This window comes from Panthera tigris, chromosome B1 (genome assembly GCF_018350195.1).
Source record: "Panthera tigris isolate Pti1 chromosome B1, P.tigris_Pti1_mat1.1, whole genome shotgun sequence".
NCBI lineage: Eukaryota > Metazoa > Chordata > Mammalia > Carnivora > Felidae > Panthera > Panthera tigris.
The window spans coordinates 30758079-30810539 of NC_056663.1; the positions used below are offsets into that span (position 1 = coordinate 30758079).

Consider the following 52461-nt stretch of genomic DNA (forward strand, 5'->3'; position numbering starts at 1 on the left):
TTCCACCGCACGGCTCATGGCTGTTGAGATTTTACGAAATTGACCGTGAACTGAAAAGGATTACAGCAGCCTCCCTTTATCCTTATCGGTTTTGCTTTCCACGGTTTCAGTCATCCTCGGTCAACCGAAGTCTAAGCAGATGACTCTCCTTCTGACAGATGGTCAGAAGGTCAATGGTAGCCCAAAGCCTGTCATTCACCTCACTTCATCTCATTGCAGAGGCATTTCTATTACCTCACATCATCACCAGAAGAAAGGTGAGCGAAGGACCATAAAGTATTCTGAGAGAGAGAGAGAGACCACATTCACATACGTTTTATTATAGTATATTGTAATTATTCGCTATTGTTGTTAATCTCTTACTGTGCATAGTTTATAAATTAAATTTTGCCGTATGTCTATATGTGTAGGAAAAAACAGTATACTAGTACTGGGACTATCCATAGTACTCTCCATGGTTTCAGGCATCCGCTGGGGGTCTTGGAACATATTCCCCATGGATAAGAAGGGCCTACCATACTATACAAAAAGGAAGATGTTTCTAAACTGTGTGCTTTACAGAAAGAGCTTAAAAAAAGGTAAAAAAGGTAAAGCATTTGAGATGCAGTCTGCTTGAAGACACAATTCCTGGCTTCCCTGCCTATAAATGCACTCTCTTCTCACCAACTGTTTCCATTTTCAAAACATAACAACTAAAATCTCCTACAACAACACATATACAAGACAGAATATTGGTAAACAGAGAGGTGCCATTCTCCTTTATTCTCCTGTGGCCTTCAGACTGTGTGGAATTTAAGAAAGACAAAGGCTGCCCATGTCAGTGTTATCTTTAGCATGCAAAAAATCAAAACTCAGTCCAAACCCACCTCTTCTTGAAAAATTTTATTTAAATCCAAGTTAGTTAACATATTAGCGTAATAATGGTTTCAGGAGTAGAATTTAGTGATTTATCACTAACATATGACACCCAGTGCTCATCCCAGCAAGTGCCCACCACCCATGTAGCCCATGCCCCCACCCAAAAACCCCTCCAGCAGCCCTCAGTTTATTCTCTGTATTTAAGAGTCTCTTATGGCTTGCCTCCCCCTCTCTGTTTTTATCGTGTTTAACCTTCCTTTCCCCTATGTTCATCTGTTTCATTTCCTAAATTCCACATGAGTGAAATCCTATGATATTTATCTTTCTCTGTCTGACTTATTTCTCTTAACGTAATGCATTCTAGTTCCATCCACGTTGTTGCAAATGAGAAGATCTCATTCTTTTTGATTGCTGAGCATTATTCCAATATATATATATATATATATCTCACATCTTCTTTATCCATTCGTCAGGTCAGTCGATGGGCATTTGGGCTCTTTCCATAATTTGACTATTATTGCTAGTGCTGCTATAAACATCAGGGTGCATGTGCCCCTTCAGCATTTTTGTATCTTTTGGATAAATACCTACTAGTGCAATTGCTAGATCATAGGGTAGCACTCTTTAATTTTTTGAGGAACCTCCATACTGTTTTCCAGAGTGGCTGCACCAGTTTGCATTCCCACCAGCAGTGCAAAAGTCAAACCTAATTCAATGTTTATTTTCAGAATTTATTTTCTCATAACACAGAATGCCCTAATATAAGGTTTGGTTAGGTCGGTTACTCAACAATGTCATCAGAGATTCGAGCTCTTTCCCTCTCTCTGCTCTGTTGAACAAAGCATTGGCTTTACCTTAGGGCTCATACCCTCAGAGTCAGCAACTGTGACAGCAGTATACCCTTGTTCACACCCAATGGGAGAGGGACCCTGGCTTTTCTTTGCAGAAACCTCAAACAAGCCTCTTGTCCATCTTGCCTTATCTGCTCCTGTATTCTCAACATTTTTAGAGTAGCCATGAAGACCTTCTACATGCCAGTTGAAACTTATTTGCATAGTACCATTTTCTGGACAAAGTGCCATTTTTCTCCATGTTCTTTTAGACATCTTTTTAACAGTGATGAGATTTAAAAACCAGTAACAGAGGTCACATCTAATGCATAGAGCATTTGTAGCCACATTTTAGAAGTATTTGGCATGTAATAGAAACTCAGTAGATATTTGTTGAATGAATGAAGAATAAATAAATCATATTGGCCCAAATGTCTTGAAATCTGAACAACCACTGGTGAGGGAGAGGGAACACCATCATTAGTTTTTTATCCAAAAGGAAGCAACAATATTAACTACAATCTCATTATAGAGAAATCTGCTCTTCGAAAGCCATACCTTAGCTCCTCAAAGACCCTAGCCAAAGCTTTGAAGTTAAATTGTTTTTATTTTCTTTTATGTTCACTTTCCTCAAAGGTCAGAGTTTAGGAGAGTGTACTCTCCTGTAATTTCTGAATATGGAAGGGAGACTGTAGGAGGATCCCTATTCCTTTTACACACACTATCCCCAAAAGGCAGGGTAGGAGGCAAGGCTTGACCATCCAGGAAAAGTTGGTTCATTCAGGCCTCAGATGCCCAACTTGGTGTTTTTGATATGTTCTTATGAGTAGAATTGTGTCCCTCCCCCCAAAGATAGTTTATACCCTAAGTCCCAGATCCTGTGAATGTGACCTTCTTTGGAGGCAGGGTCTTTGTAGGTATCATCTGGTTAAGATGGGCCCTGATCCAGAGACAGGTGTCCTTATAGGAAGTGGAAAATTTGGGTGTGCCCGGGTGGCCCAGTTGGTTGGGCATCTGACTTCAGCTCAGGTCATGATCTCACAGTTAGTGAGTTTGAGCCCCACATCAGGATCACCGCTGTCAGCACAGACCTCGCTACGTATCCTCTGTCCCCCTCTCTCTCTGCCCCTCCGTCGCTTGTGCTCTCTCTCTCTCTCAAAAATAAAGAAACATCCCCCCAGAAAAGTGGGAAATCTGGACACAGAAACACAGGCAAATGCCCTGTGACAACAGAGGCAGAGATTAAGTGAGGCATCTACAAGGCCAAAGAATGCCAAAGATTGCTGGTAACCTCGCTGGGAAGGAAAGAAGGATTCTCTCCCACAGCCTTCAGAGACACGAGCCTCATCTTCTTCTATACCACCTGCTTTTCTCTATCTTTAGCCTTCAGCTGTGATGGGTTCGTTCTACTAACATCTACATGGGTTTTTATATTCCAAATAAAGGTTTTCAAAATCTCTCCTGGCACCACAGACCGCCAAAACTAAGAAAGTTTGTAACAGTCTAGAGAGCTCATTTTCACCCAGATTGCTAGTTCCTTCACAGGTGAAAAACTTTAAGTTTCATTTTAGAATTTTTATTCTGTCCAGAAAGCTGTTTTCACCCTTCCCCTTCATATTCCTGAAGTTTCATAAAATTACTAGTGTAGGAATGGTCATCTAACTCAACCTCCACCTGACAGGACATTCATAATCTCCCATGGTCAGAGTCATCTGTGCTTCCAGCACCCGGGCAGTGAGATACGTGTGCCACCCTGTCTCCTTCGTATCTCACTATTTCTGTTGCTGCTACCTCATTCATTCATTCATTCATTCATTCGATTAATCTTTCCCGAGCACTTACCTTGTCAGGCACAATTGTGGACAGTGAGAATACAGCAGGAGGCAATGGACAATGAATGTCGTTGTGAGTGTAATTTCTAATAGATGGAGATCATAAATAAGCATTGCTAAAGACCATAGAGGAAAACTAAGTAGGGACGTGGGCTAGAGAAAGAGGTCACGTGGGAGTGCAACGGAAAAGGGTAGTCAGGGAAAACGAATTTCTGGTTATTATAGAAAAATGCAACTAACAAGAGTACTTTCTTGCAGAAAGTGTTCGCTGCTCTGAACGGTGATAGGTTTTTCTTTTTGATTTTCCAGGAAGTGTCATCTGCCAGTTGCCCAAGATCCACCCCTTTTCTCTCATGTCTCTGGGACAGCTTCTGCTCTAACCTCAGCCCTTCCCCGGTCAGAATTTTCCCTTCTCTTTGGGCCTAACGGTTGCACGCATTCTGCTGGCTCTGCCCCAGCTGTACTCTCTCTCAACATGATGTCCAGACCTGATACCTTATGCCAGGTGGGCTCTGACCGACACAGAGTAAAATGGAACCATCACGTCTCACACCCTCTGTTCTGTGTACTTTTTATCTGACGGGGCCAAGACAGCTGTGCCCACTTTTCTCTTTTTGTAACCATATTGGACTGTTGATTCATACAGAACCTAATGTCAATAAGATTGCTAAGAAATTGTTGCATCTTCAGCCCCAGGCTCTTTCCACTCTGTGGAGATTCCTCCCTCTTGATTTCATTACCTTTGGGAAAATTTTAACGAGTTAGAGCAGTAGCTGTGGCAGTCAAGATACACAGCATGTAATGACCTCCAGGTATCCTCCTTTGCTCCGTCTAACTCTGCCTACTTTATCCTAGCAATTTGACTAACACCGTCCCAATCTGCAAAGCTTTAAAGTGCTGAGTTATCATCTGCCTATTTTTTCCCCCTCTAATGTTTAAAAAGAAATCAATTGATGGCTGCTTATGTTTCTGTCCTTTGCTTCCCTTGCCAGAGGTGAATCCCACTGTTTCAGAGCAAGAGCAGGCTGGGTACCTGCCCTGTAGCCTCTCCAGCTGAGGCTGGGATCACAGAGAAAACTCATATTCTCTTTCCACTGGCCTGTTCCCCCTTGTGAAAATTAAACCACGTGGTATGGAGGTTAAACCTCCCTTGGTCTTACAGCCAATCCCAAGGTGTTCTTTTTTATTCTTTACCTTCCAAAATCAACAGGGACAGATCATCATGAGGCTTTAAAACTACCAGTTGCTGGCTGTGGAATCTTGGATTAGTTACTCAACTGCTATGTGACTCCCTTTCACTAGGTGAATAAAGTTAATAGTAACTATGTCCAAGGCACACAGTAAGCATTAAACCAGTTCATTTATGGAAAGCATTGAAAAAGTAGCTGGTGCACAGTGAACACCATTTAAGCGTTAGCTTCCATTTGGGGTTAAAATTAAATACATCAATTCATCGTTCACTCCTAATTATTTGGAGGCAGATTATCTGCTCTATGTTTCCCCCTGGAGAAACAGTATGGTATGTTCTGGAATCAGGCAAGGAATAGTGTCTGAGCTCAGCTGCATGACCTTGGGAACATTATTTATCCCAGGTAAGCCTCAATTTTCTCGTTGATAGATGGCGATAACAACCTCCTTCACAGAGCTACTGTGGGCTTCAGGTGAGTTAAGTGTTCATAGTGTTCTATAAAATACCTATCGATTTATGGCTTTGGATGCCCCAAATGCATTCTTGGTTGGAAAATATTGTTCTTTGAAGATAATTTCATCATCCTAATGCCACAAAGAAACTTTAGCTCCTGACTTGCCTTTTCCAACAAGAGGCTGTTTTTCTTGTCCTGGCTGTCCATTGTAACCTAAGCATGAAGGTACCATTGCCACAACTTTCCCTTCCAGCCCTGTGAGCTTTCTGAGGCTCCACACAGATATTCACCCAGGGCAATTCCCTTTGTCAACAGCCCACCCCATCATTCAAAACCCTTTTTCAAATCTGGGAGCCATGAACTATAACTTTCCCAGTAATGGTGGGCTTATGGCTTACCCTTTCTGATTTGTTAACGTTAAGGGCATTCTATGAATAAGACCAGATGAAGAGTACCAAGAGGGTGGGCACATCGGGTTCTGAGACAGGAATGGCAAGAGTGGAAGCATAGTATTTCACAGGCATCTCACTCAGTCACCAAAATAAGTTGTTGAGTATCCCATGTGACCAGCATATGCAGAATCTTTGACCGCATTAGAAAAAAAAATAGCATTCAACAAGTACAAAATCATATTGCTGACTGCATCACATTTTCTCCAGGTAACTTGATCATAGTCCACAGCTATACTTACAAAATGACAGAGCTAGGAGTACCTTTGAGATCACTTGCCTTATTTGGGACACAAATAAACTCAGAAGTGAGATGACTTCTTCATGGTCACAAAGGTAAGGAATGACAGTCAGGTCTAGAATTCTGGCCCCAACTTTTGGTCTATTATTCTTTCCACTGCATCACATAACCTCATATTTGTGCTGAATTTTAGGATTAAATATCTACACAACAGTGATGCAGATTTTTTTCTCATTTCATGATTTCAGTTCTCTATGGTCCACTAAAAGAAAAGAATGTTTACAGAGAGGACCTCTGTGTCTAAAACCAAGGGCAAAATGCTTCATATGGCTAACCGAGAAGCTAGTCTTGCCCAAGGAAAGTTTTCACTATATTGTCATCCTTGAGTCATTCAAAGTGAGTATGTGCTCTTGTTCACCTAATTTTCCAACTAAATGTCATCAGTCACCTTGAAGCAGGTCATTTCCTGCTGATAAACAGCCCTTGACAAGGCTGTAAGCAGTCAGTTTTTACCACCTGGTCATTAATCCCTACAAATGCCCTAGACCCAAATTCCTAATTGCTTAAACAAATGGTTTCCATGGATGATGGAACATCCCCACAAATCTACAGCACTTGCTGGTAGCAAAAGTAGTTCTCTGTGCCACCTACTCCTACACTTCTCCCCCCAGTCCCAGGAAATGCTAAATGAAAAGTCAAGAGAGATCTGATGGCTGCAAAGGGGAAGTCTGAAGGTAAGGGGGGCAGTATTGTCATTCATTGCCATTCCCTCCCCAGAGGTCATTCTGAGAGCAGGTGAGACTATGATGTATGGGATGTAAGAGAGAAAGGTCTAATGGGAGGAATACTTCAGTGTTGTCAGTGAGGATTTAGGTGAAGTCTCGTCACGATTAAACAAGGGTCTCTGTTGCTCCAAGTAGAGGGATATTTAAGCAGGATTGGGGGGCAGCCAGTTCTCAGAGAAATGGTCTCACAGTGGCCACGTCATGCCCAAACCTGCATTTAGGTCTGCTGTGCTGCATTAAGGTTTCTGTGTTGGCCACATCGTTGGCCTGCCTGGTTCTTTGGTTTTTCTGGAGGCTGTGACCCCTGTTCCCTCACTCCCACCCACATGGTCACCATGCATACAGTTACCTCGGGAGCATCCCCTCTGTGCTGTGTGACTCTAGCCCCATGACCCTAGCTGTGACCCTTGACCTGAGGTAAGCCAATAGGAACCCCTTCTACCGTTGTCGGCCTTGAAGCCAGAGCTTCAAGCTGGTACTTTTCCATTGCCTATGGCATATACTTTAAAGCTGTGTACTCCATGATTATATTTCCACATGGTATTCAGGAGAAATGGAGGCAGCCAATTTGAAGAAAGAAAAAAATGAGAAAGAAATTGAGAGGAATAAATGAAAAATGAAGACAGAGATGGTTGTGATGAGTTTTATTGTTAGTTCCGGTTGTTCCTGGAACCCGTGTACAGTTCTGTTCTTGGATTCCATGAGACCTCTGGCATTTGAAGAAAAGTTCCCTATTTTCATTAAGCTAATTAGGAATCTGTCATGGCAACCAAAAAAATTCTAAGAACTATATTCCCTTCTTTCCCTTGACACTGACTTTATGGTGGATCATTTAAGTCCAGGTACATCTCCCATTTTTTCTTTAATGCATATGGTATTTATAGTCAGATAGAAATGAGGTCCCTGGTTTTCATGTAACCTTGGATTTTCCTGATACCGTCTAATTGTTGGAGGTGGATTACTATCTTTGCTGCCAAATGTCAAGAACATTTGGATCTACTTGGAAGCAGAGCCGGTGCTGATAGGGCAGTGCCCTCTGCTCAGAGGGCAGGCTTGTTCATCCTGTATCTCCTGTCACCAGTCTACTACTTGTTGTGAGAAATGGGCCATTATGGGGATCAGAGAGGCTCTGTATAAATGGGTAACCCTTTGACCTGAGCTTAAAACATTGCTTTGCTACTCTATGAAGCTGGTGGCAATGGTGGGGTCAGGAGAGTATCCTAAGATTCTCTTTGCAAGACTAGTTTCTGTCTTTTCTACCTTGGTAGGCACAGACAGACCATAGCTACAAAGGGGAAGCAACTCCTCCCTGAGGTTACAGCTATGGTCAGCAAATGGAAATAATATAAAAAGGTCTAGCAGATTTTAAAAACCCTCTTATTAAAGCAAAAGTTAGGCCTGTTTGTGAATGTGGGAGATGGGGACACAGATTGAAGTAGAACTTTCTCGCCCTGTGTCTGCTTCTCCCTGTGTCTTCCACCACTCCACCCCCTGTCCTGTGTTCCTGTCTTGAGGGACTCACTATAATCATTCGGTCTGATTCTCCAGCTGAGAGCAACTTTGGAGCAAATGTGCACAAGATGCACAAGTTGCACAAGATGTTCTCCCTCCTCCCATCATGCTGCCCCAGCACCCACAACCCTAGACTGGAGTTCCTAGGTAGAGCCTTCATTTTCTCCCACAGGCCCCCGATGCTTGCAGCCTCACCTCTCCATTCTTGATCCTCACCTCAGTCACCTCCCTTGTATCCACGATGTCACTCTCTGTTGATTTCCCAGCGGTTACTTTACTCTCTTTGGGCAACGTATTTGTGAACAAATGTCTGATGAATAAAATGCTAACCCCAAAGAAATGCCTTTAATGATGGAATTCCTGCAAAGTGTCAGATGAGTTGGAGAGTTGGGTCTTCCGATCCTCTGGGCATACGTTACCCACTTGCCCGTGCTTGGGAGCAGTCCCTGTGTCTCTGTGTCTTAGTATCCACATAAGAATTCCATAGCGCGGTAAGGTGCTTAGGCTTATTTTATTTCATGCTACTTTGTATCTATTGAAGATCCTTCCTCCTGAACTTTAAACTACGCCACAGTATACTTTTTATCTCAACCTTTTATAAAATGGAGGATTGAGTAAATTAGAGTCTTGGGCACTTTGAAGACCTCAAGCTAGAAACAGACGTTTATATAAACCCTATAATGTCTAACACATTACCTTGCACAAAATGAAAGGAGAACAAGGGGAGGCAAGATTTTATACAGACATACATATATATACATATTGATATATACACACATATATACATTCATACATAGATTTATACTTATATAAAATATGTATTTCGCATAATATATACACACAGGTAACACTCAATTCTGACCTCCCTGATCCTGACACTGATTGAAGAATTTTCAGACTTACAGGCAGGCCCCTGAGGCATATATCATCCTTTAGAGCTTTAGAAGGTAAAGCCGCACCTGGCCTTGAGTTGGTGACCAGCATTGGGCACTGATTTCCCACATGATTTATCCAACAGAATTAGTAAGGAACTAATGTTCCAGACACTGTGATAGGCTGTACAGTTTCCTCCTGCTCAAGGCTTTGTGTTTTCCCACCCACTGCCTACAAAGACCTTATTAGGAAATGTTTTGGGAACCTGAAAACAGGGACTATGTCATATATATGTCATATATAAGGGTCATTAAACTTTTTATTTGTTGGTGGATTGACTGATGTTTTGATTACTAACACATGCAGAAGAGAGGCATTTGATGTACATTTCTGTGTCTTGTGGTAGAATTATACCCCTCCTTATACTAGAACTTCAGTATCTTCCCTTCTCAAAATGACTTAAGGGGAGGATCACGATCAGTGATAATTAGTTGAAATGGATCACGATCCATTTGAAGTTGAAATAAGATCACTATCAGTGATAATTAGATAATTCACAAATGATTTCCTAATAGCCTAAGAGAATTCATTTGCCTTTCAGTACTTGGCATGCTACATTTTATTTATTTATTATTATTTTAATGTTTATTTTTGAGACAGAGAGAGACAGAGTGTGAGTAAGGAAGGGGCAGAGAGAGGGAGACACGGAATCTGAAGTGGGCTCCATGCTCTGAGCTGTCAGCACAGACCTGACGTGGAGCTCAAACTCATGAACCATGAGATCATGGCCTGAGCTGAAGTTGGATGCTCAACCGACTGAGCCACCCACGCACCCCTTGGCATGCTACATTTTAATTTTTCAAATGTTTTTCTTCTGATACATTAGGTTCTACACTGCATTTTTCCAAGTTAAACACTAGTTGCAATGGTTTATCTTCCAGTTATCTATTGCTGCAAATACAAAGCCCCAAAATGTGGTGGTTTGCAACAACAATTAATTATTACCTTTTGAACTTCTGGTGCTAACTGGACCAAGCTAAGCAATTCTCAGTTGAGATCTTGTATATCAGATGGGTATGTAGCCATCCAAAACTTGACTGGGCTGAAGACCAACACGACCCACTCATGTGGCTGGCAGTTGATGCTGGCTATCTGCTGGAAGCTTACCTGGAACTTTAAGCCAGCGTGCCTACGCATGGCCTCCATAGGGCTTGGGCTTCCCATATCATGGCAGCTGGACTTCAAGAAGCAGAGTAAGACAACTAAGCATGACCAGAGGCTCAGGCAAAAGCTTCAAGGCTTCTAGCCTCAGAAAGTATACAGTATCACTTCTGCCACATTTTATTGACCAAGAATGAGTTACAGATCAGCCTAGAGTCAAGGGTAGGGGGCTATATAAAGATGTAAACAAGATGCTTTTGTGTGTTAGACATCAGCTGGGGCAGCTGGGCCTGGTGAACCACTTCCAAGGTGGCTTCTTCACTCACACACCTTGAGCCATGGTGCTACCTGGTCTCTCCCTGTCTTTCTCTCTCTCTCTCCCTACCTCTTGTTTCTATCTCCATCTCCATGGCATCTCGACCTCACCTTTAAGATATCTTCACAACACTATGGCATCTCACAGCAGGGTAGCCGCAGGATTGCTGGACTTCTTCCCTGGTCACTGGATTTCTCCAAAGATGCTATTGAAAGTTCCAGAACATCTCTTTTGCAATATAACAGTATCAATCCAAGTCACTAAGATCATTCCGGATTAAAGGAGAAAGAAATAGACTCCACTTCTCAATGAGGAAATGCCATGCCTGTAAAGGAAGAAAGGAATTGATGATGGCCATTTAGGAGACAAGCTACAAGTCCCCCTTATTATCTACCAAAGACATGGGGATCTCCTAGGGAAATACATAGTTCTTCTTCTCTGCCATGTCTTGCCCAAATGCCAATTTATAAAGGCAGCTTTCCTTGATTCCCCTATGTGATATTATAGTTCATAATGTAGGAACGACATCACCAAGATGATAGCATAGGTCATTCCTGACTTTGGCCCCCCTCACAGAGAACAGTGACATCTATTCGAGAACAAGACAGCACTGGGAGAATTCTGTAACACAGAGGTGAGACCGAAGCACCCCCTTGCACCTGACAGACCAGATACACTGCACAGAAGGGTAAGAAAAGCCACTACATGTCGACCGTATTGCCCTTCCCCCAGGCCAGTACAGCATCATGGACAGGTCTGTCCTGAGCCTCTGGTTCTGCCAGTGGGAAAAGGAAACCCAGGAAGGACATCCAGCACCAGCCCAGCACTGTGGGTCACTTTGTGGAATCCCCTACTTGGATCTCTCACCATAGGATCACAGGGGAATCTGTGGGTTTGACCATTCAGAATCTGACTGTGACAAGGAGCAGGGAGGTGCTCACAACAACTAGCACAAGGATCTTGGTGGACCAAATTCTCGCCTGCAGCACCCAAGTGGTAATCCCGTTGATAGGAAACTGTCAAGGGATGACATTAAAAAAATTTTTTTAATATTGCGATACCATCTCACCACAATGAGATATCGCTTCACACCTGTTAGAATCGCCATCATCAAAAAGATAAGAGATAACAAATGCTGCCATGGATAGGATCTTGAAGGCTTTATCATAGGTAAAATAAGTCAGACAGAGAAAGACAAATACCGTACGGTCTCATTTATACATGAATCTAAAAACCAAAAGAAAACAAAACAAAAGAAACAAAAAACAAACCCATAGAAAAAAAGATGAGACTTGTGGTTACCAGAGCAGGAGGTGGTGGGGAGGGGAAATTGGAGGAACGCGGTCAAAAGGTCCAACCTCCGGTTGAAAGATAAATAAGTACCAGAGACGTAATGTACAACGTGGTGACCGCAGCTAACACTGCTATAAGATATACAGGGCAGTTGTCATGAGAGTAAATCCTAACAGTTCGCATCACAAGAAAAAAAATTGTTTTCCTTGATGCTTTTCTTCTTCCTTTTCTTTTTTATTGTATCTATATGAGAAGATGAATGTTAGCTGAATGTATGTGGTGATGATTTCACAATACATATAAATCAAGGGATCATGCTAAACACCTTAAACATACACAGTGATGTATGTCCATATTTCTCAATAACACTGGGGAAAAAGGAAATATATGTTTGGTCTTTGACCTGTTTCTGGCACAGAAATTCTTGGAATTTCCTGATGAGAAGGATAAAGTTGTCTTTTGTTACATTGATGACGTGACTTTTGGACTGTACCTAAAGATGGGACTGGTTGCCACAGTAGCCAACTGTGTAATTAGAAGGTTGGGACTTTCAGTCCTGGCCCCTGAACTCTGGAGACAGGAGAGGAGCTGAAGGTTGAATCCATCACCAATGGCCAGTGATTTAATCAATCATTCCTACATAATGAAGCCTCTGTAAAAACCCCAAAAGGACAGGTTTCAGAGGGCTTCCAGGTTGGTGAACACATAGAGGTGCTGGGAGAGTGGCGGCACCCAGGGAGGGCATGGGACCCCAGGCCCTTTGCCCATACTTTACCCTATTCATCTCTTCTGACTGTTCGTGAGTTATACCCTTTGATAATAAACCAGTAATCAAGTGAAATGATTGTCTGAGTTCCTTGAGCCACTCAAGCACATTTATCAAACCTGAGGAGGAGGTTTGGAACCCCCAATCTATAGCCAATCAGTCAGAAGCACAGGTGATAACCTGGGCCTGTGACTGGCATCTGAAAAAAAGGGGGACACTCTTATAGGACTGATGCTGCAGGATCTCCAGGTAGATAGTGTCAGAATTGAGTTGAATTGTAGGACACCCAACTGGTGTCCAAGAATTGTTTGGTAGTGTATGAGAAACCCCCCCACCACCACATTGGAACTGGGCCCAGAACCCCCTTTAAACTTAGAACACATTAGGATCCCCTTCTGAATGCTCATTTTAAGTACACATATCACAGCAATTGCTGCTATATTTTACTAAGATTGCTTGTTTAACTATGTGTCTCCTTGAACCAGCTCCTGCTGAGAGCACCTGTCTTGTTCAGAGCTGCGTTCCCAATACCCAGCAGAGTAATATCACATATGGTGGACCCTCAATATTTAGCTGATCATGGAGGTTAATTGTATGTACAGCAAACTTTGCTAGGAGGTATCCTTTTGCTTCAAGAGTCAGGACCAAATCCTTGCTCTTTGTCTCCCTCTTTTATTTTCCCCCCTTTAACTTTTTCCCAAATGTACGAGAGCATCATTTTCATGGTAATAACACCATCAGGACTTGTCCTGAGCCTTTTTTTTTTTCTGCTGCAGCTCCTATGGGCTTGTGATTATCATGCATGAGACAGAGACGGAGCAGGGTGGCGGGGGGGGGGGGGGGGGGGGAGTGGCACATAAGCTGCTCCTGAAAACGAATCTACCATGATGCACCAGCCAGGAGCTTAATAGGGAGCATGATCTGCAATTTGCTGAGTGTAGCTCTACAAGGAGCCCTGGGCTGGGCTTGTGACATTCCATTTCTCAGAGGATTTTAGCTCCTGCTGCTGCTACAGGGAAGGATTGATGACTGTGATAAGAGATTTGAACACAGTCCTCTTAAAAACAGAAGGGCTGGGGTCGTCAGGCTAATTGGGACTGCAGACACATGTATGTGCATGTCATACATAATAATGTGTGTATGTTATGTACGTAGTATAAAAGGGTAGAATATTTGAGGATAAAGCAAAAGCCAAAAGGACAAAGGCAACAGGCAATCTAATCCACTTAATGGGTCAAGAAGCTCAGAGCTGAGCCGCAAATGCATCATTTGATAACGGTAATGAAAAAGACAGCAATCTATATCTACAAATAGCATTAAGGCAGATTTGGTTTATAGGCCAAACTAAGTTGATGTGAAATTTACGAGACCGGCTGTCTCTCAGATGATGAGGGTGCATTCAGTTCCTTCTTTTCTCCTTTGGAGCTCGCTTAGGTCTTATTTCCAAGGTGTGTTTTCCCGATATGTGAGGCTCTATTTTGTTTAAATGAGAATTAAGCATTTTGCCACCCAATCTTATCTTAATGCTGAGGATGCTGATTTTACAAGTGGGTGAGGCCTATTCAGTGGCCCTTTGGGCGTTACATTTCCTTGTCCAGTGTCTGTGGACTTCCTGCTCACAAGGGAGTTCACACGCCCGTGCACACGCACACACACGCAGAGCGAAAAGTTGCTGGTGCCTCGAGATGGAATTTATAGTAAGGCATGTGTCTGAATCATGACTTAGCAGCTGGTCCTAGAAAATGCCTGAAATGTGTGTCCCGATGATTTGGACAGTGTGCTTTGTGTCTGCAAATCCCGTTATGATATTCCTGTGCAAAATGCACAGGGGCTTCATTTTTTTTTTTTAGGGACTTCACTTTCAACCAAAGTTCTAATACATACTCCACAGTAATCACAGTACATTGCACTGCAAAATATGCAGGATCCATTAATTTTTTTCTCCTTATGATGCCTCAGTCAATATCAGGTAGCATTCACGAAGAGTAATGAAGGCTGCTTTCAACACAGCAATGTTCCTAAAATTATGTGCTGATTGACCTTCACTTTGTGCTGTGCCTGCAAAGAAAGGGAATCCCCTGATATACTGTACTGAGCAGAGCACGTGCAAGTCAGATGCCTTGAAGTAAGAAAAGAACTCGTCCCTGCAGCATGTGATGTGAACTTTCACTCCAGATTTGCTCCTGCTTCAAAAGTTAAAGCAGACCAGATCAGAAGTTTGGGGGCAGATTGGGAGAAAACTGTTTGGTTTTGTTTTTTTTTTTAATATTTTTTAGTGTTTATTTATTTTTGAGAGAGAGAGAGACAGAGCACAAGTAGGGGAGGGGCAGAGAGAGGGAGACACAGAATCCCAAGCAGGCTCCAGGCTCTGAGCTGTCAGCACAGAGCCCAATGCGGGGCTCAAATTCACAAACCACAAGATCATGACCTGAGCCCAAGTCAGGCCCTTAACCGACTGAGCCACCCAGGTGCCCCCAAGTTTTTTTTTAAGTCACTCTGGGATTTAGGTCTTCACTTATTTTGTGGGAAATTTTATAATAAGTGAAGTCACATTATTGACTTATTCTACAAACCTAACCTAAGCGTATGCTCCCTTTGAAGGAAGTGTGAATTCCACATAAGACGCTACAGCATAAAGAAGTGCTCACCCCTCTTTAGTGCTTCATTGTGGCTTCCATGGGCCTCTGTGCTTTGGTCACGGTAGTAACTACTGTAACAAGGAAACTCCAGAATATGTAATGACTCAAGTGCAAAGAGACATGTATTTCTTGCTCACCTGGCAGCCCGGGACAATTTCACGTCATCAGGGTTGGTGATGATAGGGAGGAATGTTCTTCCTTACATAGTCACTCAGAGAACCAGGCTGATAGAGGCTTTGTCAAATACATATGACGTCCCCAGGCTCCCTGGACGTCTTATCTGGAAGCGGAAAGGAGAATGAGAAAACCCACGTGAAATTTTGCATGGGTGATGGCCACAAGGATTCTGCTCGCATATACCTCTGGCTAGAAATCAGCCGCACCCAGCTGCAAGGGAGGCTGGGAGATGCCACCTAACTGGGCCCCCAGGAAGAAGAGGACATGGATTATGTGAGCAACCTCTGTCACACTCCTCTCCTTTCTGTTCTTTGAGGGGTGGGCTTCCCAGTTTCACAGGGCCTGTGGCAGTGTGAGAATACGACATGCTCCCCCAGACGCTTTCCAGAGGCAAGGATCACCATCTGTGGGGTTCTTTCGTGTCCAGCCACAACTCACCTCCTACATTCGAGAGAGGTATTCCAAAACCCTACCGAACATCTATCTGATTGTCAAATAAGCACCTCAAATGTGACAGCATGAAACCAAATGTAGCTTACCTCCTCCGTAGAAATAGTATCTACTCGTAAGGTTATGACAAGGCTGAAATGTGTAAGCCACTCAGAAAAGTGTCGGTACACAGCAGATGCTTAATAAATGTCGGTTATTATTCTTTTCCCTCCCACCCTCCTCCCACACAAATCTGTTTGCCGTCCCATGATTCATAGTGGGATCACCTACCTTAACAGGTCAAGCTAGAAGCCACATGTGACTGCTCCTTCTCACACACCTCTTACTACTGTCCAGCGACCTTCAGATAACTCTGGGCTGCTGCTGATTTCCTCCTCATTGTCACGCTCTGTCTCAGACATTCATTGCTTCTGAACGGAGCTATTGCAAATCCTGCAAAATGCCTTCCTGTTCTCTCTGATCTCCTCGTCCTCTGCCTCTGCCTCTGTAATATTGCCAGAGTTCCATCATTAAAGCATCCTAACGTGTGTTATCAAACACTCAGATGGCTTTTTATTGTCTGCAAGTATGAAGTCCATAATCCTTGATGTTGAAAAGGAGGGTGGAGCATATTGGGAAGGCTTACTGGGGTATAAATATGGAACTGTTTTATTTTTACTCTAGTAACTACCTTCAACTAGGCCACCTTGATTCCTTCTTCCCCTCTGGGCAGTACCTCCCTTAACAACATGGAGCAGACTCTGAATTTTTAGTACCTGTGAGATACCAGAAAATCTCTCCATTTGGATCTAAAACGCCCGTTCCTTTTTCTAGCCTGATGTTCCTCTAGTGTTGAGAAAAGGGAAGAGGGTTGGTGGAGGCAGTTGCCTGGTGAGGGACCCTCCCCAGACTCGGTCTGGTTCGGTCTGGTTGCACCCAGTGCTGGTGGCTTCTAAGTCAGCAGTGTGATGGTATTCTTAGAAAGAGATTGGCTTTGACCCAGCCCCTCCATTACTGAGGACTTCTCCACGGTATCTCCACCATCTGACCACCATCTCCACGCACCCCAGCTGCGCCTCCGGGTACAACAGTGTATCGTGGGGTACAGCGGCTCCCTAGGCCAGCCTACAGCTGCTGCTTCTCAGTTAAACCTGGTGCTCTTCACATAGAGCCACCAGGACTCTGAAGTCTCCGGGATGTTGGAGTCCCCTCCTGTACCCTCTAAGGACTATGAAGGGCTGGGATGAGGCATAGCTTGTCCCGCCTTTCCCCCCGAACATTGGACACTACAATCTGTTCGAGCCTGTGAGAGTAGCCCATTCTGGTGGGTCTTTCCTCCTCAGAAATCTCTAGATGTGAACCCCATTGGCTCAAGTATGTCTGCAAACCTCAGGGCACACGTGAGATTCTGGGACTGAAAAGGACAAGGTAGGCCCGACCCTAGGACTTCGGCATACTCCTCCGATAACTCTTAAGACATTCTCTGTATGCAGGAGCATCAGGGCACTTCCAGAAGGTTGACAGTTCAGCATATACCGAGCCAAGGAATGAAATGTCAATCTCTATGTCTTGAAGTTACTTCCAGCCTTTACAAGAAATCCCCTTAGAACCCCACTCAGTTGGCTTCGGGGACGAAAGGCACTAGTCTCTCACCTGGAATCATGTGCCATTCACTCAGTTAAGACTTCTCTACCTTCCCGTTTTCCTCTCCTGAGAGGGGTAGGTGGAGGTAGGGCCAGCATAGCTCTGGCCCCTCCAAATAAACCCCAGGGAGGCCAGAGCTGGCCTCTTTAGCTCAAGAGTTTCTCTGAAATGTGATGCACGTAGGATCTTCATCCACATTTGGTCCTTGGCTCCAATTCTGGGGCAGAGAAAAACCCACTTGACACAGGATGAAGTACTTCATATATATGTACACTTCTGTCGGCCTTATCACCGTTTTTATAGCACCTTTTGCTAAACGTACCTTTCCCTGCAGGCACCGGAAATCCTCTAAAGGCTGAATCTTCTTCCTTTTTGCTTCACCATTTCTCAGCACCGCGCTGAACACTTCGTGGATGCACAGCAAGTGTCCAGGACGTTATTTCCTAATTCCCCCCACATTGAGGTCCCGGATCCATGAGATGCCAACCTCGTTTTTTGTTTGTTGTTTGTTGTTTTTGTTCTTCAGAAGACAAAACTCAGGTGCAGAGAGATGAGATCACTTATCTCGAGGCACACAGCTAGTTTGGGGTTCCGTTTCATATACAAATTCATACACTTAATGGTGCAGCAGAAGCATAAGTAAGCCAAGCATTATTTGATGACTGGCCTTTGGAGAAAAGAGAGTGGGTAATGGAAAACACTGTACAAATTCCAAAAGCTGATTTTTGCAGATGAAGCACATTTTTCATTCTCGGTCTGGTAGGGTTTGCCTGTGTGTGCCGTGACTAATTCTTACTGGCCCAGCCTAGACTTCCTGTTTTCAGGGCAGCATGACAGATTTGTTGGTATAGTTTGGCTTTAATTCATTTCAAGCCGATCCTGGAAACCGGAGGCCCTGTCATGTCTTTATTGCAACATTAACTCCATTTTTTCTTTCCCTACTCCTTCTATTAATAAGCAGAGGCCACTCACTAGGGCAATCTTAACTGCCCACTGAAAGTGACAGCCGAAAGTATAAATAACTCTTCTCACTTACCCTCTAATACTTTTCTGGGAAAAGTAGCAGTTTTGTTCTCTTATCTCTTACGTGGACGCAGAGCTGATAAATTCATTCAAGACAGCTTAACTCTTTCTTGGTGAATCGGAATTCCCAGGGCAGCCTGCCCCAGAAGGGCCAGCTCCTCCCGTGCCATCTTGCACACTCACAGTGATTTGGAATTGATACAAGATTTCCTCTGGGCCCCTAGTTGTGCCCACACTTAACTCCACCTATCAAAGTGTGGAGTGGTTGGAACCTGAGAAATTATCCAGGGAGGTTTTGTTCCCTTGCTTTGTCTGTAGGCACAACAAAGCAGCTCACTTATTCAGAAATCTCAGAAGAGGGTGCAACGGGAGAGAGGTGGAAAGAAGCCTCCAGCCGTGGCCGTGGTCAGCCACACGTGGGTGGTTCCACAGGCGAACTCCGGACAGTTTGAGAGGACAGCGGTCTCTGGGCATGGATCCTTTGGAGGGGGCAATTCATGAGCCAACAGCCCCTCAGCACATGTACCTGTCTTATTCCCTTGCACACATCGGGTAAGGCCTGATCTAAAAATCTGCCCCCCTTCCAAAGCCTTCCTTGGCAAAGAAAAGAAACCACAACCTTTTGTCTCTGGTGAGTCCTTTGTCCGAGCATGAACCAATTATCTTGGCCAGGGAGATTCGAGCACTGGCTGGCCATTCTGTATTGTGTATCCACATTCCAATCTGGGAAGAGAAAGAAAGTAGCAGCTGGTAAGTGGCAGAGGGGCATCCAAGAAGACCTGGGGAGCAAAGCAGAGGGTCACCGCCCGCCCCCCCCCCCCGCCCCCGAAGAAAGGATGCTGTGCAGGCATCTATATATCAATAAAAACCCTTTTACACTTTTTAAATTATACTCTTAAATTAGTTCATTAACATATTACTAAGATAATTTTGATATTATCTTAGTGTAATATTAAAATATATTATGCTTCTCCGAAGACCATTAGGCTGTGCTCACAACACCCAGGAACTGTACACGCTGACTGCCTTTTGTGCTTTTCAAGCAATGTACCGCATGTTAAATTTCTGTGTCAAGTGTCCCATTTTTCCTAGTCAATTCCTTTCCTTTCCCATCTCTAGGAATCACATGGAAAAAAATTAGAAATTACGAAGTATTTCACAATGGAAAAGATGGGGAAGAGGTATAGATGTGTTGCTATCAATCAGTCATATATATCCATGGGAAATTTTGAAACACAGGACATTTACAGGGCCTAAGAGTAGTTTGGGGGAGTAGGTTTTCAGAACGCAAAACAACAGTAAAACTTCCTTAAACAACATCTAATTCTCAGAAGATTTATTAAAAGAGAGGTGGTTATCTTCATGTAGGATCTGGAAGGCCAGAAATGTCTTCCCCTTAATACTTCTTGTTCTCATTCTGCTACTGGAACCATAACCATTACATCTATAACACAACTCCTTGACACGGCTAAGGGGACACCAGGCTGATTGTCCTGTTCATCGCATGATGTGACTTGGAGTCCCCAAGCTACAAGCCAACCCCCTCATTTTCCCTTAACTCTTAAGTAAATGTGGGCGGCCAAGAAGTACGAGCGTTCATAATGAAGTGTTCTCATAAGATTTAATGTTTCTAGTCTGCCATCACTATAACACTAGGACTTTGGTATTTCTTATAAATGGGTCTTTCCTCTTCAAAGAACATTTTGTTGCTTTCTGTCCAAAGATTCACTTAAGCAAAAGCATGACCTAAGGGAGTATAAAAGAATAACAATCATTTCTACCTTATAAATCGCCTCACCAGCAAATACTTACCACGAAAGGGAAGAGAGGAAGAGGGCCTGGGGTTTAGTGATTGTAGGGAGCTCTAAGCCTAGAGAGAAGGGCATTGCTTTAAAGAAGGTGAGGAGGGAAGGGGACAATGAACTACAATTCTTTTATGGCTGCTTCATTCCAGGCTCTCTCCAATGCAAGGGATTGACAAGGATAAATATAAAAATTTCCATCCCTTGGAGTAATCACAAACCAGTAGGGAAGACAGACACGCACATTAACTAGAAGAGTGTCTCGTGCATTGAAGGTATCTATTAAATGCTCGTTGGACTGACGATTTACCTACAATGAAATTCAAGTTTGCACACTGTACATCAGATCCTGGCTCTACCACTAACAAGCTGTGTGGTGTTGTACAGGTTACTTAACATCTCTGTGTTACTGTGAACTGCTTGGCTTAGTTCCTGGCAAACAAATGCAGTTGTAGCTAATATATTTTTTTAATTTTTTAATGTTTATTTTTGAGAGAGAAAGAGAGACAGAGAGACAGAGCATGAGTGGGGAAGGGGTATAGAGAAAGGGAGACACAGAATATGAAGCAGGCTCCAGACTCTGAGCTGTCAGCACAGAGCCTGATACAGGGCTTGAAGCCATCAACTGTGAGATCATGACCTGAGCTGAAGTCAGATGCTTAACTAATGCTTGAGCCACCCAGGTGTCCCTGTAGTTAATATTAATATCAATATTAATATTAATATTACTGTTACCTATTCTCCCTCCATCTCCTACCATGCTCCCTCTTCCTCCTTTCCTTAAAACCTATGCTCCATTCATTCCACACCAGGAATGCTTCCCAGACATGTTATGATATGCACATCTCTCAGTCTGTGATTTTCATTCTCTCTTGCCCATCTACAGTGGACTTCCCAGGCCAGTTATAAACCCTTTTGGAGAAGGCACTGTGGTTTTTCACATTTATAATTCCAGCAACTAGCATATTTCCAGGAACAGTTCAGACACTTCACAAATATTTGTTCAATTGAATTAACTGTATTAAACTAAATAGTGTGAATAAAACTGTACACATCCACTTAGGGAGAGTGAGGAATTCTTCATAGGGAATGAATCACGGAAGGTTTCCCGTAGGAGCAGACAGTTTAACTTGAAAGCTTTGAAGGATGGGTTCATCAGGGGATCAAGGTTCGGTGTGTTTAAGCGTTGTAGTTGGGTTAAGAAAAATGAGTGTGGGCCCAAATGCAAGACATCGCATACAGCGAGAGCTCTGTAAGCAGGGAGCTGAATGAAGGAAAGAATGGAAGCACACGTTTGTTCTCTAAGCAACAATTCTGTTGTCACACTAAGAGAAAGCACAACTTGAATTGCTTGCCTTCATTTTAGTTTCTCCCTTAATATTATTTTTGTAAACTTGTGAGTAATGAAGAAGGAAGGGGCCTTAACCACTTCTCAGACTTTCATAGGTAGGCCAAAAAATAAACAACTCTCACTACCATTATATCCCGTTTCCCAGGTCTTCTTGGCTCTTTATTTCCCACAGGTAAATCTTCAGGTCTGAGTCATCTTCAGGTCTGAGCTGGTGGAGAAGTGAACCTAGCAACCTGGTGTTCCAGAAGAAGGGACTTTTGCCCAGAGTCATACCTTTGTCAAATATACACAAGACAGGTCAGCTCTCTTCTGTTTACCAGTGGACCACAAAATAATCCATCAAAAGACAGATGTAGTATAAGATGGAAACCAAAGCTTATCACCACACCTCCAATCCAGTCTGCCTCCAGAAGTATAACTAAGACTTAAAGACTTTAGGAAAACAGTGGGGAAGGGCCAGGACAGAAAGGTCAGCTAGTACAAAAACCTATGGCAAGAGATGTTTGGTGTGTTTGGGAGACAGGAGAACAAGGGAAAGGCAAGAGACAGGAATGGCAGAAGATGGTGAAAGCAGAAAGATGAAGGACTGGTGGGGAGATGGGGACCAGATTGTTCAGGATGTCGAAGGCCATGACAGAGTGTTTGGATGAATGAGGCAGACATACTCCCTCCTTTATAGAGAAAAGTCTGCCAGAGAAAAGAGTCCTCTGAAAAAGAGTCGTCACAAACATGATAAGCATACAAAATGAAAATGCAAGTCTTAAAGGATCATATAATGAAGGACTTCAATGCATCTAGGAGGGGGGTTAGAATAGACTTCCTAAGTTCTTTAAAGAAAGTATCAGTTTGGCAATAGATGAGTTGGGGCAGGGGGTGCAGCATTTGGGGAAAGGAAACAGAATGGGCCAATGCCCAAAACTGTGAGGGAGGAGAGGCCAAAAGGCCAGTGGAGCTGAGTGTTGGGTCTAAGGAGAGGAGAAGGACTGAAGAGGGAGGGCAAAGTGAGTCAGGGCTGGATCCTAGGAGCCCTTACAAAACATGACAGAGACTCTGGTCCGTGTTCTAGGAGCAGGAGGAAGCCACTTTAAGGAGTGGAGTGATAGATACAGTCTGGCTGGAGCTTTAAGAAGGTCACACTGGCAGGTAAGTTAGTACGGCTGAAATACAGAGCGTGGAAGCGACGTAGCAACAGATAAACACCGGCGAAGTTAGCTCGATTGGTTTATGTGGGAAAAGACCTAGAGAAGTTCCTTCCAGAATGAAAAAGAAAAACATTAGGCCATCCAACATGCACTAAGGCAAATATCAGACCTCTCCCTCGGGAAGTGTCCCTCTCTTTCCCACTACCTGCATTCTCGTGACCGATGAGGCTGGACATTATTTTTCCATCTTGTTCCTAGCCTCGTGGTAACCGTCAATATATGGGCCACTTATAAGCTGCTTCCATACCCCCCTGAATGTGCACAGAGATCTGGCGACCTTATTAAAATGAATATTCTTATTCAAAAGGTCTTGGGCAGGCCTGAGAGTTTGTATTTCTAACATGCTCCCAGGTGATGCCTGTGATGCTGGTCCATGAACCAGACTTTGAATAGCAAGGCCATAGAGTTTTAGGCCTTCTGAACATACACGTAGCAGCAGACTTAAAAATATAAAACAAGCCAACAAACAGAACTAGCAGATTATACCTCTGTGACTGTGTTGCCTGTTTGCAGAGATTTTGGATGCGACTTTGTCTTTCCATAAAGAGACTTTAGGAGATACTCACTGTGTAACTTCATTGGAGCTCAATCCTGGAGCCCTTCAGACTGTGACCCTACACCACAGTGACACCTGCTGGCAAATTCATGGATTACAATGGGGGCTTTGAGAATAATCCAGTCAAGTAGCAAACTTTTTTCATACATAAAAGTTTTCCTAAAGTACATCTTTTGGTTGGGAAATGAATTTTAAAATAAGGTGTTTGAAGTCCCTTGGTGAAGAATTAGGGTCTGAACAGTGGCATAAGGATAAATGTTTAACAGCTGGCTCCCCAGGATAAAAAATAGACATGTATATATATATATGTGTGTGTATATATATGTGTGTATATGTGTGTACATATATATATGTGTGTGTGTATATATATACATACATGTATATATACATACATATATATATATACACACACACATATATATACACACATATATATAAATTTTAGTGATATAAGGGATGTGCAGCACATGATTTATAAATAATAATAAAATTTATGATACGTTTTATTGTAAATTCTACATGTAAGTTGATTCTCACAGAATCCTTTTGCTTATTTTTTTACCAAACTTGTATCAGTTGCTAACCTATAATTGCCATCCAATTATGTTTTGACAGAAACAGCCTATGAAAAAATGCTCGTTGAGTATGCAATTTACCAAAAAGCCACTCACATCTTTGATGGCACAGATGTAGTTCTGATGTGAATGTCAGTGGATACTTTTGTTTACATTAATGAATAAAACAGCAAAACAACAGAAACATATGTTAGCACATGACTCACTCGTCAGTGACATGAGGATCACTTCCTGGTGGATGATAGTTTTGAATACTAGAAGGTTTTTCTTCAATTTTTGGAATATTTATAATATAACCACTATAGATGTGAGTTTAATCTGCATTAATGACATTTCTCCATCATTTTCCTTTTTTTTAAGTGTATCTATTTTGAGAGAGAGAGACAGAAAGAATGCATGCACAGCCCTCGAGTGGGGGAGGGGCAGGAGAGGGAGAGAGAGAACCTCAAGCAGGCTCCACACTGTCAGCACAGAGCCCGATGAGGGGCTCGAACCCACAAACCAGGAGATCATGACCTGAGACAAAATCAAGAGTCGGATGCTTAACAGACTGAGCCACTAAGGCACCCCTCCATCTGTTTAAGTTTACGTAGTCAACAAAACAATAAATCCAGCTCTGATTGTGGCATTTTCTAACTTCCATACTCTAAGTACTCCCACTATGGCCAGTTTCAAACCACCAGTGTGATATCACTGCCTGTGAGGTTGGGAGCACACCCTTCTATGGTATTTCCGCCATACTGGCAAAATAGATGTAAATAACATCACGAGTATAGGCAATGGAAAACTATAGTAAAACAATTAGGAAGTGACACATTCTGAGTGTTTGGGAATTTTTTTTTTAAGTTTATTTATTTATTTCAGAGGGAGTGGAGAGAGAGAGAGTCCCAAGCAGGCTCTGTCCGCATTGTCAGTGCAGAGCCCAACATGGGGCTCGAACTCATAAACCATGAGATCATGACCTGAGCAGAAATCGAGAGTCAGACACTTAACCAACTGAGCCACCCAGGGCCCTTTGAAATTTATTTTTAAATAATTTCTTTAATCCTAAATTAACATGGGGCACCGAGGTGGCTCAGTTGGTTAAGCTTCCGACTAGATTCTGGAATATACCTGAACAACCTCTGATGTGGGACAACAACTAACAACGAGCTGTCCTACTCAACAGTGGACATTAGCAGAGACATCAAAGGGTCAAGGCAGGGGGCTGAGGCAATGACAAGGTTGCCTATGGGGAAAGGAGGGTGGAGAAGACAAATTCCTGGGTGCAGAGCTCTCTCTAGACCCTGGGTGCCAATAGTTAGGCCCCCATTTGACAATAGGGTAAGCAGAGTTTAGAAGGCCAGCAAAAATATTCAGCCCCAGAGCAAGTTTACTAGCAGCGAGAGAGAGAAAGAAAACAGGAAAATTTAACCTTTGAACTCCACTCCAAAAGAAAAAGAAAACGAAAAAGGAAAGAAAAGCTTTTCCCATGAAAAGCTTTTGGGGAAACCTAAAGTTTCTCTAAAGACAGTAGAATGATGACGCCTCTGCCTTTGTTTTGATGCTAGCAGTGAGCCCTAATCTATTTACTCTCCACCTAAAGGGAACAGTGGCTCTGTTTGCTTACTTAGGGTTTAGTTATTTCAAAATCAGAAAAGCCTATCTGAAAATCCACAGACCAGGGAGGGATTTTAGAGATCATCTAGTCCAGTCTTCACATTGCCTTCTGAAAAGTACAACTAAAAACCCTCTCACTATTTAAAAAAAAAAAAATTTTTTTTAAAGAATCTGCAAAACGGAGAGACGGTGATCTGCTAGGGAACTTGGTACCCAAGGAACAACACTGTGGAAAGTACCCTGGAGCACCTCTTTCTTTTCATATACCCCAGACATGGAGCTGAAAAAACAGGCAACTAGAAAATATCAAAGGGGCAGAAAAGGGATAGCCTAGCAAGACAGAATACTGTTAGACAATAACACTTCTACTCTAGCCAAAAACCACAGAAACTAAAATCAGAAATGGAAGAGGGGATATTATTATCAACTGTACAGAAATAAAAGGAGTAAAAGAGAGTACTATGAACAATTATATACCAACAAAGTGGGTAACCTAGATAAAATGGATGAATTCCCAGAAATATACAACCTACCAACATTGAATCACGATGAAATAGAAAATCTGAACAGACCCACAGTTTGGTTCGCTAGGGCCTGCCATAACAAAATACCATAGACCAGGTGGCTTAAACAGCAGACATTTAGTTTCTCACAGTGTGGGTTTCACACGTGCTCTTTCCTTTGTGCATGAACGTATGTGATGTCTCTGTGTGTGTCCTAATCTCTTATTATATAGACAACAGTCGTATTGCTTACTGACAACCCCATTTTAACGACTACATTAAAACCCTGTCTCCAAACACAGTCACATTCTCAGGTATTGGGTGTTAGGGCTTCAACATATGACTTCTGTAGGGATACAATTCAGCCTAGAGTAGTTTATAATTAATAAGAAGATTGAATTAGTAACCAAAACCTCTCTAGAAGAAAAGAAAAGCCCTAGACTAGATGGCTTCATTGGTGAATTCTACGAAATATTTAAAGAAAAATTAACACCAACCTTTCTCAAACTTTTCCAAAAATTGAAGAGAAGAGAACATTTCCAGATTCATTCTATAAGGTTAGCCTTACCCTGTTACCAAGCCAGACAAAGATACAACAAGAAAAAAAAAAAAAAAAACTAGGGGTGCCTAGGTGGCTCTGTCGGTTAAGTGTCCAACTTCGTCTCAGGCCACGATCTCATAGTTTGTGAGCTGGAGCCCCACGTGGGGCCCTGTGCTGACAGCTCAGAGCCTGGAGCCTGCTTCAGATTTGGTGTCTCCCTCTCTCTCTACCCCTCCCCTGCTAAATCTCTCTCTCTCTCTCTCTCTCTTTCTAATAAATAAACATTAAATTTTTTTTTAATAAATAAAAAAGGAAAGAAAACTAAAGGCCAATAGCTCTGATGACTATTGATAAAAAATTCCCAAGAAAATACTAGCAAAAGGATTATATACCATGACCAAGTGTGATTTTTTTCCTGGAATACAAAGATGGCTCATCATATGAATATCAATTAATATAATACACTACATTACCAGAATTATGGAGAGAAAAAAAATCTCGCTTGATGCAGAAAAAGCATTTGACAAATTCAACATCCTTTCATTATTAAAAACAACAACACTCAATAAGCTAGGAATGGGAGGAAATCACCTCAACATAATAAAAGCCACATATGAAAAACCCACAGCTAACATCAAACTCAAAGGTGAAGAGCTGAAAGAGTTTTCTCTAAGATCAGAAATGAGACAAGGGTGCCCATTTTTGTCACTTCTATTCAACATAACATTGGAAATTCTAGTTGTTGTTTTTTTTTAGAGCAATTAGGCAAGACAAAGAAACAGGCATCCAAATGGAAAAGGGAAGAAGTAAAATTATCTCTGTTCAAAATAAGATGATCTTATTGTAGAAAAGCCTAAATGTTTCACAAATAGAAAAACTGTTAGAATTCAGTAATAAACACATCTAGTAAAGTCACAAGATAAAAAATCAACATGCAAAAATCAGTTACATTTATAAACACTAACAATGAACACTGTAAGGAAGAAATTAAGAAAACAACTCCATTTGTAATAATATCAAAAATAATAAAATACTTAGGAAAAACTTAACCAAGGAGATAAAAGACTTATACACTGAAAGCCACACAATAGTGCTGAAGGAAAGTAAAAACACAAATAAATAGAAATATATCCCCTGTTCATGGATTGGAAAACTTGATAATATTAAGATGTTAGTACTACCCAAAGCAAGCTACAGATTCTATACAATCCCTATAGGGGAAAAAAAAAAACCTATGGAAATCTCAGTGATATTTTTTCAGAAATGGAAAAATCCATCCTAAAATTCATACGGAATCTCAAAGGACCCAAATAGCCTGAACAATCTTCAGAAAGAACAAAGTTGGAGTTCTCACACTACCTGCCTTCAAAACTTACTACAAAGCTGCAATAATCAAAACAATATTGTACTTGCATGAAAACAGACACATAGACCCATGGAACAGAAGTGAGAGCCTAGAAATAAACCCATGCATATACTGTCAAATAATTTTCAACTAGGATGCCAAGATTATTCAAAATGGAGAAAGGATGGTCTTTTCAACAAATGGTGCTGGGAAAACTGGATATCCACATGCAAAAGGATGAAGATGAATACTAACATTATATTTAACAATTAAAAACTCCAGGGGCACCTGGGTGGCTCAGTTAGTTAAGTTTCTGACTTTGGCTCAGGTTATGATCCCACGGTTCGTGAGTTCAAACCCCACGTCGGGCTCTATGCTGACAGCTCAGAGCCTGGAGCCTGTTTTGGATTCTGTGACTCCTGCTCTCTCTGCCCCTCCCCCACTCATGCTCTGTCTGTCTCTTTCTCTCTCTCAAAAATAAATAAACATTAAATTAAAAAAATTAACTCCAAATGGATTAAAGACTGAAATGTAAGACCCAAACCTATAAAACTCCTAGAATAAAACATAGGTGGGAAAGCTTCATGACATTGGACTTGGCAACAACGTCTTCATTATGACACCAAGCACAAGCAAGAGGAACAACAAAATAGTTAAAGTGGACATCATCAAAGGACACTATTGACAGAGTGAAAGGGCAACCCACAGAATGAGAGAAGACACTTGCAAATCATATGTCTGATAAGGGATTAATATCCAGAATTAATTTAAAAGCTCCAACAACTTGACAATCAAAAATGAGCAACCCAACCTTAAGATTGGTAAAGGACTTAAATAGATATTTCTTCAAAGAAGATGTATAGATGACAGATAAGCACATGAAAAGCTGCTGAACATTACTAATCAATAGGGACATGTAAATCAAAACCACAATGAGATATAATTCCAAATTATATTTGGAAATTCTATTCTCCAGAACAAACAAGTGTCATTTAAGGGTGTGGACAAATTGGGGTCCTTGAGCATTGCTGATAGGAATGTAAAATAGTACAGCTATTACCGAATGATACGATGGTTGCTCAAAAAATTAAACACAAAGTTACCATATGATCCAGCAATCCCACTTCTAGGTATATATCCAACATCCATTCTGTAGCCCATAGATCAAGGAGTAATTTCAACTTTCAAGTCTCATCATTTAAGAAATACTTTTTATAAGATGATAAGCTGCCATAGCTAGTGATTCCTGTGATGAATCTGAGCAACATAAATGGAATACGTCTAGAAAGTGCTCCTCATTCTAGATGTCAATTAAGAACACGCATGATTCACGGGAAGAGGTCAAAACATCAGCATGAACATGAGTTTGGGAGAAGTTGATTCCAACTCTGACAGATGGCCTGGAGGAATTCAAGACTCCAGTGGAGGAAGTACCTGCAGATATGGTGGAAATAGCAAGGGAACTAGAGTTAGAGGTGGAGCCTGAGATAGGACTGAATTGCTGCAATCTCATGATAAAATGTTGACAGATGAGGAGTTGCATCTTATAGATAAGCAAAGAAAGTGGTTTCTTGAGATGGAACCTATTCCTGGTGAAGGTGCTGCGAAGATTATTGAACTGACAACAAAGGTTTCAGAATATGACATAAACTTAGTTGATACAGCGGCGGCAGGGTTTGAGAGGATTGCATCTAATTCTGAAAGTACTTTGGGTAAAATGTCATCAAACAACATCGCATGCTACAGAGAAATTGTTCATGAAGTGAACAGTTAATCAATGCAGCAAACTTCCTTGTTGTCCTACTTTAAGAAATTACCGTGGCCCCTCCAGTCTTCAGGAACCACCACCCTGATCAATCAACAGCCATCAACATCGAGGCAGGACCCTCCACCTGCAAAAAGGTTATGACTCACTGCAAGCTCAGATGATGGTTGGCATTTTTTAATGGTAAAGTATTTCTTTACTTAGTTACTTATATTTTTAAATTTTTTAATGTTTATTTTTGAGAGAGAGAGACAGAGAGGCAGAGTGCGAGTGGGGGAGGGGCAGAGAGAGAAGGAGACACAGAATCCGAAGCAGACTCCAGGCTCTGAGCCGTCAGCACGGACCCCTACGTGGGGCTTGAACTCGTGAACCGCAAGATCATGACCTGAGCCGAAGTCAGACGCTTAACCAACTGAACCACCCAGGCGCCCCAAATATTTTTTTATTTTTTAGTATTTATTTATTTTTGAGAGAGCAAAGAGAGAGATTGTAATATTTATTTATTTTTGAGAGAGCAAGTATGAGCATGGGAGGAGCAGAGAGAGGAGACAAAGGATCTGAAGTAGGCTCTGTGCTTGACAGCAACAAGCCTGATGTGGGGCTCGAGCTCATGAACCATGAGATCACGACCTGAGCCGAAGCAATAAAATATATATTTTTTAATGTTTGTGTCTTTATTTTGAGAGAGACAGAGGGGACACAAGTGGGGGAGGGGCAGAGAGACAGAGAGAAAGAGAGAGAGAGAATCCTGAGCAGACTCCATGCGGTCAGCCCAGAGCCTGACGCGGGGCTCAAACCCACGAACCATGAGATCATGACCTAAACTGAAACCAAGAGTCGACTGCTTAACCGACTGAGCCACTTAGGTGCCCCAAGTATTTTTCAATTAAGGTATGTACATTGGGGTTTTTTTTAGACATAATGCTATGGCACACTTAATAGACTATAGTTTGGTGTAAATAAAACTTTCATATGCACTGGGAAACCAAAAAATTCATTTGACTCACCTTATTGTGATATTCACTTTATGGCCGTAGTCTGGAACCAAACCCACAATGTCTCTGGGGTTTGCCTATATGATAGCCAAGATATGGAAGCAACGTAAGTGTCTACTGATGAATGGATAAGAAAAATATTGGAATATGGCTCAGCCATAAAAAATGAAATCTTGCCACTGTGACAACAAGCATGGACCTACAGGGTGTTATCTAAGTGAAATGAGTAAGACAGAAGTGAGACAGAGAAAGACAATTCACTTATATGGGGAACCTAAAAAACCAAACGAACCAACAAAACAAAACAGAAACAGAGTCACGAAGACAAAGAACAAACTGGTGGTTGACCGAGGGGAGGGGTGGGGAAATGGGTGAAATAGGTGAAGGGGAGTAAGAGGTGCAAACTGCCAGTTATTAAAAAAGTAAGTCACAAGGATGCAAAGTACCGCACAGGGAATACAACCAATAAAATTGTAATAACTGTGCATTGTGACACATGGTAACTGGATTTACTGTGGTGCTTATTTTGTAATGTGTATAAATGTAGAATCGCTATATTGTACCCCTGAAATGAGTATAAAATCGTCTGTCAACTACTCTTCAATTTAAAAAGTTTAAATATTTTCCAAATAAATAAATAATTGAAGTCATAAAACGTTACATTCAAAATCAAAAACTTTTGCTTTGGGGAAGTCCCTGTTAAAAGGATGAAAACAGGGGCGCCTGGGTGGCTCAGTTTGTTAAGCGTTTCACTCTTGGTTTCGGCTCAAGTCATGATCTCACGGTCTGTGCAGGAGCCTGCTTGGGATTCTCTCTCTTTCCCACTCTCTGCCCACCCTCCATGAGCGCATATGCTCTTTCATTCTCTCTCTCTCTCTCAAAATTAAAGAAAAAACCCCGCATGCTACAGAGGAGGAGAAAATGTTAGTAAACTACTTATCCAACAAAGAACTAGTATCTAGAATATGTAAAAAAACAAAACAAAACAAAAAAACTCTTAAAACTCAGAAGTAAAAAAGGGAAAAAATTCCAATTAGAATTTGGGCTAAAGACAGGCAGAGACATTTCATAGAAGATGTTATAAAGAAGGCAAAAAAGACCATGAAAATATCTTCACCATTATTAGCCATTAGGGAAATGCAAAATAAGATCACCATGAGTGGGGCGCCTGGGTGGGTCAGTTGGTTAAGCATCCGACTTCAGCTCAGGTCATAATCTCATGCTCCATGAGTTCTAGCCCCACGTCAGGCTCTGTGCTGACAGCTCAGAGCCTGGAGACTGTTTCAGATTCTGGGTCTCCCTCTCTCTCTGCCCCTCCTCCACTCGCACTCTCTCTCTCAAAAAAAAAAAAAAATAAATAAATAAACATTAAAAAATTTTTTAAAAGAACCACTATGAGATGTCAGGATGGCTAAAATGTAAAACAGTGAGAACACTCAATGCTGGTGAAGATGCAGGAAAACTGGATCCCTCAAATGTATTTGGTGGGAATATTGTAGCCACTCCAAAAATTCCTTGGAAAATGAAATCCGCAACTATCACAGGACCAGCAGTTGCACTTCTGGCACTTACGCCAGAGAAATGAGAACTTATTTTCATGCAAAAGCTGTATCAAATTTAACTTTAAAATATTTAATTGACCTCTCAAGGGGTTACACAGAAGCATCAAATCAGACCCAAGATCAGATTCCTGTCCATTCCTTTGTCTTGTCATTACATCGCTGTTCATTATATCCGGAATGGCACTTAAGTTTTTCATATGATGGATAGTGGCTGCTTGAAATTCTGTGCTGAGAAGGATTTTAAGGCCTTGGAATTCCAAGGCCAGTAGGAATAGTTTTCACAATTAATTAGAGGTGTATGCCGTTAATATAGCTGGCAAGAATGGCCATATTCAAGCTTAATATTTGCCAATCCCAAACTGAGATACACCACCTCGCCAATCATAGAACACTGAAACCAAAAGACGTGTTAGTAATTTCCCAGTATACAATTTCCCTTTCGTTTTACAGATAAGGATACTGCAGAAGTAAAATAAGAGAGATCCAGACCCCAAGTGTGTTATCTGACTTCTCCGTTTCGCCAAGCCCATCCTTGCTCTCAGAAGCAATTGACTAGATATTCCGAGTCCACGAGTTTTCTCTTTGTGGAAAGAACCTTCCTTGCATAGTTACTTCTCACAAACAGTTTTTCGGTGCTGGAGTTTTTCCAGGAAAAAATGGGAGATCATTCTAGAAAAGAAAACACCCAACGCCTAAATTTAGAGCAGAATCCCTTTCATGTTCATCACCTTTATAGTCAGGCTAAACTTGTCAGAGAATATCTGGCCTTATTTTTAGAAGTACGTGTGTTCTCTGCTCATATTGCAAGAAGCGACAGAGAGACATAAAAATGGGGTGTTGGGACTTTTCAGGCCCTTTTGCCTGTGCAAATCATCGCTTCATTGTGCTGGGAATTTACAAGAGTCTCCTCAGACTTCCAGAAATAACAAGTTCCATTGTCTTGTTAGTTCCTTTGCCCTGTTCATTATCAAAGAGATCAGTAAAAATGAATGAAAGGAGTCTGATTAAAAGTTCCAGGATACCATTATGTTTACAAGAGGGAGGGCCACCTGGGTGGCTCAGTGGGTTGAGCATCAGACTCTTGATTTCGGCTCAGGTCATGATCTCACCCTACGTGGGTTTGAACCCCACATCGGGCTCTGCACTGACAGTGTGGAGCCCACTTGGGATTCTCTCTCTCTCTCTCTCTCTCTCTCTCTCTCTCTCTCTCTCTCTCTCCCTCTGCCCCTCCTTGACTTGTACACTCACAATCTCTCTCTCAAAAATAAAAACATGAACTTTAAAATAAATAAATACCTAATGAGGGGAAGAAGATAGCTGCTTAAACCCTTTGCCCCTGAGAACAAGCTGTGCTAGAAATTTGATCCAATCGCTGGCTGCTTTGGTTCCGTGTGCCTTCAGACCTTACAGAACCTGTGTGTGAAGGCTCGTGTAACCTTGCTGAGTAACCACATATCGATGGTTAATGAATATATATGAGGATTGGCGGATCAGGCTGGGGTGAGCAGGCCTGATACTTGATCTTTCCAGTGAAACTCATGATAACAACTCACTGTGTGCCCTCGGAAAGCTTTCTGCGGGCCTTGCTTCTGCCAGCCTCCCACCTTATCAGCAGGCCCCCAAAGCTTCAAATTACAGCAGCTAATTGGATGAAAGTGGAAATGCATCCTTCTAATGGAGTGAGAGATTCATGCCCTGATCTTTTTCCTTCACTTGCTGAGACAAAACAAAAACACAGATGAAGGTTGTGAAGCAGAAAAGCAGATTAGCTCTGCTTTGGAGCCACGAGAGTGGATGTTCCAGCTAAAATCGAAAGAGTTTTAGAGAATATAGACACACATCCAAAGGACAGAAAACAACCCAAGCTAGCAGTTACCAAATCATCCCAGAGACAATCTGCAAATCCCTTCCTCAGTAAAAGCTAGCAATACAATCTACCTTCATCTATGAATAAGTTATTTCATACCTAAAGATAATTTCATTCGTGGCCTTATTTTATGGCATTTTTATAACTGTGACACCCTATATGGGTCCGAGGCATAAATAAGCTGAATAAAAACCATCAAAATAAAGATTTAATGTGAAATTGTTTAATGCAATTGGGACTCACGAGTTGGCCGACAGGGACTATTTTTCATGAGCTTTCTGTTAGAGCTTTTCTGTTAGCTTTCTTATAGACTGATACAGTTTGTATTAAAAACACATCTGCAGTTAGTTCAGGAAAGAAGACTCTTGTGACATCAACCTATTTTATCCAAAGAGATGCAATTAAAAATGCATATGGGGTGATTCCATCTTTTTATTCAATTACCCTGAAGAAGGGAGCAGCGTTACCATACGGTGATGGAGACACTAAAATTCAAAGAAGCTTCAGAGTGAGATAAGTTGGATTTACATCATTTAAAGGACAGGTCCGGGTGACTTTCTTCTGGCAATTAATTGTCACGTGTGGCATAGTTTAATGGGCTTTTACATTCCATTTTCGAGGGATGAAATTTGTGAGTGCCTGAAGGAGGTGTCATCAAGATGGCAGGAGGAACAGTGAAGAATGAAAAGAGAGAATATGATAGAATGAGCAATTACAGAACGTGGTATTTATTGCATTTTAAAATAATAGCCCACCCCTCAGCGCAGGGGAAAGGAAAAGCGAAAACTCTGTGAGAGGCATTCACATTGCTTCATTGTGAGCTACACTTCCTTTCTGGTGAACTTACCTTACTGTTTTGACTAAACTTCCAGATCAACAGACGAGCATCATGGTCTTTCATATGAGCGTTGGGTTCACACTGTCAGCCCCTGAACCCATCTCTATCAAGTACCAGTTCAAAGCAGAACCTTGGATTACACATTCCATGAATGACCAACATAGAATGGACATAATATTCAGACGATATGAAAAACACACCAATTCCATGACAAAAAAAAAAAAAAAGCTGTCTCTTTATTTTATTTTGTCGGCTAAAGGACATCTCAGTACTCTTTTCAAAATAATTCTGTGTCTTTAGAAAAGTATACTGAGGAATGATCATGAACTTTAATCCAAATCTGGACTCTGCCACTTGCTTGCTGTGTAAATTTGTATAAGTTACTTGACACTCTACATCTGTGTTTCCATCTGCAAAAATCAGAATGACAATATTTTCAGTTTACAAAATTGTTCTAAGACCCAAATCACATCATAGCCATATGTAAAAATGTTTAGAACATAGTAGATATATACTGAGCTAGAGAGAATGCAAAAAAAAGGACATGACCCCCTAGGACAAGATAATCTAGTAGGTGAAATACAATTTGGGAATATCCTACAGTATCATATAGTCATACATCATATAAACATAGAGAATATTAGACAGCCCACATGAATGTTATAGTTACACAAAGCAAGCAAAGAGCCATCATGAGACAGGCTAGTCAGAGAAAATTTCCAAGAGATCTTAGCCCTTGGCTAGGGAGCACTATCTCTCCAAATGATCTGAAATTACCGTACGCTGTAGGCATTTTGAAGTATCCATATCTCCAAAAGACTTCTTGACTATTTTACCCAACTTTCTGACACTTAACCACACAACCTATTCTTCAACAGACATTTATCAAAAGCCGCGGATTTCCAGATGTTTCTTCTCCTGGGCCTGTCACCTTCTGCACAGAAGAAACAAGAGAACCCATCCAGCCTCTTATACTCCCTGAGGAAAACAAACAACCCCACCTTGATCTCTGCAGTCAGCACTCTGAGCTGACACTTAGCTTCCTCTCGAACATGCTAAAGAAAAAAGTGTATATTAGTCAGTTGCATTTTCTCAGTTTATTTTCTTATCTTTTAACATACCGTAAGTTCTTCAAATACTGCTTGATCTTATATATCTACAAGTCGACCAACAGCAATAAGACTTGGCAAATTAAGCATCCAAATTAATTATGCAAGCTTGGCTTTAATTTCTACTTTAAAATATAATGCACTGAATTAGAGGTATCAATATCAAAATATTGCCTATGCTTGTTGCTAATTTTAAATGGAAAGGTTTCCAATTCAAACAGTTCTAGATATTCAAACACATTTTCATTTGCTCATGAGAATTTTTTTAAGGCAGAACATGCTACTTAACATAAAATCATTAGTCTTATAAAAGAAATATAGGCAGGATCCAAGTTCATCATAAGATTCATTCATTCATTCATTATGCTGGGCACTAGAGAGAAAAAAAAAAAACCACTATCTGATCTCTAAGAAACTCAGTCTATAAGAGGCAAACATGTAAATAGATCATAAAAATTACAATATAGTAAGTCCTTTTATAAACATTACAGAAGAGGTGTTTCCTATCTAAATTTTCTCCTCATGATGTAGAAGCATACCAGACTAGGATAAAAGAAGATAATAGGAGACATGATATTTTAGCAAGACAATCTACAGAACATGCCTACGATATTGCAGATGCTAGATAGCCTAGAACATTGGGAAGGTCTCTTTCCCTCCACCTGGGGTGGCATCCAGCAGAGGACTTGACGGTGCTCAAGGATGTACACCTGCAGAGGAAGCAGGACCCCGAGTAGGGAATGGAAGACAATAAACATAGTGAGTTGCAGACCAGTGAACGAAACCGGAGAACCTATGAAATGCGGAGGAGAGTCACTCATAAAGCTACAACCCTTCATTAAAACTCTTACTGAGCTAGAAGGTAGAACTTGAACCAAAAGTCAAAGACTATCAAAGTATTCTTCCTCATTCTCTATCAGTGTGTGTGTATGTGCACACATGTGAGTATGTACACATGAGCTCAACCTAGCAACCTGTTAAGTCGACTCTGGGGAATGAGTTGTATTGCCCCCTCCTTTTCCACGTTGGAGTGTAATCTTGGTGATTATAAAGGAGAAATGTACATTGTGTAATGAAAGGAGAGAATAACTAACAGCCTTTGAGAGTATTCAAGAAAGCGTCACTGAGGAAATCATTTGAGCTGAGACTCGAACGATAAATAGGGATTCATCCAGCTGATATTCCAGGCAGAGGAAATAAAACACTCTATTCAAAGATGTATAGATATGAAGAAAACATGGAGTGTTCAGGCAACATATAGTTAGTGTGTTTTAGCAGAGCACAGGGCATGCTAATGAGGAAGTAAGAGGTGAGCCTGAAAAGTCCGGTAAGGGTTATACCAGAGTCTATATCCCAAAGGGGATGAGTGGCTATTAAAGGATATTAAGCTAGGGAGTATTTGATTTACAAGAGAAAGATTTTATTGAAAGGCCCTGAAGTGAGTGGACTATAAAGTTTACACCATATAAATATATTAGAGAAAGGTTACACAAAGGTAATCTGAGCTAGGTGGTAGAGGGATGTGGGGCATGACCTTAGAAGAGATCCATGGAGCTTCGGAACGAGACTAGACTGTGGTTAGTGACGGCTTAACCTGAAACAGTGACAGAAGGAAGGGATAGATGAGAATACACTAAGGGAGTGGATTCCTAAGTGGGATGGATGAATACAGAGAGAGAAGGCAAGGAAGGAACATAGCTGATTCTCAGATGTACACTTTTGGTGATTAGATTTATGGGGAAAGATCTTGATTTCCATTTTATAAAGGTCAAGGGCCCTGTGATGCATCTAAATCATATTTCCCAGTGGGTAGCTGAACATGCATATCTGATCACAATTAGAAGCATGGCTTTAAAGATGAAAACAAAACGTTTGGTGTCAGAAAGCAGATTAGCGATGTTGTAGGGCCAGGAATGGGGGAGGGTTGAATGCAAAAGAGAACTAGGGGATTCATTAGGCTGCCATCAATGTTCTATATTTTGATTGTGGTGGTGGATACATGGCTGTATATATATTCCAAATAACTCACTGAACTTGAAATGGGTGCACTGTATTTTATGTAACTATAATGGAACATAAAAATGTTTAATGGTTTAAGTCACAAGTATAGCAACGATAGTTGAAAACGTGAAGTGGACAGGATAGACGAGAGAGGCTATAGAATGCGACACGAAGAAGTCTGAGGCTAGAATTATACACGAGGGGTATGAGAAGAAAACTAGCAAAATCATTAGCCCCTGTTACCGTTTAGCCATGAAACAGAACAGGATCATTTAAAGGCTCTTTGGAGGCTTATATGTCACCTAATACTACTTCACCTTACATATGAAGGAAGTGGAGGCCATATTGAGGTACTATGGTTTGTTCGCGATCACAAAGGTAGTTAATAGCAAAAGCAAAGTTAGACACAGCCAGGAGTCCTGAGCCTGGGGTACTTCTGTCTGGGGCTACTCAGTTGTAACAGGGGAACTTTCACAATTGTGAAAGGTCACCCTACACCACCAAAAGAAGTCTCTTTGGTGTCCCATTCAAGCTGGGCCCCATATTTCTTCCTCTTAGTTACCGCTTTCTGTGTTCCACACCCGTCGAAGAGCCACATGACCGTACAAACTCGTAAAAAGCCTTAACAAGAAGACAAAACCACCTTCTGAGGAAGGACAGAGCTGTTCCTCGCTGCCACTGCCTGAGATTTTATTAGTAGAGAGGAATAAAGTTAGACATCGATATGAATATAGAGGAGGCATTTTTCATCACACAAACATATACCTACAGAGCAGGGGGGGTTTATTTTGTTTTGTTTTCCTGGGATGGCCCGTCTCTGCACATTGCACCCACACCTTCTGGCAAGTCAAATAAATGAGCATGTCACACGCCAGTGGAAATTAAGAAGGAGGAAGTGTAGAGAAGGTGTTTAACAATACATCCAGTCAAGCACCACCTTTAAATTTTTCTTTTCTTTTACTTTAAAAAAAAGGAACTCACCTAAGTACACTTCCACATATAACGAAAAAAGAGATGAAAAGTTGACTTCACTGGTGAATATCGAACAGATGGAGCCAAAAGCATCTAGGGGAGAGGAAATAGACAAATATGGTTGTCATGGTTTCTTTGCGACGCAGTAAACAAAGGACCCAAATGGACAATGAAATCCCCCGTTGGGAAAAAACCACATGTCGCTCCTTTCTTTCTTAGATAATTGCCAAGCTCACTTTGAATGTCCGGAGTCAGTGGGAGATGAGAGAACAGTGATGCTGTCACTCACCCCTGGCTATTCTCAAATTATATTTGCCCTGAGACCATCTCCAATCCTTCTATAGAACAGACATCAAACAATTAATGGCTGCCTTAGATTAATCAATTACCCCACTGGGCAGTGCCCCGAAGAAATATGTGACACATGTAAACACAGGAGAAGCCGTGCACAGCCTGACACCAAGTTCTCTGCCTAATTGGGAAGCCGCAAGCACACATGAGAACATTTTAAAAGATTTGTAAATCCTGGTGGACACATTCAGGTTCCCAGTCTCTAGTGTCACTTTAGTCAGGTCCAAATTAATCTAAATCCAATGCTACCATGTTCTAGGTGAGACGTGAGTCAGACAACAGCTAAATATATCTGCCATGTCAAATGTTCCCGCATAATTTGCAGGGTGTTAGGAAAGGAGGGAAGGGGGTGGGGAGGGATCCCTTCAGAACAGCCTTCCTGAGAGTCACACTGAATCCCAGTGCAGTGAAGACCATCCCCTGTATGATGGCAAACAGGCAAACGTCGGAAACATTCAAATGTTTGGCTGAACTCACGTATTTTGTCCGGAGGTTCTGATGGAATTGACGCAAGGTCTTTTCCAAGGTCATTTCAGAGGCTGCCAGTGCTGAGATCAGACTGTTTAAACCCTGAATTCCACACCAGTTCCCCTCCTGTTCCCACCAAAACAGATTCTTTCTATGCCACATGGATTGGGAGTTGTTTTCTCCTTGTTTTCCGGGCTCTTCATGAATGACCCTTAGTTTGCTGAGGGATTGTGTGACTTGAGGGGAGGTCTGGTGTAGAGCTGAAGAATGCAGTTGTGTTTATGAAGACTGAGGGCACTTGAGCCAGCTGCACGTGAGGGGTGGGGGTGGGGGGGAGGAAGGGTGGCTTCACCTTGGCTCGGCTACATGTCCTCAGAAGCCAAGAAGTCACCGAGCAATTTTTAGGTTGTTGAAATTTATCGCTCTCATGAGTCTGTCCCCAAAGCCCAAAGCTTGCAACATCTTATTTCCTGTTTCGGGATTTCCTGAAACTGAAGCTGAGACATTGGCCTCTGTAAAGAAACCCATAGCAAAAGCCTTTTCTCCAGAACAATGACTGTGTGCCATCAGCCTCACCATACAACTTGGCCTCCCCAACTTAGCACCTTTTTCACCTCCCCAACCTAGCGCCATTTTCACATCTCCTCAGAAAGTGCATTTGTCACTTCTTCTTTATCACTCATACCTCCCTGTCCCTTGTTATTGCCACCCTCTCCAACATTTTACTTCTTTTTTGAAAAATTATTTTGAGAGACAGAGAGAGAGAGAGAGAGAGAGTGAGCAGGGGGCAGGCAGAGAGAGAGAGAGAGAGAGAGAGAGAGAGAGAGAGAATCCCAAGCACGTTTCTCGCTATCAATTCAGAGCCCAATGCAGGGCTTGAACTCACGAACCACGAGATCATGACTTGAGCTGAAATCAAGAGTCAGATGCTGAACTGACTGAACCACTCGGTCACCCCTGCAAACGTCTTATTATAAAGTTTATTTGGAGTGTTGCTTCTTCACAAGACAGGGGTCTATATGAATTTTGGGAAGCTACACTATCTTCTATAGTTGCAAAACAAATGGAGGAAATTTTGCACAAGTATCAAGTTAGAAAGAATCCCAGACTATGAACAGGTAGGGTGGGGGTGGGGTAAGCATAATAGACAGGGCATAAGAAATGACACCATATGCTTTCTTCGTTGAATGTTAAATCTGGTTTTCCATGACTGTGATCATGGTTTACTGCAGCATCACTGCCAGAATTCCAACATCATTCATTTCTGAGTTTTTGTTGTTTGCGCAAATACATCACCTTTACTTCACAGTCCTTCCCGAGCTTTCATCTGCCAGCTCTCACAATGGGGAAGTCGAAGTACTTGTTGTGTGTACAGAATTACAAAGCACACTGCAAACAAATCTGGTGAGAGGCCAAACCTAGGCCTTCCCAAAGATGGGAGTATCCTTTAAGGCTAACACAGCTGCCGTGGGCTTTCCCAAGTGTTTAATACATTCCAACCAACTATCTATCTATCTATCTATCTATCTATTCTTCCATCCATCCATCCATCCATCCATCCATCTGTCTACCTATCTCAAGCGGGCTCCATGCTCAGAGCAAAGCCCAATATGTGGCTATCCCATGACCCTGGGATCACGACCTGAGCCAAAATCAAGAGTCAGATGCTCACCCAACTGAGCCACCCAGGCACCCCAAACGAAATTCTTCATAATTCCAATATCACATGAAAGTTTTCTGAAGAAGAAATAGATTGACTTAGAAGCGTGGACACAGGCTCCATTTCACTCATATGGAATTTCATATTTATGAAAGGCTATAAGAGTAGAACTGGAGTTTTCCATACCAGTGGGAAAGACATTTTATTTTTCCAGGGTACTGCAAAGAATCACAACAACCTATCCATCCCATGAGAGATTCTTTTGAGAGAAAATGAAGTATGGCAGAAAGAACAGGAACAAACAAGACAATCCTGGGTCTGAAATTTGGTTCTGCCATTTACTAGTTATATGGCAATGGATAAGCTATGTATATAATGACATGTCCTGCTTCATTATCTTAGGTAATAAAAAAAATCACGTTTTCAAAAATGTGAGCTTCCAACTTCCTATCTCAAAAGGGTTTTATCTCCCTTTCTAATTATTCTAATAAATCATAGAACGTTAGGGGTCTATTAGCCTAAAGAGCTGTTCTGCTTTATAATTGCCTTAAAGAGAAAAAAGCTGGAAAAATTAATTTGTACACCATATGTCTCCATTCTCTACCACCATGACTGTTCTTTCTACCACATATTTTTCTCTTTAGAGACAACACGCCTCCCGGCTCCACCACTGCCACCGCCACCACCACCTCTGACGCGAGAGAAGAAATGTCTCTGGAAGTACCCCTCTCCAGGGCCGTCATTTTGAGCACCTTCCTGCAGGAGCATAGCCCAGAAATTCTGGACCTTCCTGGCATGACCGATCTCATGGGGTTCCTATGTCCTGGGCCCTCCCCTAACAGCAACAAACCTGACGACGTGGCCATGCGGCAGCCTTCATCAGGGACAAGATGGAAGTCAGGTGGATGCTGTCCCACATCGGCGAGCTGCCCGGGCTGTCCAGGTACAGCCTGGCCTTCACCCACAAGCAGACAGGCCTGACAGGTGCTCTTAGAAGTTTCTCGGATGGTCTCACTAATCTCAGGGAGAACATAAGGATCTAGAGCTTCCTGCCCCTATCAGGGACAGGGTAAAGAAGCCTTGAGATTTCATGACCTTGACTTACCCTCCTGCATGGGGTGATACTCCCTAGGGCATATCCTCTCTGAGTGCCACAGGCCCCACTACTCCCTATTGTCTTGTCATGCTGGCTTCCCCACTTTTCTGCTTGTGCCTGGTCCCAGAGGCCTTTGGCTTTGAGACGCCTGGTTTACTGACTCCATGCTTGAATTCTTGAGCGTGTTTGCCTGCTTCGCCACCTGTGCTCATGCCTCTCCTTCTGCCAGGAGCACCTTCGTCTGGCAGACATGGGTGCTTCCTCCCTCATCTACCCAGCAGGTGCCTCCTCCCTTGAGCACCTTTCCTGACCACTCTCCATTCCTCCCTCTGAGTCCCCAGGAGACGAGCCACAGCCTGGGTGGGCTGGCTTCTCCTCCTCTGCCCTGTTCTTGGGGCCATTGCCCCGCCCCACCTGTGCCCCTCTTTCTGGTCAACTTGTTCCAGACCTCTTCAGTTAGGAGTGGGTGCTCCTGTGTTCTCCACCTTCCCTGACTCATTCGGCCCACCCCACTCCCAGCCACTCAGGGCTCACCCCTGCGTCCACAGAGCGAGCATAGGAGGCATTGCAGAATGAGCACACCTGTTCAAGGCTGAAGTCCTCACCTCTCGCCACCTACCCCGTCCCCTTGATCCCACAGTTGTCCCCCAACCCAGGGCACCGGCTGGCGCTGTCCCTGCTGCTGCTGTTGCTGCTGCTAGGTTTGGGGCTTCACCTTCTCCAGTGACACCTGCTGCTGCTCAGTGTGGGGTGAGGGTGGGAGGGTGCAGGGCTGGCCTCTGCACACCCCCCCCCCACCAGGAAGTGGCTTCAGTTGGTTTTGTTGTCTTTTTTAACTGTTTTCTGATGATCCCTTTTTAATATTTAAACTCTGAGTGCTGGAACACTACTGAGGTTTCATACTAGGTTTTTTTTCTTTTTGCAGGAGAAATGAATTCATCATACCTCTCGGGTCGTTACTGGTTAACTGCCAGCACCAAGGCCTCACTGGACCTGCTCTCCTGGCCCTGCATCGTACGTGCAGTGGCCTGTCCTGGGAAGGAGGCTTCCCCTCCCAGATGGGCCATAGGCGGCATCGGGGGAGTGCTGGCCGCTCCCCCGTGTCTGTGATGCCCATGGCAAAGAGAAAATCTGCTGGGATAGATTTCTGAGAGGTAGGAGAGCTCAATAAAATGTTGGTTTCAAAAACAAAAACAAAAAAAACAATACCAAAACACCTTGTTAGTTTTCTTTTCTTTCCCCTTCTCCACTTCCTCCTCTTTATTCTCTCAATCTGATATTCATCACACCCCCACCCCCTCCACACACACACACACTACAAAAATAACTAACCATCCTCTAAACCTGGTTGTTAAGCCTGAGTCATTGCCTCAGATTCCCTTTTCTCATCTAGTGAATCTCTACGTGGAGAGGGAAGTGTTGGAGTCTTCTCTGGCAGGGGCCTTGGTTAAAGTCTCCAGTGCATCAGAGGTGATGCTGAACTTCAAAACAGAAGGGGTCCATGAATCTAATCACGAGAAAGCATTCAGATAAATCCAGATTATGGAATATTCTACAAGACAGATGGTCTTGACTCTTCAAAAATATCTGTGTCAACAAAAGACCAAAAGCAAACAAAACAAAGTAAAATAAGACAACTCTGCTAAATTAAAAGAGATTAAAGATATATAAGAAATAAAGGAAATATGAGATTCTCAGTTGGATTGAAAAAAAGAAACAGCTGTAATAACTCATCATTTGTAAGGTTGAGAAACTGTGAATATGGTATGTGTATTAGATAATATTATTGTGTCAGCGTTTGATTCCTTGAGTGTGATCATGGGATTGTGGTTATTTAGAAGAATGTCCTTCATAGAAGATGGTGGGGAGGTGACATTTGCAACTTTTTAAAAATTCCAGTATAGTTAACATATAGTGTTATATTAGTTTCAGGCGTACAATAGTGATTCAACAATTCCATACATTACAAGTACACTCCTTAATCCCCATCACCTGTTTTACTCCCGCGCCGCCCATCTCCCCTCTGGTAACCATAATTTGTTCTCAGTAGTTAAGAGTCTGTTTCTTGGCTTGTCTCTCTCTCTCTCTCTCTCTCTCTTTTTCCTTTGCTCATTTGTTTTGTTTCTTAAATTCCACATATGAGTGAAATCATATGGTACTTGTCTTTCTCTGACTTATTTCATTCTCAAGTTCCATTCATGTCATTATAAATGGCAAGACTTCATTTTTTATGGCTGAATAATATTCCATTGTGTATATAAACCAATTCTTTATCCATTCATCTGTTGATGGACATGGGCTGCTTCCATAATTTGGCTATTGTATATAATGCTGCTATAAACATAGGGGTGCATGTATCTCTCTGAATTAGTTTTTGTGTTTTGGGGGTAAATACCGTGTAGTGCAATTACTGGATTGTAGGACACTTCAATTTTTAACTTTTAAAGAAAACTCCATACTGTTTTCCACAGTGGCTGCATCAGGTTTCATTCCCATCAGTCAGGCAAGAAGGTGCTTTTTCTCTACATCCTCGCCAGCACCTGTTGTTTCCTGTATTTTGATTTTAGCCCTTCTGACAGTGTGAGGTGATATCTCATTGTAGTTTTGATTCACATTTCCCTGATGATGAGTGATGCTGAGCATCTTTTCATGTGTCTGTTGGCCATCTGGGTGTCTTCTTGGAAGAAATGTCTGTTCGTGTCTTCTGCCCATTTTTTAAAAGTTTTTATTTATTTATTTTGAGAGAGAGAGAACAATCTGGAGAGGAGCAGAAAGAGGAGGAGACAGAGGATCTGAAGCCGACTCTGTGCTGACAGCAGAAAGCCCGACATGGGACTTGAACTCATGAGCTGAGAGATAATGACCTGAGCCAAAGTTGGACACTTAGCTGACTGAGCCACCCAGGCACCCCTCTTCTGCCCATTTTTTAATTGGATTACTTGTTTTTTGGGTGTAGAGTTTTATAAGTTTTTTATATATTTTGGATACAAAGCGTTTGTTGGAAATATCTTCTCCCATTCTGTTGGGAAAATAGGTTTTAGTTTTGTTGATTGTTTTTTAGCTTTGTTGGTTGTTTCCTTCGCTGTGCAGAAGCGTTTTATTTTTATGTAGTCCCTATAGTTTATTTTTGCTTTTATTTCCCTTGCCTCAGGAGACTAATCTAGAAAAATGTTGTTATGGCCTATATCAGAGACCTTACTGACTGTGCTCTCTTCAAGAATTTGTATGGTTTCAGGTCTCACAGGTCTTGAATCGATTTCGAATTTACTTTTACATATGGTATAAGAACATGGTCCAGTTTCACTCTTTTGCATGTAGCTGTCCAGTTTTCCCAACACCTCTTGTTGAAGAGACTGACTTCTTACCATTGGATAGTCTTCCCTGCTTTAACAAAGATTAATTGGCCATATATTTATGGGTTTCTTTCTGGGTATTCTATTCTATTCCATTGATCTATGTGTCTATTTTTGTGCCAGTACCATACTGTTTTGTGACTGTAGCATACTGTTTTGATTACTACAGCTTTGTAATGTAACTTGAAGTCTGGAATTGTGTTACCTCCAGCTTTGCTTTGCTTTTTCAAAATTGCTTTGGCTATTTTGTGGTCTTTTGTGGTTCCATATAAACTTTAGGATTGTTGGTACTAGCTCTGTGAAAAATGCTATTGACATTTTGATAAGGATTGCATTAAACTATAGATTGCTTTGGGTAGGATAGACATTTTTACAATATTTGTTCTTCCAATCCATGAGCATGGAATGTCTTTCCATTTCTTTGTGTCGTCTTCAATTTCTTTCATTAATGCTTTGTAGTTTTCAGAGTACAGGTCTTTCACCTCTTTGGTTATAATTTTTGGTGCAATTGTAAATGGGATTTTCTTAATTTCTCTTTCTGCTGCTTCATTATTAATGTATAGAAATGCAACAGATTTCTGCACATTGATCTTGTATGCTGTGACTTTACTCAATTATCAGTTCTAGTAGTATTTTGGTGGAGTCGTTAGGGTTTTTCTATATAGAATATCATGTCATCTGCAAATAGTGAAAGTTTTACTTCTTCCTTACCAACTTGGATGTCTTCTATTTCACAACTTACTTTTAAATGGCAAGATAAATAAATAAATAAATAGGATGTAAAGCAAATGTGGCAAAATGTTACAAACTGGTGAATCTAATTGAAGAGATATTGAGTGTTGCCACTTTTCTGCAGTTCTAAAACGTTGTCAAAAGATGCAGGGAAATAGGTTCTGGAAGGTGGGGAGAATAGATGCTCCGAGTCAGTGATTTTCGAGAGTCCACAACACCTATTCTACTAAAATTTCCACTTCTTCCCCTATAATTGGTTTTTGATTCATCCATAACTAAGGTATTTGAGAGAACCACCTTTTCTAAGCACAAAAAATTCCTCCCTTCCTCCAGAACAAAGGGGACCCAATCACCTGACCTTGCCACATGTAAACCAATTGATCAAAAGGTTCTTGCTGGAGTACAGATAACCTCTACCCAGGAGACGTAGAGATCTCTACCACTAAAAAAGCTATTGGCAAAGCTCAAACAATGGCTTCTGTCACTTCAAACTGTTTAAAATGTCACCCCGCCATGATTCAACTGAGTTTTATTGTGTTCTTTTATTTATTTTTTTTAATTTTTAAAGTTTATTTATTTTGAGAGAAAGAGAGCAACCGAGAGGGGCAAAGAGTGTGAGAGAGAATCCCAAGCAAGTTCTGTGCTGTCAGCATAGAGCCCGATGCGGGGCTCAAACTCATGAACCACGAGGTCATGACCTGAGCCGAAACCAGGATTCGGAAGCTTAACTGACTGAGCCACCCAGGTGCACCTACTGTGTTTTGTGTTATAAGCAGGGGAGAAAACCATCTACCTCAAACGGTTATTGCAACAACTAAGTGCCATTACACAGGACAGCATCCAATATGTATTAATCAATACTATAAACCTTTTCCTCATCTGAGCACCCCATGCTCAGAGACTGTTCTGGAACACAGTGGTGCCAAAACGTGACGTTGCCTCCTACATTCCCTATGGCAAGGATGACCACGCATCCTAGTTTATGTCTATCATCCTGGCTTAATTAATGGCTCCCCTTTCACTCAAGAGTGTCCCCGTTCGGAAAATAAATCATAAGGCCATCAACCTATTGTCACAGTCTTTCCGGAAAATACATGCTGCTAAAAGGCACAGAGGGCGGCACCATCTTTCTGAATAAACATTACCAAAATGTATTTTTAATGGCATCCCCAGAGCTATAGCGAAAATCAAGAAACAAACATATAGGGGCGCCTGGGTGGCGCAGTCGGTTAAGCATCCGACTTCAGCCAGGTCACGATCTCGCGGTCTGTGAGTTCGAGCCCCGCGTCAGGCTCTGGGCTGATGGCTCAGAGCCTGGAGCCTGTTTCCGATTCTGTGTCTCCCTCTCTCTCTGACCCTCCCCCGTTCATGCTCTGTCTCTCTCTGTCCCAAAAATAAAAAAATTAAAAAAAAAAAAAAAAAAAAAAAAAAGAAACAAACATATAAGGAGGGGACATCGCAGATTTCCTTTTTATTGTTCCTGCTCCATCACCTCCAGGCGGGAGCATTCGGAGGCTGGGATTTTAGGCCATGAAAACAGGAAATAGAAGACATCTGTGATCCTACTTCACTACTGGAAGATGCTCATCTAAGTGACCTGTGTTCTCTCAGACTCACAGATAATATTATTTCAGTGATGAAATGAGTCTTCTTATTAATGGTGTGTGAACTATACACACGATGACTGAATACAGCTTGTAAGATAAAACTTTTCCAGGCACCATGACAAAGCAAATGCTGACCGGCCCCAGCCTCTATACTTACGGTGAACAGATGCAGTTTCGGCAGAGTGGACCTGCTTGCCCAGTGGGCCCGCCGTCTTCATTGCTAATCCCCAAGTCAGAGTTCTTATTCTTGCCAGAAATCACCCAAGGTTGACAGAAGAAATGTCTCCTTTTCCGAGAAACAGGAATAAAACAACGGAGTAAACAGTGAAAAGATTAGAGACAGGATTTGCTTCTAGACTTGCCAACTCACTTCAAATTTGAATGCTTAGTTTTCTTTTTAATTTTTAAAAAAATTTTTTATTTATTTATTTTGAGAGAGAGAGAGTAGGGGAAGGACAGAGGGCAAAGGAGAGAGAGAGAGAGAGAGAGAGAGAGACAGACGGAGACACAGAGAGAGGATCCCAGGCAGGCTTCAAGTTCAGTGTGGAGCCCAACACAGGGCTCGATCTCGTGAACTGTGAGATCATGACCTGAACTGAAATCAAGAGTCGGATGTTTAACTGTGCCCCCAAGCACCCATGAACCCTTAGTACTTTTAACATATCTTGTCAATATAGCATGTTTAATACACTCTATCAGTATAACCCATTTATATCACATCTCATGTTTCAAATGTGGTGGTAAGGAGTCAGGAGGTAAATTCCATCCCATGGGGCTCTGATAAAATAAAGCTTCCAGGCAGTGATTTCTATTTCGCTAAAGCATTTCCATTCTCATTCCCCTAAACAAATCAGAATGTCAGCTCTATAGTGGCAGGGGCTTGGTGGGTTCCATTCGCTGCTGGGTGTCCGTGGCCCAGAATAATTCCTGGCACGTAGTAAGAGCTCAATAAAAATGTATTCAAGGGCGCCTGGGGGCTCAGCTGGGTAAGCGTCCAACTTCAGCTCAGGTCATGATCTCGTGGTTTGTGGGTTCAAGCCCCACTGTGCTGACAGCTCAGAGCCTGGAGCCTGCTTGGGATTGTGTGTCTCCCTCTCTCTCTGCCCCTCCCCTGCTCATGCTCTGTCTCTCTCTCTCTCTCAGAAATAAATAAACATTAAAAAAATGTATTCAATATATTAATAAATTTCAGGCAGACTGACATTGAGTCACCAGAGTAACAATATTTTTTTAATCTATTTTTAAAGTATTTTTCCTGTTCCTTAATACATTTTTTGTTGTTTCTGACTTAAATAACAAAGGCTTCTTTTCCTTCAATGAAACCTTTCATACTTTTTATCTTACCCCAATTTTCTTTCTTTCTTTTTTTAAGTTTATTTATTTATTTTGAGGGAGACAAAGCACAGACAGAGGAGGGGCGAAGAGATGGAGAGAGAGAGAGAATCCCAGGGAGGATCTGTGCTGTCAGCACAGAGCCTGATGCAGGGCTCGGTCCCACAAACCATGGGATCATGACCTGAGCTGAAATCAAGAGTAGGACACTTAGCCAACTGAGCCACCCAGGCACCCCTATTTACCCCAATTTGCAAGTAAGTAATCAATAATTTAAAAACTCTCCCACTGGAAGTTCCATTTTCACTTACGGAAGTCTTGAACTAAAAAAAATTTTTTTAATTTAATTTTTAAAAAATTGTTCTCTCTCCAGTACCTGACACCATCTTTTCCTTTCTTAGAATTATAAAAACAAACTAATAAACTAAAAACACTCTGACACAGCATCATCTCTGTTTTCAGGCAATGTCAAACGCAGCGTTTGTTAATATCACCACCAATCAAGCACATCCTAACTTGCGCTCAAAAGCTGAAATGTTATCATGGGCAACAACATCCATCAGCTTTCTTAAAGTGACAGGCTCACTTTGTGTTCACGCAGCTGACGCACAAAAACCCAAGCCCGGATAGCCGTAGGTTGCCAGATGCTCTTTTGAGTAGAGATGGAATTACAGGCAAAAGCTGTTAAATCGGTTCACACCTCGAACAAGCACACAAGTGCTTTCCCTTGCGATTCCCATTGTGCTTTGAGGTGCAGAAGTGATTTACGGATACCTCCCCATTTTGTCACATGGAATCTTAAAAAGACATGTACTCAGAGATCAAGGTTTAATAAAATTAATCATTTTTACTGCTTCATCAAGGACATTCTTAAATAAAACTGCCTTTTTCTGGGTGCGACTCACCAGATACGTGCCCACGGTCATGTTGAGCTGTATATAGAAGCAACTTACGTTAGGATGATTTCAAAGGCTCCTGGGATAAAATAATGCCCCTGCCTCGAAACCATTCATATCACCCCCTACCCACCCTGATGGTCTCTAAGTTTCTTCAATTACCCACTCGACCCATTTTTTGAAAATGAAGTTGTATATGAAAGCAAAATTCCAAGTGTCCATAGTGGCCTATTCAGGCTGATCGTGTGACCTCCTCTGGTGAACGAGGTTGGATGACGTGGCCGTGGTTTGCGTGAGAAATAAAATAGGGAATCAAGTTTTCACCTAATGTTCAAAACACCCTTGGAGGCATTTAGCAGTGTGTAGTTCTTGTTTACTTTATTTTTTTATTTTAGGGAAAGGGAGAGAGTGAGCAGGGGAAAGGGGCAGAGGGAGAGAATCTCAAGCAGCCTCCACGCTCAGTGCAGAGCCCAACTGCAGGGCACGACCCTGGGATCAAGACCTGAGCCGAAATCGAGAGTCGGATGCTCAGCCGACTGAGCCACCCAGGCGCCCCAATCGGTGTCCCCTTCTGATTCATTTCAGAGGTTTCAGAGACAACAGCTGAACTTCTCATGTCCGTGGTTCCAAGGGGACACAAAGGAGCAAGGGTAGCTATCTGGGAAGAAGCCTCAGGAAGGTGAAAGGAGGTCCCCGTCAAATCATGGCTGGTCACACCCCTTAGGGATGCAGCCACATCCCCAAATGACCACAGGCTTGGCTGTGAAGCCCAATGAGTTGAGATGACAAAAATCATGGAGAGCGCTTCTGCTCCTCCCCACACCTCTGCCCCTTGCCCATCTCCCTAATAATCTCACCACCACCATCAATGGGTCATTAATTTAACGGGATAGACCCAGGAGATTGATGGGCCAAATCTATTAGCAAGAGAGGTTCCTGTGACTAAACAGTGAGCTCCCGTGCTTTGCACTCATATTCTCGCATCGGTAACATACGACGAACAAAACAGGGCTTGTCTCTCAGAAGTCCTGAGCAGGTTCCTCCTCTTTCTTGTTTTTTGTTTTGTTTTTGTTTGTTTGTTTGTTTTTCAGTTAATAAGTAAGAGAGGCAGAACTTCCAGACCAGGTCACCTTTCCCTCCTCTCTTGGTATGGGCACATCGAACAGGCTCCCCTCAAGACTGAGAACTGCAAAATTGAAAGGCTTTTGCCAGACATCATTGCACTGGGTTTAAATATATTTTTTAATGTTTGTTTATTTTTGAGAGAGAGAGAGAGGGAGAGCACGAGCCGGAAGGGTCACAGACAAGGGAGACAGAGGATCTGAAGTAGGCTCTGCGTTGACAGCAGAGAGCCCGACGCAGGGCTCGAACTCACGAACCCATGAGGTCATGACCTGAGCCGAAGTCAGACACTCAACCGACTGAGCCACCCAGGCGCCCCTGCACTGGGTTTCGTTGGATTTGCACAGCTACCCTAAAGAGGTTGTTCGATTCCCATTATGCTTTTGGGAGCGTTGTATAAAACTCCATCAGAAATCCCATGGAGGGGAGAGACAGTACAATTTGAGCATTCCTCTCGGTCCCTACCCAGACCCCTTCACACCGCTCTCCCGTGCCTAATTCACATCTGCTGAGGTGCCAAACACAATGCCTGTCTCCTAACAATCCATGTGTACCAAATAACTAAATGACAAACAGAAGGGTACCACTGCTGACACTATCATTACCAATGCCTTTGTTCTGCACGAATCTCAGTCAAGGTCTTCGCAAAGGCTGATGGCCACACATAGCTGTAACAACGACAGCGAGCATTTGTGCAGTGAAGATGAATTCTGGCTCACTTACCCTTCACAACAACCTCACAGAGAGGCTGACCTGTAATAAGCTTTCCCAGTGAGCAAACTGAAGCTTA

General features: G+C 42.3%; 2 long non-coding RNA genes across 2 annotated transcripts; both read left to right on the top strand.

Annotated features, from left to right (window-relative positions):
- Positions 1–5834: 5834 nt before the first annotated feature.
- Positions 5835–7797, top strand: LOC122237873. Its single transcript, XR_006216587.1, has 4 exons — positions 5835–5948; positions 6102–6249; positions 6525–6587; positions 7187–7797. It is a non-coding gene; the product is annotated as an uncharacterized LOC122237873 (long non-coding RNA).
- A 14002-nt stretch (positions 7798–21799) lies between these two features.
- On the top strand, positions 21800–36200 carry LOC122237874. Its single transcript, XR_006216588.1, has 3 exons — positions 21800–21921; positions 22691–22767; positions 35851–36200. It is a non-coding gene; the product is annotated as an uncharacterized LOC122237874 (long non-coding RNA).
- Positions 36201–52461: the final 16261 nt, after the last annotated feature.